The sequence below is a fragment of the Dromiciops gliroides genome, chromosome 3 (genome assembly GCF_019393635.1).
Source record: "Dromiciops gliroides isolate mDroGli1 chromosome 3, mDroGli1.pri, whole genome shotgun sequence".
In the NCBI taxonomy this organism is placed as follows: Eukaryota; Metazoa; Chordata; class Mammalia; order Microbiotheria; family Microbiotheriidae; genus Dromiciops; species Dromiciops gliroides.
Genome location: NC_057863.1, coordinates 568,335,972 through 568,408,060, shown reverse-complemented (window position 1 = coordinate 568,408,060; position 72,089 = coordinate 568,335,972). Strand labels below are relative to the sequence as shown.

The window sequence follows — 72,089 nt, the reverse complement described above, 5'->3', positions numbered from 1 at the left end:
CTTGGAAGCTTTGGATATAGAAGCCCTGATGTTGCTAGCCTCTTCTGAGGGTGCACCTTGATCTTCCTTGTCATTAAAGAAACTTTCTATTGTCTGCATCTTTCTCTGTCTGCTCATTTTGCCCACCTATTTCTTAACTTTTAATTCCTTCTTAAAGTGGGGCACTGCTTCCAGGATGCACTGTCCCAAGCTTCAGGGGGTCCAAGGTGGTATGATTTAAGGAAGGGCAGGTTCTTCACTTGCCTGGCCTGTGCTCTGGTCTGTAAATAACTCCAAACCTACTGGCTATTCAGCCAGGCAACAAAATTTGTTTGCTGTGGTTGATAGCTCTGGCAAGCCTATGCCCCTCCCATACTTGGGCCCGCCACTCAAGATTGCTTCCTGGTTCTCAGCTGAGGTCAAACAACTGAATTCTGCCTCAGCTCCAACAGAGACCCCTGTAATCTCCCCCTGGCCAACCATTTGACCCTCTCACCAGACTGTGAGCTTAGTTCCAGAAGATGCCAGTGCTGCAGCCAATTCAGAGGCTCCGGGGGTAAATGTCTCTGGCACGGCCTGCCTGAGGCTGGATCTGTGTCAATGTGACCAAGGGGTTGGGCTTCACTTCTCCCCCAGCACAGCAGCCCCCTCCTGCTGATCTTCTATGCCATCTTTGCCTGGAAAATTATCTCAGCCCAACCTTTTGTGTGTTCTGCTACTCCAGAAATTGTCCTGTGGCATTATTTGGAGTTTTTTGGAGTGATTGTATCAGGAGCTCCAAGAGGTTATGGCCTTTCTTCTGCCATCTCAGCTCCATCCTCTCAACTTCTCATTTTTCAAATGAGAGAACTAAGGCCCAGAGACTTGCTCATGATTTCATAGAGATTATCATCTCTATGCATATGACTCCCAGATCTACACATCCAACCCTGGTCTTTCTGATAAACTCAAGTCCCACCTCCTGCCTATTGGACGTTTCTAATTTGATGTGGGCATGTCAAACTCAATACATCCAAAACATAACTCATTATTTTTCTCCCTAGAACTCACCCCTCTGGATGTGAAAAAATAGATATACTAATGCACTGTGGTAGAGTTGTGAACTGGTCCAGCCATTCTGGAGAACAATTTAGAACTATGCCCAAACGGCTATAAAACTGTGCATACCCTTTGATCCAGCTATGCCTCTACTAGGTCTATATTCTAAAGAGATAAGAGAAAAAGGAAAAGGATCCATTTGTACAAAAATAGTTATAGCAGCTCTTTTTGTGGTGGCAAAGAATTAGAATTTGAGGGGATGCCCATCAATTGGATAATGGCTAAATAATTTGTGGTTTGTGATTGTGATGGAATACTCTTGAGATGTAAGAAATGACAAAGTGTATGATTTCAGAAAAACCTGGGAAGACTTAAATGAACTGATGCAGAATGAAGTGAGCAGAATCTTGAGGTTAATATATACAGTAACAGAAATGGTGTAACAATGACCAACTATGAAAGATTTAGCTGTTCTGATCAATACAATGATCCAAGACAATTCTAAAAGATTCATGATGAAAAATACTATCCACCTCCATAAAGTCTTTTCTTGCTTTTATTTATTTATTTCAACATGACTTACGTGTAAAAATATTTTGCATGATTTCACATGTATAATTGACATTTTGTTTGCTTTCTCAGTGGGTAAGGGAGGGACAAAAGGGAGGGAGAGAATTTGGAACTCAAAACTTCTTAGAAATTGAATGTTAGAAATAAATAAATAAATGCTGATTACAACTCACACCTCTTCTGAACTTCCCCTTTTGTTGTTGCTGTCATCCTTCTAGTCACTCAATTCCTGCAACTCCATTTGGATTCAATCCCTCACTATCCCTTGCTCCACACGATTAAATCAGTTGTCAGATCTTTTTTATTGTACTTCCATAATATTTCTGTCTCTTTCCTTTAGCCACCACCCTAGTGCAGGCCCTTATCACCTCTCATCAGGACTCTTGCAATAGTTACCTAAACTGGTCTCTCTGCCTCAAAGTCTTTCCCCTCTCCAGTTCATGTTCAACACAGCTGCCAAAGTAATATTCTGAAAGTAAAGGTCTAATCACGTCAATCCCTGTTCAATAAATCCCAATGGCTCCCTATTACCTTTAGGATCAAATTAAAACTTCTCTGTTTGGGATCTAAATCGCTTCATAATCTGACTCCAACCTACCTTTCCAATCTTATTATGCATTTTATATGTGTGTGTGTGCTTGTGTGTATTTGTGCCTGTGTGTACTTGCCAGCCATTAGGAGGAATATGGGAGAGTCTATTAGAATATCCCTAATTTTTTTGTTTGTTTGTTTGTTTTTTTGAAGGGCAATGAGGGTTAAGTGACTTGCCCAGGGTCACACAGCTAGTGAAGTGTCAAGTGTCTGAGGCTGGATTTGAACTCAGGTCCTCCTGAATCCAAGGCCAGTGCTTTATCCATTGCACCACCTAGCTGCCCCTGAATATCCCTAATTTTTAAAAAAGGAATATCCTTAATCAATTGTTTTCTCTCCAGTCCATTTGATGAAATTATAAAATATAAAAGAATGAAGAAGGTGTTGAGGCTTAAAGTGCAAAGAAGTTTCTAGATCAGACATTCTTAACCTTTTGTGTCCTGGACCCCTTTGGCAGTCTGATAAAGCCTATGGACCTTCTCTCAGAATCAGGTTTTAAATGTATAATATAAAATATATGTGATTATAAAGGAAAACAATTAAGCTGGACTATAGTTATATAGTTTATAGACCCAGGTTAAAAAAACCCTGGCCTATATTCTATTACCCCTTCACAGTGAGAAGAAATTCTTCAGTCTAGCTTGATGGAACTGGAGAGAAGCAAGCTATTGGTAGAAGGATTGACCACATTCTTGGTTCCCCTTTAAAAAGCAAGAGATACTATTTGAGGCAGAAGTTCTTACCCTTTTTTTGTACCATCAACACCTTTGACAGTCTGGTGAAGCTTACAGACCTTCTCTTAAGAATAATGTTTGTAGGGGCAGCTAGGTGGCACAGTGGATAGAGCACCGGCCCTGGATTCAGGAGTACCTGACTTCAAATCTGGCCTCAGACACTTAACACTTACTAGCTGTGTGACCCTGGGCAAGTCACTTAATCCCAATTGCCTCACCAAAAAAAAAAAAAAAAGAATAATGTTTGTAAAGTCATGAAATAAAATACACAGGATTACAAAAGAAACCAATTATATACATATACATATACACATGTATAAGCACATACACATACACATACACATATACATACACACATACACACATATACATAACCTTGCACTTACACCTACACATACATATACACATGCATAAGCATATACACATACACATTCATATATATTTAAACATTCACAGTCCCCAGGTTAAGAATCTGTGATCTAGGGAATAAATGGGCAAGAGCTGGCTCTGAAGAATAGAATAACCTCTTTGAAGGGGAGGAGAACCAGCCCTGGTGTCAGAGTTGAACACAGGAAGTCCAGCTGAGTGACCTGCCCAGCAGAGTGGGAGCAGCACGAGGCTATCACTAGAATGGAAAGACATTGGGAGCCTGCAGGGCCTGAGGTTTGAGTTGCCTTGGCCATATGTATTCCCTAAACAGGCCTGTCTACTCTGTTTGCACTCACTCTTCCCACAAACACTATGTGATTATAGGATGGTGTGTCTCAAAGTTATGGGAGAAATGTTTTATTATTGTTGTTCCTGTGATGCCATCTCAGTGTCACATTTGTCTTCTGGCCCTCTTTCCCAGAACTAGGCTGTCATGTATTCCCCTCACAGCTCTAGGGTTTGCAGAGAGCTTGGGATGTGACTTATCTCTATTGCTATCAGCTTGAGCTCCCACCAGCTATGTTTCCCTCCTGACTTTGTTAGGGGCCTATGGCTAATAGCCCAGTTCCATTTAACCATTTAACATAAATTAGCTTTTACAAAGGAATATCAATAGAATGGTCTCAGCAGGATGCTCTCAGAAAAACCTGGAAAGACTTACATAAACTGAAGCAAAGTAAAATGAGCAGAACCAAGGGAACACTGTACACAGCAACAGTGGTATTGCATGATGATCAACTGTGAATAACTTAGCTATTCTCAGCAATACAATGATCAAAGACAATTCTGAGTGAGTTATGATGAAAGTGCTGTCCATCTCCAGAGAAAGGACTCGTGGAGCCTGAATGCAGATCAAAGATACTTTTTCATTATTTTTCTTGGAGTTTTTTTGTCTGTGTTTTCTTTCATAACATGACTTACATGGAAATGTGTTTTGCATGACCACACATGTACAACCTATGTCAAATTGCTTGCCTTCTCAATTTGGGGGAGGGGAAAAGTGGAGGGAAGGAGAGAATTTGGAACTCAAAATTTCAAAAAAGAATGTTAAATGTCGGGGCAGCTAGATGGCGCAGTGGATAGAGCACCGGCCCTGGAGTCAGGAGTACCTGAGTTCAAATCCGGCCTCAGACACTTAACACTTACTAGCTGTGTGACCCTGGGCAAGTCACTTAACCCCAATTGCCTCACTAAAAAAAAAAAAAAAAAGAACGTTAAATGTTTTTACATGTAATTGAGAAAAATACAATTTTAAAAATTATATTAAAAAATATAGTAAGAACAAAAAGACATTTCCCACACACATCTGGTGGTGGTTGTAGGGGTGGGATGGGGGGATAGTATTCTCCTCTATATACCACCCCAGTTTCAATGGAAAGTAGAAGAGACTTAAAAACTGAGCTCAGTCCCCACATAGCATTGGTACCATCGAGTTCACTTTTAGAAGCAGCAGGACTAGTGGATGAGCATGTGTCTTGGCTACTGCTGGCCTGGGTCTCAAATGTCTGGCCAGAAGATTTCTCCTTGCTTAGTGGGGCATCAATGCTTCAATGCTGCACTGGCTACAAAACCCATGGACTCTGAGGGCTGCCATGGAATGCTTCATATCTTTTGAAACTCACAAAGTTTCAGAGGTTCTACACTCTTCATCTAAAATAGAAAATAACAAAGATTGAAGTCAAGGACCAAGGCCACTTTCATGTGGCTGGTGTGTGTGTATGTGTGGGGGGGAGAGCAGGAAGGAGAAGGGAACAAACATTTATTAAGCACCTACTATGTTCCAGGCACTGTGCTAAGTGCTTTTATAAATATTATCTTATTTATTTGATCCTCACAACAACCCTGGGAGGTAGGTGCTCTTGTGACCCCATTTTTACGAGAAGAAATTGGGGCAGACAGAGGCTAGTAAATGTCTGAGGCTCAATTTGAACTCAGGTTTTCATGACTTCAGGCCCAATGCTCTATCTATCCATCGTGTCACCTAGATCCCTCACGGAGCCATATGGCCTCAGAAGGGAGACGGCTTCATAGCATCTCTCCTTACGGCACTGTCTCTCACACCAGACACCATGTGTGAAGGAAGGAGTCCATTGGATACCTGAAGGTGATAGGTCTTTCTGAATGTCACTAAGACCAGTCAATGAAGTTCCTAACCCAAAATTAGTTGCCCTAAAATTTTGTCTAATGGCTAATTATTTTTTTTTTAAAGCACACTTATAATCATTAGATTATGGGCAACTAGGTGCTGCAGTGGATAAAGCACTGAGCTTGGAATCAGGAAGACTCATCTTCCTGAGTGCAAATCCAGCCTGAGACACTTATTAGCTGTGTGACCCTGGGTAAGTCACTTAACCCTCAGTTTCTCATTTGTAAAATGAGCTGGAGAAGGAAATGACAAATTACATTTGTATCTTTGCCAGGAAAATCCCAAATGGGGTCACAAAGAGTCAGACATGACTCAACCGACTCAACAGCAACAATCATTAGATTGTATGCTCCTTGAGAGCAAGGACTGTCTTTTGCCTCTTTTTGTATACCTAGAGCTTAACACAGTGCCTGGCACATAGTAGGTGCTTAATAAATGTTTATTGATTGATTGATAAGGTTTTGCAAGATATATATTTTAGGAGTAAAGGCCTGTAGAATGCCTTATATTCAAAGTAGTCCCATAGGGAACTCAAACTGTGAGTGTGAATTGGGGGGTAGTCAAGATGGGGTGCTACTCTATGGTTCCAGCCAAAATGACCTTCTTACTCTTCCTCAAATATTACACTCTATCTTCCATGCCTTTGTAGTGTGCTCCATGACTGGAATATACTGTCTCCTCATTGCTAACTCTTAGAATCCCTAGTTTTCTTCAAAACTCAACTCATATATCATCCAGGCAGCTAGGTGGTACTGTGGATAGAGCAATGGGTCTAGAGTCAGGAAAACCTGAGTTCAAATCCAGCCTCAGATACTTGCTAGCTTTGTGATCCTAGCAAGTCTCTTAACCTCTGTCTACCTCAATTTCCTCTTCTATAAATGGAAATACTGATAGCACCCATCACCCTCATTATGAGGATAAAATGATGTAATATTTGTAATATGCTTTGCAAACTTAAAATACTATATCAATGCTAGCTATAATAAGTATTATTATTTTCTCCTACATGTGGCATTTCCTGATCTCCCAGTTACCAGTATCCTTGCCTTGCCCCAGATTACTTTGTATTTACCTTGCATTTGTGTACATGTTATTTCTCCATAGAGAATGCAAATTTCTCAAGGGCAAAGACTGTTTCATTTTTTTAGTTTGGCTCAGCAGTGCCCAGCACAGTACTCAGCACATATTAGCCATTTAATAAATGCTTATTGATTTACTATCAGTGTTAGAGATAAGACAAGAACCCAAGTCTCCTGATTTCCAGTTTACTATTTCCCTATTATCACATCTTGCCTCTTTGCATAATGAATTCATTCCTGTCACATCCATTTTTCTATAGTCTAAGAAAATGATCAGTATCCATCCTTCTATATCCCCATCCTGTTTAAAGCTGGTCTCACCCCTAGATGAGGCAATAAGGTGTTTCTCTATTGCTCCCTTTCCCTTTCCTACCCCTCAGATTTAGCAGGTGACAATATTAGTACCTGAACTGGAATAGCTATGGACAAGGGCTGACAATGAACCTAATAAATGCCCCTGCTTCATTGCCCAATTCTCCCAGCATTACCCAAGAATGAACCTCTGACTAATGAATATGGGGAGAAAGCCAAAGACAGGGTAGTTGCTGATGCTCTGAGAGTGTTATTGCCTCCCAATGCTTGTCTGGGCTTGTCATCTTATAAAGATGATAGGCAACTAAGTAGTACAGTGGAGAGAGTGCTGGACTTAAAGTCAGGATGTTATTATTGTTGTTCCATTGTGTCTGATTCTTCATGATCCTATTCAGAGTTTTCTTGGCAAAGATACTGGAGTCATTTGCCATTTCCTTCTCCAGTTCATTTTACAGATGAGGAAACTGAGGTAAATAAGTTAAGTGACTTGCCCAGGGTCACACAGCTAGTAAGTATCTGAGGCCAAATTTGAACTTGTGTCTTCCTGACTCCAAGCCCAGTGCTCTATCTACTTCATTACCTAACTTCCCCAGAGTCAGCATTACTTGGGTTCAAATCCAGTCTCAGACACCTGCTAGCTGTATGACTCTGCACAAGTCACTTAAGCTCTATAGGGCTGTTTCCTCATCATGGGGATAATGACAGTATCTCCATCCCAGTGCTGTTGTAAGGATAAAATGAGAAAATAGTTGTCAGGTACTTTGCAAACCTTAAATCGCTCTATAAAGTCTAGCTATTGTTATTGTTATTATTTATTATTGTTATTATTATTGGTTTTATGGCAGCTAGTGGTGCAGTGTTGAAAGCTTTGGACCTAGGAAGACCTGCATTCAAATCCAGTCTCAGAAACTTATTAATTGTGAGTCCCTAGGTAAGTCACTTAACCTCTATTTGCCTCAGTTTCCTCAATTGTAAAATTGGCATCATATTAACACCTACCTTTCAGGGTTATTATAAGGATAAAATGAGATAACATTTGCAAAAATCACTTGGCACAGTGCCTAACACATAGTATAAGTATTTATATAGCACCTACTATGTAGTAGCAAATGCTTATTCCCTTCCTCCCCCCAAACTGCCAATCATCTAAGAAGATCCAAGAGCAAGCTGCTGGCCCATGGTGAAAATACTATAAAGACTTCTGGCAATGCCCTGACTCTCCCACAGAAAGGCCCACCCACGTAAAAATGTCAAGTACATAGTGTCTCTGCGCCCACGGCGCCCCCCCCTCCCCCGCCACAGCCAAGTCTCCTGTTCAGACCCCTTCTTTAGACTCCTGTCCCACTTAGACTTATCATTTAGGTCTGTCTATCCCTGAGCTCTAGATTAGAGTAAGTGTGTCAAACTCAAGTAGAAAGGAGGGCCACCAATCTGTGAATACTGACTTAGTTTTTAAAATGTCACGTTGTCTATGTTTTAGTGTGTTTTTATTTATTTTGTTAAACATTTCCCAATTACATTCTAATTCACTCAGGGGAGATGGCGCATTCAGGAGTGCTGTGGGCCTCTATGCCCCCTGCTGGCCAATCTCAGGTTTGACACCTTTTGCTAGAGCTTTCCTATCCTCTTTTCCATCAAAACTTTGCCAAACCTTTGACCCTTCTTTCAGTCCTGGTTTTTGAGATTGATTAATATAATAAATCAGTTCTATTAAGGTGGCAGTGCTTTGGCTAATGTGTTACTCTTCCCAGGTAATAATATTTGCATTAGAATAGGTGTGTCCCTGAACCTTAATGCCTTACCTCAAAGCATTTGCTCTAAATCTGGAATCTTCAGGCACCTTGACAAGGCAGTATACAGTAGAGGAGGGGGTCATGGGGGGGGAGGGGTATACCTCACATCACATGTAGGCCTGGTCCTGACTGCTAGGAACCATTAGACTCATAAATTCGTAAATGAACAGCTGGAAGAGACATCAGGCCCTATCTAATCCAACTCCTCTATTTTACGAACAAAGAAACTGAGGTCCAGAGAAATTGTGGCTTGTTCAAGGTCAAAAGAGTGAATTTGGGGCAGCTAGGTGGCGCAGTGGATAGAGCACTGGCCCTGGATTCAGGAGGACCTGAGTTCAAATCCGGCCTCAGACACTTAACACTTTCTAGCTGTGTGACTTTGGGTAAGTCACTTAACCCTAATTGCCTTACCCAAAAAAAAAAAAAAAGAGTGAATTTGAACCCTTGCCTTCTGACTCTAGTGTTCTTTCTACTGTATGAGGTTGCAAGTGCCATTTAATTCTGTCTCTATATCAAACTGACTCAAGGTTATTTTCCCTAGTTAAAGTATAAACCTGCTTCCTTTGTGACACAGAAAATCATTCTGACCTTGAAACACTGGCCTAATATAACCTTTTATTTGCATGACCCAATTAATTGATCAACAAGCATTTTTACACTCTTACTATCTTCCAGGCACCAAATGAAGACAAAAGTGAAACTAACCTGCCTTCAGGGAGATTACATTCTAATTAGGGAGCAATGAGTACAACCCTCACACACACAAGTAGATGTAACAGGGGCAGCTAGGTGGTGCAGTGGATAGAGCATTGGCCCTGGAGTCAGGAGGACCTGAATTCAAATTCAGCCTCAGACACTTAACACTTACTAGCTGTGTGACCCTGGGCAATTCACTTAACCCCACTTGCCTCACAAAAACAAAAACAAAGTATATGTAACAGATACCCTATACAAAATGAATGCAAGGTAGTTTGGGGAAGGTGAAGTAGCACCTACAGAGACCAGGAAAGGATTCATGAAGAAGGTGGTCCTTGAGTTAGGTCTTAAAGGAAAATGGGTCCAGAGGCAGAGGTGAGGAGGAAGCTCATCACCGGCAGGGGGTACAACAAAATGCAAAAGTGTGGAGATAGAAGATGGAGTGTCTTCAGTGGGTAGGAACAGTGAGTAGGCCAACATGGCAAAATCATACAGTGTGAGGAGGTGAATAAAGTGTAAGATTAGAAAGGTAGGGGCAGCTAGATGGCACAGTGGATAGAGCACTGGCCCTGGAGTCAGGAGTACCTGAGTTCAAATCCGACCTCAGACACTTAACACTTACTAGCTGTGTGACCTTGGGCAAGTCACTTAACCCCAATTGCCTCACTAAAAAAATTAAAAAATTAAATTAAAAAAAAAAAAGAAAGGTAGGGAGCAGCTAGGTGGCGAAGTAGATAAAGCACTGGTCCTGGAGTCAGCAGGACCTGAGTTCAAATCCAGATTTAGACACTTGACACTTACTAGCTGTGTGACCCTAGGCAAGTCACTTATTGCCCTGCAAAAAAAAAAAAAAAAAAGGTAGGAAGGGGCCAGTTTGTGAGAACATTTGAATGTCAGGCAAAGGAGTTTCTTTAGACTGTGCCATGATGCTTTGACTGCCTTCTCACTCCTTTCCTAGGGAGCCCCTACTCTTTTTTTTTTTTTTTAGTGAGGCAATTGGGGTTAAGTAACTTGCCCAGGGTCACACAGCTAGTAAGTGTTAAGTGTCTGAGGCCAGATTTGAACTCAGGTCCTCCTGACTCCAGGGCCAATGCTCTATCCACTGCGCCACCTAGCTGCCCCGGGAGCACCTACTCTTATTGTTGGGTTCCTTTTGGAGCTTTCTCTTTGAGAAAGGGCCCAGATCAACTCTGCTTCAGGGGTCCTGCCTGCCCTCCCTCTGCCACCTGCTTTTTAGTTCCTTTTTATGTGGTGTCTTCCCCCATTAGAAGGTAAATTCCTTGGGGCAGCTAGGTGGCATAGTGGATAGAGCACTGACCCTGGATTCAGGAGGACCTGAGTTCAAATTCGACTTCCGACACTTAACACTTACTAGCTGTGTGACCCTGGGCAAGTCACTTAACCCCAACTGCCCCTCAAAAAAAAAAAAAAAGAAGGTAAACTCCTTGAGGTCAGGCATAGTCTTTCTTACTGCTTATATTTGTATCCCTAGTGCTTGGCACAAAGTAAGCACTTAATAAATGTTTTTGACTATAGTTGATGCTTAAGGCAACAGGGAACCATTGGAGTTTGTTGAAGAGGGAGGTGACCCATCAGACCTTCTGTAAGAAGATCATGTTGGCAGCTATGTAAAGGCTTAGATTGGATTTGGGAGAGAGCTTGAGGCAGAGAGAATGATGATTTATTATTTTTTGCTAAGAGTACATAGCTGGGGGCAGCTAGGTGGCACAGTGGATAAAGCAGAGACCCTGAATTCAGGAGGACTTGAGTTCAAATCCGGCCTCAGATACTTGACACTAGCTGTGTGACTCTGGACAAGTCACTTAACCCTCATTGCCCCACCAAAAAAAAAAAAAAGAGTACATAGCTAATGATACTATGGAAAAGAATATGACTACAAATAAGGAAACTGAACAAATTTGATATTTAATTCAGTGTATTAGCCAATACCATAGAATACAAGAGAACTAAAGAAAACAAGATTTTGTGAAGATTTAGATACATTTCTATCAGAATGGCAGCTTGCTAAAGGAATCCATTCAATTTCACTAAATGGGGTTTGACTAGGTAACTACTCTGAGAAAGACACTATGATAGGTGTTGGAATGTTAGTATTCCTAAATTCTAAGATGTGGTATCTAAATTCAGCACTGAAAGTCCTGTTACTATGATGCATCCAAGAGATCTGGAGAACCACCAGTATTTTAAAAATCTAGTGATTAAAATGCAATTTGAGCTTTTACTGCTTTGTTGAGAAGCATCAAGAAAGTTCTGCCAGGCCTTCCTTAAGAAATATATTTGCTATTCTTTACACAGCACATTACCCTGGTAAGCCTATTCTGTACAAGCTGAATCCTGGAAATTGGTCTGCTTGGTAGTCTAGCAAATAAGGCATTATACATTTGTCTGGTTGAGAAGAGATAAAAGCATGAATCAGCCAGGGTTAAATGTGACCAAAGTTTGGCAAGGGATTTCCAATAAAAATAAAAGGCCTTAAATAGCTGAGCAAGCAGTTTGCAGCACTACAGGGAGACGAGTACACTTGGGGATTTGGAATGAAGAAATGTAATGATGGGTGCCAAGTTTTCAAAATGGCAGGTCATCTTACAGGAAACCTAACAGTTTAAGATAGTTAGAATCATTTTGTCCACTGGTGTTTTTCATTTGCACAAAGGGAATAACTCATGAATAGGCTTGAAGATCAGACCTGGATGAAACCCAACATGTCTGAGAATAACATGTTACCCAAGATGAGGCAAAGGCCAGACAGAGTTCTGCGTAGAATCTGCAAAGACAGAGAATCTATTGTTTTGTGTTGACAAGTGCCAAGAAACCTCTTTTAACCCCGTTGCAAATGCTCGCCCCCAAATGTTAAGCAAGGAACTTCATAAAATGATTTCACTGATGAAACCTCCAGTCCAGGGTCAGATCTAGGCAACCTGAATTGGAAAATATTTGAAAGTTTAAATGAATGGCAAAAAGGGAGAAACAAGAGGATAGAAGCTATTCTCAAGCATCTAGAGGAATTCAAAAGTGAAAAGTTGAGGCGTTGGAGATGACACCAGTGTCTCTGAGGCTTCTTTGCTAATCTCTTTGACTTCAGAGACATAATTAATCATGTGTGTGTACCTTGTTTTCATGGAATCTGTTCTGGATTTCAACCAGCATCATGAAATAGGCTGGAGCCCTGGGAGGCAGGTTTTTCTAAACTGTTCTGTGTTGTTTATCTCGATATATTTACATTTTCTTCTCAAGCAGAGGGATCCTCTCCAATCCTGGTACCAGTTGGATCCGAGGCATTACCATTGTTGATGCCTTGGACTTCTATGGTGGCCACTTGACTCTGGCTCCATGCCAGATGTTTCTTTCAGAATGGTCTAGTGGAACAGCAGCACCTGATGACCTCAGTCTCATCACCATAGCTATCATCAACAAATCAGGGTTGCATTAATCACTGAGGAGAAGCATGGCGTGTGAATAGAATGCTGCTGGGCATGGGGTCAGGAAAGCCTGGGTTGAAACCTCACCTCCTCTGCTTATGGGACCCACTGACAAGTTGCAACCTCTCTGAACTTCAGTTTCCTTCCTTGTAAAAACTGGTTTCCTGGGGGAAGCTGGGTGGCACAATGGATAAAGCACCGGCCCTGGATTCAGGAGTACCTGAGTTCAAATCTGGCCTCAGACACTTGACACTTACTAGCTATGTGACCCTGGGCAAGTCACTTAACCCTCATTGCCCTGCAAAAAAGCAAACAAACAAACAAAAAACCTGGTTTCCTTATCTGTAAAACTATAATAATACCCATAGCAGCAACCTCACAAGGTTGTTTTGAGGCACAAATAGGATATGTAATATATCTAGAAATCTGAAAATGAGATATACACACACACACACACACACACACACACACACACACACATATATATATGTATATATAAATGATACTTGTTATTAATGATTAATTTAGGTACTGGGGTAGTCAGAGGCAGCCCATACCCTAATGGAAATCACAATTTCATTCTGAATAAAATGGATAGAACAAAAAAAAATACAAGCTGGACTGTGTTAAGTGCCAATTTAAGGGACGGAGATGGTAAGTGTTACAGGAATTTAGGGGAGTAAGTGATCATTAAAGGCTGAAGCAGTGAGATAAAGCTCTGTGTGAGAGATGAGTCTTGGAGAGAGGATAGAACTTAGACTAGGAAGATGTGGGAACATATTTCTGGCAAGGGAAACTAAGAATGGATTGGGTATGTTTAAGGAACAATGAGTAGAGAAGTTTAGCTGAAGCCAAAACTTAGTACTCATTTAGGTTGGTTTGTTTTTGTTTTTGTTTTTTGGCAGGGCAATGAAGGTTAAGTGACTTGCCCTGGGTCACACAGCTAGTTAAGTGTCAAGTGTCTGAGGCCGAATTTGAACTCAGGTCCTCCTGAATCCAAGGCCAGTGTTTATCCACTGCGCCACCTAGCCGCCCCCGAAAGGTGCATTCTTAAGGTTTTTAGTGTTGTTTTTTAAAATCTAAATGAGGGGGAAGCTAGGTGGCACAGTGGATAAACACTGGCCTTGGATTCAGGAGGACCTGAGTTCAAATTCGGCCTCAGACACTTGACACTTACTAGCTGTGTGACCCTGGGCAAGTCACTTAACCCCCATTGCCCTGCAAAAAAAAAAAAAAGAATGCACCTTTCTTTAATATAAGCAATAGTAATTTAAAATCAAAATTTAACATTATTTATAATGGAAAAAACAGAAATAGAAAAGGCCAGCCTAACATATACTAGCTCAGAAGTTATGCTTCTCAGAGCTTTTATCATCTACACATAAGCAGACCCTCCTTGAGACAAGAGACTAGCATAATCTTTAGGGCCACTGCTTGGTTCCTCCTCTCTGGAAGACATGTTGATCTAGAACTATTCTTTAAGGGACTAGATACTATTCTGTATTCCAGTCTAAGTCCCCTCACACTTAGCTGAATCTTTCTTTTCAAATCTCCACTTACTATCTCCATAACCTTGGTTACTTTAATTCTCTGAGCCTCAGTTTCTGCATCTGTCAAATGGGAAGGTTGGATGAAATAATCTCTAAACTCCCTTTCAGCTTTAACATTCAATATAAGAATTTATGATCTTCTGTGTAATTCCTGTTTCTGGAACTTCCTGGTTCTTAGTTCATTAATGGAACTAATATAATGAATACTTTCAGAGGGACACCCTTAGCAAACCTCAGATTCCTTCACCATTTCCCTAAAAAATGGCTTTCTAGACTCTACAGTAAAGGGAATATGTGACCCATAAAGTAAAATATCTCAATTTCCCCTAACAAGGGGAGGGGATTAAGCACAGTGGGAGCCCTTAGCAACCAGAAAGCTGCATTAGGGACCTGAACATTGTAGGAGAGGTGAAGAGGGAGAAAGGTCATTAAGATGTAGGACAACTTTGAAAACAAACTTCTGAAGACAAACTTTGTCTACTTTACGATTTTATCTACAGTCAGATGTGTGGGTACAAACGAGAGAAGCATGATGTTCCAACATAGGAGGTAAAAATCTCACGGTACTGTGCCGTGGTCAGAATACACCCTGGAGTACTGCATTTAGTTCTGGGCCTAACATTTTAAGAAGGACATTGAAGACTTGGAAAGAAGCCAGAAGGGGCCAACAGGGATTAAAGATCATGACGTACAAGGAGTTACTGGGAGGGAACTGGAGATGTTTAGCCTGGAGAAAAGAAGTCTTAACTGGACCATGATAGTGATCTCCAACTATTATTATTAGAAGGGCAGCCACCTGGAAGCAGGACTAGACTTTTGTTTAGCCTCAGAAATTAGAATGAGAAGCAATGGACAGAAGATATAGAATTAGAAATTGTTGTTGCTGTTGTTTATTTTTGTCCTTTGATCTCAAAGAGGACCATGACATTGGGGTGACATCATGACTTGTGGTGAATTGGATTTAAGTGAGGCAGGGCCGGGCAAAGTCACCAGCCTCACTCTCTCCTCCAGAGTCATCTGAGTCCAGTGGCAAGATATAGATGAGGACAACTGGAGATGACCCTGGATGTAATTAAGGCAATTGGGATTAAGTGACTTGCCCAGTCTATCCATTTGGTCCAATTTATGACAAAAAAGGATCCTACGACAAACCACCAGCCCAGTCTATCCATTTGGTCCAATTTATGACAAAAAAGGATCCTATGACAAACCACCAATACTAAAAGAAATTGCACCATTTGTTTGCAAAAACAACTCACCAAGACAAATATTTTAAAGACTAACATGGGGCAGCTAGGTGGTGCAGTAGATAAAGCACTGGCCTTGGATTCAGGAGGACCTGAGTTCAAATCTGGCCTCAGACACTTAACACTTACTAGCTGTATGACCCTGGGCAAGTCACTTAACTCTTATTGCCCCAGGGGGAAAAAAAGACTTAGAGTTATCTGAAGATGGAATGAGCTACCTCAGAAGGTAGTGGACTCTCCAAAACCTGAAGTCTTCCAGGGAAGGCTGGATGGGCACTTGTTAGGAATATTGTAGGAGGGATTGTCTGACGGGTATGGGTGGAATTAGATGACTTCTGAGGTCCCTTCCAACTCTGAGATTAGGTGATTCATTTGAGAATGAATGCCTGGGCCCCTCATAACTTCTAGAAGTCAGAATTCTGCAATGTGGGAAAAGGCATCTGACATAGAGGCTGATATATTCTTCAGTCCCATTTGAAAGCTATAATTTGGGGGGCAGCTAGGTGGCGCAGTAGATACACACACACACACACACACACACACACACACATATATAGTAACAATTGGAATGCGCCACCTGCTGGAGACTTACTGTAGAAAAGCTCTGCCATGAGGTAAGGTCTCTGAGGGCAAGACCATGCGTCTTTTCTTTGGTGTCAGGAAGTGACGTTTGCTTGTGGGAGGAGGAAGGGGGAGCTCTAACTCGCTCTCTTTTCTGTGGACTCTGGCGGAGAGCGGAGCTAGAAATGTGCTCTCCCTTTAATAGATAGAGGAATCCAGGCCTTTCTCTTTCTCTTTACCAAATTCTTATTCTCCTTAATAAATGCTTAAAAGTCTAACTCTTGCTAAAGCTTATAATTTATTGGCAACCACTCATTAGATCTTTTAGACAGACTAGCTAGAATTTTAGCCCTTACAATGTATTTATCTTGAGATCCTTGGCCTTTTTGTTTTATATAAAGCCTTCCCTGATCCCTTTTATTGCTACTGTCCTGCCTCTCAAATTACATTGTAACTACTTTATATTTATATTTATTCTGTATATACATATATGCATGTCTGTGTAACTATCACTATATCATCTATCATCTGTCATCTGTCTATCTTCTTGTCTTTCCCATTAGATGGTAAATTCCTTGCAAGTAGGGATTGTTTCATTCTTTGGACTAGCATTCTCAAAGCCTTCTACAATGTCTGGTTCAAAGTAGGTGCTTAATAGCTGCTTTTTGAATGATTGATGGGTCACTAATCCATACTTGATTAATTCAATGGATTCAGAATTTTAGAGTTGAAAATTACTTCAAAGGCTATCTAGTTCAACCTGAATGAGACTCCTCTCGATGCTCCCCCTGACAAATGGTCATCCAGCTTTTGCTTGAAGACTTCCAGTGGGTGAATCCCCCACTACTTTCTGAGGTAGCTGATCCTAAACTGGACAACTTTTATTGTTAGGACATTTCTCCTTATGTCAAATCCAACTTTGCCTCTTCTCAACTTCCACCTATTCCTCCAATTTTGCCCTCTGTGACCAAATAGAACAAATATAATCCCTCCCATTATAGCCTTTCAACTACTTAAAGGTAGTGATCATGTCATCCTATCCTCCCCACACCCCAAATGATCTCTTCTCCAGGCAAAACACAGAGAGTACTTTCAACTGATCCTCATGGGTCATGAATTTGAGGATGCTCACTATGCTGTTTGTCCTCCTTGACACTCTCCAGCTTATTGATATCCTTCCTAAAATGTGGTACCCAGAACTAAATCCATTACTATGTATGTGGTTTGACCTTGGATGCAGTGCCTCTCTTAATGTAGACTGAGGCAGCATTAGGTTTTTTGGCTACCACAGGCCACTATTGTCTCATTGAGTTTGTACCCCAAGTTCACACATAACAATCTGATATCTCTCCTGAAGATAAGGGGATGACTTCCAGTCAAAACCAGATGCTTTATCCCTATTGGGACTCCTAATGAAACCAGATCTTCTCTCTGAGAGGTGAAATTTGATTTTCTTTTCCCTTTTCCTTATTGGGTTGAGGTTGGCCTTTGAAAATACCAAGAGCTCCACTAACCTATGAGAATTTTGTAGAATGAGGCCTATTTGTTAAATTATACAATGAATTTCTTGGTGTGTAATCTCCTGACCCATCAACTAAACTAATCATGGAGATTCGTGAAAGAATATTAATTTCCAGATTGTTTAAGAACTCACTCACGTCTGTGCCATATTTTGTTCCTAATAGGATCAACTCACTGTTTATCTAAGACTTAGCTGTCTTGTATTAAAAATGATACAAAAAAGTAAACCCGTTTTATACATACTATTTAAAAAAAAAAAAGAACTCACTCACGGACTTTGGTAAAGCAATATAGTTAGAATTTCTGGGGTGGAGCCAAGATGATGTAGGAAAGGCAGTGAGCTCTCAAACTCATGACACGATCACTCCAAAAATCATCCAAATAATGCCATAGGACAATGCCTGGAGCAGCAAAACTCACAGAAGAATGTGCTGAAATCATCTTCTAACCAAGAACAGCTTGAATGTTGGAAGGAGGGAGCCGCTGTGCTGAGACAGGAGTGGAGCCCAACCCCACAGTAACCCTGACACAGATCCAGTCCCAGGAAGGCCTCACCAGAGAAGAAGACCCCCAGAACCTCTGAATCAGCTGAAGCACCAGTGTCATCTGGAACTAAGCTCACAGTCTGGTGAGAGGGCTGAGCCCTGGGCAGGGAGGAGACTACAGGGATCTATGCTGGTGTTGAGGCAGAACTTGGGTTTTTCACCCCTGCAGGGAACCAGGAGGTAGGCTTGAGTAGCAGTGGCCCAGGTGGGGAGGGGCACATGCTCATTGGAGCTAACAACCACAACACACAAAGTTGGTTGATTAGCAAGTTTGTCTGGGGTCATCTATGGACCAGGGAACAGGCCAGGCTAGTGAAGAGCCTGATCCTCCTTAAATCATACCACCTGGAACTTCTGAAGCTTGGGATACTGCAGCCTGGAAACAGTGCCCCACTTTAAGGAGCTAAAAGTCAAGTAAAAGAAAGGCAAGATGAGCAGACAGAAAAAGATGAGGATGATAGAAAGTTTCTGAGGTGATAAGGAAGATCAAGGTGCACCCTGAGACGAAGATGTCAATGTCAGGGCCCCTATATCTAAAGTTTCCAAGAAAAATATGAATTGGTCTCAGGCCATAGAGGCGCTCAAAAAGGACTTTGAAGATAAAGTTGGAGAGGTGGAGGAAAAAATGGAAAGAGAAATGAGGGTGATGCAGAAAAGACATGAGAAAAAAAGTCAACAGCTTGAAAAGCCAAATTGGCCAAATGGAAAAGGAGTACAAATGCTCTCTGATAAAAATAAATGCCTAAGAATTAGGATCGAATAAATGGATGACTTTATGTGAAACCAAGTAACTTTATGAGAAACCAAGGCTCAATAAAGCAAATCCAAATGAATAAAAAAAATAGAGGGTGGGCAGCTAGGTGGTGCCGTGGATAGACACCGGCCCTGGAGTCAGGAGTACCTGAGTTCAAATCCGGCCTCAGACATTTGACACTTACTAGCTGTGTGACCCTTGGCAAGTCACTTAACCCCAATTGCCTCACCAAAAAAAAAAAAAAATTAGGGCAATGTGAAATATCTTCTTGGAAAAACTGCTGACCTGAAAAATAGGTCCAAGAGAGATATTATTGGTCTACCTGAAAACCATGATCAAGGAAAGAGCTTAGACATCATCTTCCAAGAAATTGTCTGGGGAAATTGCCCTGATATTCTAGAAGCAGAAGGTAAAATAGAAATTGAAAGAATCTACCCATCACCTCCAGAAAGAGATCCCAAAAGGAAAACTCCTAGGAATATTATAGCCAAATTCCAGAGCTATCAAGTCAAGGAGAAAATATTGCAAGCTGCCAAAAAGAAAGAATTTAAGTTCTATCGAGCCACAGTCCGGATAGCACAAGATCTAGCAGCTTCTACATTAAAGGATTGGAGGGCATGAAATATGATATTCCAGAGGGCAAAGGAATTGGGTTTACAACCAAAAATCACCTACCCAGCAAAACTCATTATAATCTTTCAGAGGAAAAAATGGGACTTTAATGAAAAAAGAGGACTTTCAGGTATTCGTAATGAAAAGACCTGAACTGAATGGCAAATTTGACTTTCAAATACAACACCCTAGAGAACTATAAAAAATTGGAGTTGGGGGACATACCTGGGGTCATGCAGTGGGTGACTGTCTTGTGTCTGAGGCTGGGTTTTGGCTGGGATCCCCCTGGGTCCAGGTTAGATGCTTTGTCCACTGTGTCACCTAGCTGCCTCATGATGACATCTTTAGGGTTAAATTGAGGGGTGAGGGGAATGCACTGGGGGAGGGGGAAGGGCAGAGGTAGCATGAGGTAAAATCCTACATGAAAGAAACAAGGCTTATGGAGTGGGGGAAGGGATAGGGAAGGAGCTGGGCAGTAAATGAATTTTACACTCATCAGAAAAGGCTCAAAGACCTTAAACTCATTAGAGTTGCCTCAAGGAGGGATTAATACACACACCCAATTGGGTGGAGTAATCTATTTAATCTGGGCAGTAAATGAGCCTAACACTCATCAGAACTGGCTCAAAGAACTCAATCTCATCAGAATTGGCTCAAGGAGGGAATAATATACACACTCAATTGGGTGGAGTAATCTCTCTAACCCTACAGGAAAATAGGAGGGGAAGGGGATAAAGAGAGAGGGGCAAAAGAAGGAAGGGCAGAGTGGGGGAAGGGACAGACAGAAGCAAATCCCTTTTGAAGAGTGATAGGATGAAAGAAGATGGATAATAGAATAAATATCATGGGGATGGGAATAGGATGGAAGGGAAACAGTTAACAATAGTAATCATGAAAAAGAGGAAAGGGGGAAAATTGTACAAAAAATATTTAAAGCAACTCTTTGTGGTGGCTAAGAATTGAGAATCAAAGGAATGTTCATCAATTGAGGAATAACTAAAGAAGCTGTGGTATATGATTGTAGTGGAATGGTCTTGTGCTATAGGAAATGACAAACAGGATCATCCCGGAAAATCCTGGAAAGACTCATGAACTGATGTATAGTGAAGTAGCAGAACTGGGAGGACATTGTGCATAGTGACAACAGTATTGTTGGATGAACAGTTGTGAATGACTTAACTACTCTCAGCAATACAATGATCCAAGACAATCCTGAAGGACTAACGATGAAGCTTACTATCCACCCCCATAGAAAGAACTGATAAAAAGAGCACCTGTGGATTGTACATATATAACCTGATTGCTGTCTTGTGGAGGGGGGATGAAAGGGAGGGAGGGAGAAAAATTTGGAACCCTAAATCTTATGAAAATGAATGTTGAAAACTACCCTTACATGTAACTGGAAAAAATAAAATAAATGTTTGTTGCAAAAAAAATAAAATAAAATAAATAAGTAAAGCAATAAAGTTACAGGGCATTGGAGAAGAAACTTAAGGAGACAATGCTTGAGCCTCATCAAGTCACTAGAAAACTATGTAGAATTGGAGCTATGGATAAATATTTCACACAATACTCTGACTAACATTTATATAGCACTTACTATATGCCATGAACTGTGCTAAGTGCTTTAAAACTCATCTCATTTGATCCTTACAACAACCCTAAGCAATAGGTGCTATTATTATTCCCATTTTGCAGATAAGGAAACTGAGGCAAGCAGAGGTTAGGTGACTTGCCCAGAATCACACAACTAGTCAGTGTCTGAAATGACTTTGAATTCAGATTTTCCTGACTTCAGCCATGGCACTCTGTGCACTATGGTGCCACCTAGTTGCCTTTGAGAGTAAGTCTGAATTAGTGAGGTTTTATAGTAGTTCTTTCTAGCATTCATCATCAGTCTCAATTTTGCTTCCTGACGAATAGGGCTAATGCTGTCAACCATCTTTGTTATGGAGTTTTGAGGGTTCATGAGTTTTTACTAGTGCCTAGAGAATTTCAGGTACAAAATGAGCCTTTTATTTTAGATGGAACATTTAGAGAAGTAGCTCTTTTCCACATTACAGAAATTTGAAGAATATCAGTTCAATCTAAACTGATTTGTGAATAAACCACTTATTAAAGATTGAGAGTGTGGGGAGTCCAGGTCAAGTGCTTCACTTATACAATGGAGCTAATGACTTTAATCAACATTAAGGGATCCTGTATGGTGTTTTTTGCACACAGGGAGATAGGACTCTGGTGGAGGGTCTCACAATCTAATTAGGACAGATGGATGAGTGAGATGAGAAAACTCATTAGTCTGTGAAACTTCCACTATAAAACAGCCCCAATTGGATTTAAATGAGATAATTGGATTTGAAAAATTAAAAGCTGCCAAAATTAACTTGTTCTGGGGCTTTGTAATCAATTTGCAAGTTGGGTCTTGTTCCCTAAGGATCTATAAGCAATTTGCCAGAGACCAAGCAGTTAGTTGAAAGTATAGGGGACCAGTCCCTGGTTTGGGGCTTAATGCTATATGGTCACTGAATCCAGTATTAGCTTTCCTTGGATTTTGTGGGGTTTTATGAGGGATGTACATTGGAAGGTCTAAGGCCTGCAATTCCTAAAGAAGAAAGGAAATGAATAAAAATTTCCCTTTGGACACTTTGGGAGGGGGGACAAGAGAGAAGAGGGAGGAGTGAAAGCCAGTGTCTTCCTAGGTTCCAAAGCACCAAATCAACTATTGATTTAGAAGAGGCTAATCTGTTTCCTTTTCTATCACCTGCCATTGGAAAACTAATATGATGCCTCCATTCCTGGCTTAGATTTATCTTTAAAATATGGCAGAAAACACCAAAAACTTAAGAGGCAGAAAGGTGTTTGTGTGGACTAGTGCTTTATTTTATTTTTTAATTCATGATAAATGCTTAAGAGCTCTGGTGGGAAAGAGGCAGCTGTGGGGTAGGAGAAAGCATCTTTCTCCTAACCTGCTAACCTGCTCTATCACTTGCCAGGTGGGACAAGTCATTTCATCTCTAGGGGCCTCAGTTTTCTCATCTTTAATAATTAAATGCCCACCTCACAGGGTTGTTGGGGATCAAATGAGATCATGTGAATAAAGCATCATGTAAATATAAGCTATTTTTTCCCTTTTAATTTTTGTTCATTCTGAACTCAACAAATACAAAATGAATTGAGCATTTCCCTGTACCATGTGGAATAAAGACGACTACACACAAATCACCATTACGTATAGCTTGCTTTTCTTTTTACGTGTATAAATAATTCAACATGAAACTTTCAAAGTTGTCCTGCTTGCCTGTGATTCCTTATGGCATTCCCTCTGTTCTCTTCTCATTTGGTGAGGCGGGAATTGGCATCCTATGCCTAGACTTTCTCCCTCTGGCTTCTCTCCCCACACCCCTGAAGAAGGAAAAGCAAACCCTTGTACCAGTCAAAAAAACAGTCAAGTCAAAAGCAAAACACCTATAATGGCTATATCTAAAAATGCATGTCTCATTCTGCATCTTAAATCTGGAATTCACTTATCAGGAAGTGGGTAGAATGGTCCTGCAATGGTCCTCTGGAATTTTTGTTGACCATTGCCATGCTCAAGTTCTTTAAGTCTTTCAAAGTTCGTTTGCCTTTGCAGTGTTTTTGTTGTATCAGTTGTTCTGCTTCTGCTCACTACACCCTATTTCAGTTCAAAGAAGTCATTCTGATTTTCTCCAAGACTGTCCTATTCATTCTTTGTCATGGCACAATGATAGTCTATTACATTCATACAACAGAATTAGTGCTGTTATTATTGTTAGGGAATTGCTGAGTTCAGAGTTCCAAAAGCACTGTTAGTGAAACAGAAGGATGGCTGACCCTAGGAAACATTGTGCAGGTGGTCATTCTTGAAGTTCTTTTATCCCCTTTTAGTGCAAGCCTGACTTGGTTTGCTTTTTTTTTTTTTTTAAGTGAGGCAATTGGGGTTAAGTGACTTGCCCAGGGTCACACAGCTAGTAATTGTTAAGTGTCTGAGGCCGGATTTGAACTCAGGTACTCCTGACTCCAGGGCCGGTGCTCTATCCACTGTGCCACCTAGCCGCCCCTTGGTTTGCTTTTGGGGAGGGGTGTTGGAAGCGGCATCTATTCTCTTCAGTTATTCTTTAGCCTTTCACAGTTTGCTCATGAAATTTAGTATATTGAAAACAATTCTCAATCTGGATTCAGAGGACTTGGATTCAAATCCCCTTCTTCAACACTTACTACCCATATGGCTTTGGGCAGGTCACTTAAATCTCTCTGATCTTCAGTTTTCTCAACTGTATAATGAAGGGTTGAACTAGATGATCCCTAAGGTTCTTTCTAGCTCTCAGCCTATGGGACTCTCCTCTCCTGAGGGCCCTGTTAGAATGAGACTAGCTTATCTGATAAAATGGTGTGCTAAGATGTTAAAAAGTAAGGAGGGCAGGGGCAGCTAGATGGCACAGTGGATAGAGCACCAGCCCTGGAGTAAGGAGGACCTGAGTTCAAATCCAGCCTCAGATACTTGACACTTACTAGCTGTGTGACCCTGGGCAAGTCACTTAACCCCCATTGCCCTGAAAAGAAAAAAAAGAAAAAGAAAAAGTAAGGGGGGGGGCAGGTAGGTGGTGCAGTAGATAGAGTACTGGCCTTGGAATCAGGAGGACCTGGATTCAAATCTGGCCTGAGACACTTGACACTTACTAGCTGTGTGACCCTGGGCAAGTCACTTAACCCCAATTGCCTCACACACACACACATACACACACAAAAAAAGTAATGAGGGCTAAAAGTTAACCCTCCTCTGTGCTATAGTCTCTCCATCCTGGACACCTCTGGAAGCCAATCTTATCAGGGTTTGTTTATTTTCATGTTTCATTAAAAGCACAACAGTGGTTTAAAGACAGGTGTTTGTGAGCAGGTCTGTAAAGAATTACATCTAAGGACAGATCAGAACTTTGTTCATCTACTGCAATACAAACCCTTTATGGACAAATGCCTGTGTTATGAAATCTGAGCAAGGACATACAACTGGATTTCATTCCTTTTACTCTATAAATTTTTGTATGTAAATATGATACATTATTACTGCTACTAAATTTATTCAGCCTTAATACAAGCCCCACCCTTTACCCCAAGCTTCCTGCCCCTTTAAATATGAAGTGGAAATGAAGTAGGATGGAATTTGGGGTCAAATTGATTGTGAGTCATCCCAAAAGAATTACAAAACTCAGTGACTCAGTTTCCCAAGTTTTATTGCAATACTGTGAGTGACCACAGGGAGAGAACCAGAATAGTGGAAAGATATCACTCCAATAGTGAAAGAAAAGACAGTTTTATTTATAGTATAGATAAATTGATTATCAGTCTCATTATAATATTCTCCACCTTGGGGAGGTACAGGGGAGGGTTTATCCTAATTTGGAGTTCCTGGGGTCCTAAGCCAACCTCCAAGGTGGGTACCTTTTTCAGTGGAGGTGTGTTTTGGGGGTTTACATGTCATAAGGTGAATCTGGGGACAAATTTGGCCTTTTCTGTGCATGTCTCTTTCTGGTTCCCATGACTAGTTTCAAGCCATCTTCATTTTTCATTTATTTCTAGTCTAAGTTTCTAAGCCTGTCAATTTATTTAAGGTCATCATGGCCTCTCTCCCTCTGTTCCCATTATGTGTACTGATTTATGTGGGTAAGAGAACTTAGCATCCTGACTTGTGAGTTATCCATTAACTGGGATCTAACTCCCTTTTGGAGCTAATATCTGAATTAAAGCTTGGGTCTTAGGTTTTTCTGTTAATCTTTTTTTGCCTCTTGCATTAGAAACATTTCCTTGAAATCTGATGTCTGTCAGTGTAATCTGCTTTAATTGACTTAAGACATTTGGGACAGTCATTTTTGAACCTGAGCCTTTTGGAACTTAAGGAACAATTTAGTCTTTTGGTGGTGGTGGTGGGGGGCAATGAGAGTTAAGTGACTTGCCCAGGGTCACACAGCTAGTAAGTGTCAAGTGTTTGAGGCCAGATTTGAACTGAGGTCCTCCTGAATCCAAGGCCAGTGGTTTATCCATTGTGCCACCTAGCTGCCCCAGCAACAATTTATTCCTTTTTTTTTTTTTTAGTGAGGCAATTGGGGTTAAGTGACTTGCCCAGGGTCACACAGCTAGTAAGTGTTAAGTGTCTGAGGTCAGATTTGAACTCAGGTACTCCTGAATCCAGGGCCGGTGCTCTATCCACTGCACCACCTAGCTGCCCCAGCAACAATTTATTCTTAAATTCACTTTTGCAAAAATGCCCTAAAATATCAAACTCCTCCTTTCCTTCTGAGTACTTTAAGAATCAGCAATTTCCAGATTATTAATGTCCAAGGAGATCAAGCCCTTTAAATCCATCTTCAAGTATACATACTTGAATAACATCCCTTGCTTCTTGATATGCTTAAAGACCCTTAGTGACTCATGATTGCCTCCTGGCTAAATTCAAGACTCAGCACTCTCTGATCACAACCTAACTTTCTTTCTTTCTTTCTTTCTTTCTTTCTTTCTTTCTTTCTTTCTTCCTTTCTTTCTTTCTTTCTTTCTTTCTTTCTTTCTTTCTTTCTTTCTTTCTTTCTTTCTTTCTTTCTTTCTTTCTTTCTTTCTTTCTTTCTTTCTTTCTTTCTTTCTTTCTTTCTTTCTTTCTTTCTTTCTTTCTTTCTTTTTTGCTGTGACCCTTGCCCAGGGTCACACAGCTAGTGAATGTCAAGTGTCTGAGGCCGGATTTGAACTCAGGTCCTCCTGAATCCAGGGCCGGTGCTTTATCCACTGCACCACCTAGCTGCCCCCACAACCTAACTTTCTAACCTCGTTTCCTACTACTCCCCAACACAAATCTTCTGCTTCCTTGAGCCTTGTCTATTCAATGAGCTCACTTCTGCCATGTTCTTGCACCTTCTTGTTCCCTCCCTCCTCTCTGCTTATAGCAAGACTTAGGGAAGGAAGTATCTTTGTCTTTAAGTATTTGAAACATTTATAGGATCATAGCCCTGGAGTCAGAAAGGATCTTAGAGGTCATCTAGTTTAACCCACTCATTTTGCAGATGAGGAAGATGAAGCCCAAATATGTTAAGCGATTTACCTGAAGTCACCCAGGGAATAGGTGGCAGAGTTGGGGTTTTAATCTAGTTCTTCTGACTTGAAGTCTAATGATTCCTCCTCCTCCCTCACTTCCTCTGTACTCTGCTGGTCATCGTAGGCAAGATAGTTTGGATTTATTCTGCCCGACTTTAAATACCAGAAGCGGAAGCAAGAGGTGGAAAAGAGATAGATTTTGGCTGAGAACATCCCACTCTTCCAGTGGCATATAAGCCTTGAGATGTCTCCATGACGCATCTTTAGTTTATAAGAAAAAGCCATCCTTTTTATTAATTATTCACCAGCCATAGTTAATGTATTGATTAATTACCCAGAAATTATGTCTCTCCAACTTTCCATACATCACATTATAGATGTGAGAAATGAGGCCTTTATCAAAGAAATTTGCTACAACCCTTCCCCCCCCCCAAGTTTTCTGCCTTCCTTCTAATCTTGGCTGTATTGATATTGTTTGTATAAAACCTTTTTAACTGAATATAGTCAAGGGGCAGCTAGGTGGCGCAGTGGATAGAGCACCGGCCCTGGAGTCAGGAGTACCTGAGTTCAAATCCGGCCTCAGACACTTAACACTTACTAGCTGTGTGACCCTGGGCAAGTCACTTAACCCCAATTGCCTCACTAAAAACTAAAAAAAAAAAAAATTTAATATAGTCAAAATTATCCATTTTACATCCCATAATGTTTTCTATCTCTTATTTGATCATAAATTCTTCCCTTATCCATAGGGTCTGACAGGTAAACTATTTCATGTTCCCTTAATTTGCTTATGGTATCACCCTTTATGTCTAAATCATATACCCATTTTGACCTCATTTTGGTATATGGTGTGAGATGTTGGTCTATACCTAGTTTCTGCCCAACTGCTTGCCAGTTTTCCCAGCAGTTTTTGTCATATTGTGATTACTTCAAAGCTAGGGTCTTTGAGTTTATCTAAATTACTATGGTCATTACGATGATTACTGCTTTGTAATACAGTTTGAGATGTATCTGGTACAAGTAGGCCATCTTCTTCACATTTCCTTAATTTCCTTGTGTGAGAAAATAATGGGTTTTGGAACACCCAAAGGCCCCAGATTGATTGGATTGACTGACTTTGCTGATTAACTAACTAAAAGTTAATTCAATTAAAACCATACCTGCCTGGCCCTCAAGAGGGTATGTTCTCAGAGGCTGTGGACTCTGACCTCAACACAGGACCACCCTCAAGTGCAGTGAACCAATGGATTTGGGTGATGCTAGCCAATTAGCTTGAAGCAGTGTGTAAGCATGGCCAGCCTCTCCTCAGGTTCATGGTGGAGGACTTGAGGAAGAAGCAGACCAGGCTGGAGCCCTAGGCTAGATAGGCCTTTTCTTAACTTTCTGACCCAGGTGTTCTCTTTTTACTAATACTTGGTATGCTTTAATAAATGCTTAATACCCCCAAACTGGTGCTAAAGCTTCTAATTTATAAGTAACAAATATATTAGACATTTTTTTTTTTGGTGAGGCAATTGGGGTTAAGTGACTTTCCCAGGGTCACACAGCTAGTAAGTGTCAAATGTCTGAGGCCGGATTTGAACTCAGGTACTCCTGACTCCAGGGCCGGTGCTCTACCCACTGCACCATCTAGCTGCCCCAACAAATATATTAGAAACCTCAGCTAATTCTTCTTAAACTTGGGACACAAATAAGGTGACCACACATTTAATTTTACTTATCACACTTGATATTCTTGACATTTTGTTCATTTTTTTTAGCTCTATAAAATAATTTTTAGGTAGTTTGATATGGCACTAAAGAAATAAACTAATTTAGATAGAATTTTCATTTATATTATATTGACTCATCAAAGAACAAAAAAACCCCAAGTATATTATATTGGCTCAGCCTACCCATAAGGAATTAATATTTCTCCAATTATTTAAATCTAACTGTGAAAAATATTTTGTAATTATGTTCATATAGTTCCTGGGTTTTGCTTGGCAGATAGATACCAAGGTATTTTATATTGTCTACAGTTATTTTAAATGGAATTTCTCTTTCTATAACTTGCTGCTGGACTTTGTTGGTAATATATATAAATACTGATGGTTTGTGTGTGTTTATTTTATATCTTGCAACTTTGCTAAAATTATTATTTCAACTAGGTTTTTTTAGTGATTCTCTAGGTTTCTCCAACTCTACCATCATATCATATGCAAAAAGCTATAGTTTTATTTCCTTATTGCCTATTCTAATTCCTTCAGTTTCTTTTTTTCTCTTATATGAAATGCTATAGCTATCATTTCTAGTACAATATTGTATAATACAATATTTCTAGCATAATACTAAATAATGGTGCTATTGGGCAACTTTGCTTTACACCAATCTTATTGTGAAGGCTTTTAGCTTATTATTACAGTTAATGCTTGCTGATGGTTTTAGATAAATATTGCTTATCACTTTAAGGAAAGTTCCATTTATTCCTATGCTTTGTAGTGTTTTTAATAGTAATGAGTGTTGCAATTTTTCAAAAGCTTTTTCTGCATCTATTGATATAATCATATGATTTTTGTTGGTTTTGTTATTGATATGGTCAATTAGCTTATAGTTTTTCTAATATCAAACCATCCCTGCATTCCTGTTATAAATTCCACCTATTCATAGTATATGACCTTTGTGATATATTACTCTAACCTCCTTGCTAGTTATTATATTTAAATTTTTATAAGCATTCAGTAGGGAAATTTTTTTATAATTTTCTTTCTTTGTTTTCACTGTTCCTGGTTTAGGTATCAACACCTTATTTGTGTTATTAAAGGAATTTTATAGGACTCCTTTTTTGCCCATTTTTTCCAAATAGTTTATATAGTATTACAAATTAATTGTTCTTTAAATGTTTGGTAGAATTAACTTATGAATCCATCTGGTCTTAGGAATTTTTTCTTAGAAAGCTCATTAATGGCTTGTTCAATTTCTTTTTCTGAGATAGGGTTATTTAAATATTTTAATTCCTCTTCTGTTAATCTGAGCAATTAAATTTTTTGTAAATCTTCATCCATTTCATGTAGATTGTCAGATTTATTGGCATGTAATTGAGTAAAATAGCTCCCAATAGTTGCTTTAATTTCCTTTTCATTGGTGGTGAATTCACCCTTTTCATTTTTGATACTAATAATTTGGTTTTTTCCTTCTTTTTTATTTTAATATTTTTTTATAATTTTTTTTTTTGCAGGGCAATGGGGGTTAAGTGACTTGCCCAGGGTCACACAGCTAGTAAGTGTCAAGTGTCTCAGGCCAGATTTGAACTCAGGTACTCCTGAATCCAGGGCCAGCACTTTAACCACTGTGCCATCTAGATGCCCCCTTTTCCTTCTTTTTTAAACTCAAATTATCCAATGGTTTATACATTTTATTGTGATTTTTTTTTCATAAAACCAGCTCAATGGTGTTCTTACTTTCAATTTTATTTATCTCTCCTTTGTATTTCAGGATTTCTATTTTGGTGTTTAGTTTAGAATTTGTTCTTTTTCTAATGTAATTTTTTTTAACTGTATGCCCAGATTAACAGAAAATAAATTAGAATAAGTGTTTAGAGGTATAAATTTTCCCCTAATACTGCTTTGGCTGCATTCTACAAATTTTGGTATGCTGTTTTATTATTGTCATTATCTTTAATGAAATTATTGTTTTTTCTTTGACTCACTCATTCTTTAGGATCAAATTGTTTGATTTTCTTTTTCTTTCTTTCTTTTTTTTTTTGGTGAGGCAATTGGGGCTAAGTGACTTGCCCAAGGTCACACAGCTAGTAAGTGTCAAGTGTCTGAGGCTGGATTTGTCTTCCTGACTCCAGGGCTGGTGCTTTATCTACTGTGCCACCTAGCTGCCCCCGCCACCTAGCTGCCCCAAATTATTTGATTTTCAATTAATTTTTAATCTATCATCCTGTGGCTCTCTATCAAGGATAATTTTTATTGTATTATGATCTGAAAAGGATGTATAACATTTCTACCTTTCTGCATTTGTTTGTGAGGGTTTTATGCCCTAATAGTTGTTTTTTGAGTGTGTAGGTGCCATGTACTGCTGAGAAAAAGCTATATTCTTTTCTATTCTCATTCAATTTTCTCCAGAGATCTATCACATCTAACTTTTCTAAAATTCTATTCATCTCCTTGCCTCTTGTTTATTTTAAATGGAATGTCTCTTTCTATCTCTTGTTTGTTGTTAATATATAAAAATGCTGATGATTAATGTGGATTTATTTTCTATCCTGCAACTTTGCTAAAGTTGTTAATTATTTCAGCCTATTCATATTCACTGTTATAATTACTGCATATTTCCCTCTCTCCTATTTCCTCCCTGTTTATCCTTCTTTATCTCTCCTTTCACTCTGTCCATCTTCAAAAGTGTTTTACTGGGGCAGCTAGGTGGCGCAGTGGATAGAGCACCAGCCCTGGATTCAGAAGGACCTGAGTTCAAATCCAGCCTCAGACACTTGACACTTACTGGCTGTGTGACCCTGGGCAAGTCACTTAACCCTTATTGCCCCACAAAAAAACAAAAAAAAAGTGTTTTGCTTCTGGATGCCCCTCCCCCAATCTATCCTCTTTTCTATCACTGAATATCCATTTCTCCCCTGAAGGGATTTTACCCATGTTTGCTGGGCAGGTGATTCTTGGCCACACCCTGGTAAAATGCTTTGGTAGACAGGCTAAACCATGTTGAGGGTAACCAAAGATCCTCAAACCTATTGGTGAGTAGGGGACAGAGAAAGGGTTCTCTACTCCAAGCATGTGAAGACTTCCCTCCAGGGAATAAGCAAATGTGAATAATTTGTTCTAATGGGTCATGAAGGCAGTAGTAGCAGTCATTGTGGAGTGTTTAGAGCTTGGGTAGACATCAGAGAGGCCAAGATCATGTGATGCATCCGAAGCCATCACTAGTTGTCTTGACTTTTGTCTTGCTACTGGCCTTTGATGACTCTGGAACAAGGAGTGAAGCTGATGACTTGACACAACTCTGCCTTACTTAACTTCAATTTGTGCCTGAGTCTAAAGACATCACCCATACCATGTTACCATTTTTACCTCCCTCAAAGTCCTGTGGTGCCATGCAAGTGAGGAAGCAGCAGGTGTAGATACAATGGGAGCAGTCATCACAACCCTGTACATAGGTGGCCCAGACCATAGGGTTGTCATCTTGCCAGACTAAAGCAGCAGTGGGATTTGTCAGCTCCCTGGGTGTCTGAGGAGCTTTTTTAAAAGGACTTCAATGCTCACCTCCTGGAGTGAAGAAAGGGCTAGATAAGGTGCCCTAGGGGGCGAAGCCAAGATGGCGGAGGAAAGACATTAAACCCACAGGGCTCCTGATACAATCACCCCAAAAATAGCAATAAAAGAACCCTTGCGGCAGAAAAACACACAAAAATATGGGCTGAGAGCTTTCCCCAGCTATAGACAGATTTCAGGGGGCCGTGCTGGTCCACGAATAAAGCCTAACCCCACAATCGGCCAACACACCAGACACCCACCGGAGGAATTTGCCCCAGTGCCTCTGAATCAGCTGTAGCACTGGCGTCTTCTGGAACCAAGGGCACGGTTGGGCTGAATGGCTGGCCCGGAGTGGGGTACGTGCAGGGGTACCAGTGGACTGGGGGGAAGGATTCGACAGTCCCACCCCAGTGAGGAACCAGGAAGAAATCCTGAGTGGCGGGAGACCCAGGTGAGGGGAGGGAGCAGGGGAGCAGTCTCATCTGAAGCTGAGAACCACACCACAGAAAGCTTTGCTGGTTGGTTCCTTAGTAAGTAGGCCTGAGGTTATCTCCAGACCTGAGAACAGGCCAGGTGAGATTAAAACCTGCCCCCCCCCAACCCAAAACACCTGGGACCCTCTGAAGCTGAGAACAGGAGTGGAGCCGAGAAGCATTAGCACCCCCCCCCCCCAGTGGAGTTTAAAATCAAATGAAAGCAAGGCCAGGCAGGCTGAGAAGAAGCCCAACCATCCCCCGGGCCATGCTGTAGCTTGAACAGTGTGTCCTGGAAGCAGAGCCACACTTTAAGAAGGAGTTGAAAGCCAAGAAATAGTAAGACAGGATGAGTAGGCAGAGAAAGCAGAAGACCACTGAAAACTTCTTTGGGGGTAAGGTAGACCACAATACAACCTCAGAAGAAGAAGATAATAACAGGGTCAAAGCTCCAACATCCAAAGCTTCCAAGAAAAATATGAACTGGTCTCAGGCCATGGAAGCTCTCAAAAGGGACTTTGAAGAGAAAGTAGGAGAAATAGAAAGAAGACACAGAGAAAAGGAAGAAAGGATGGAAAGGGAAATGAGAGTGATGCAGGAGAATCATGAGAAAAAAGTCAACAGTTTGAAAAGCCAAATGGAAAAGGAGATTAAAAAACTATCTGATGAAAATAACTGCCTAAGAATTAGGATTGAACAAATGGAAGCTAGTGACCTTATGAGAAACCAAGACACAGTAAAGCAAATCCAATTGAATGAAAAAATAGAGGGCAATGTGCAATATAAACAGCTGACCTAGAAAATAAATCTAGGAGAGATAATTTGAAAATCATTGGACTACCTGAAAACCATGACCAAAACAAAAGCTTAGACACCATCCTCCAAGAGATTGTGAGGGAAAATTGCCCTGATATTCTAGAAGCAGAAGCTAAAATAGAAATTGAAAGGATCCACCAATCACCTCCTGAAAGAGATCCTAAAAGGAGAACCTCCAAGAATATTATAGCCAAATTCCAGAACTCCCAGGTGAAGGAGAAAATACTGCAAGCAGCTAGAAAAAAGGAATTCAAATACTGTGGAGCTCCAATAAGAATAAAGCAAGATCTGGCAGCTTCTACATTAAAGGACTGAAGGGCATGGTATATGATATTTCAGAGGGCAAAGGAACTGGGACTAGAGCCAAAAATCATGTACCCAGAAAAACTGAGTATAATTTTTCAGAGGCAAAAATGGGATTTCAATGAGAAAGAGATCTTTCAAGCATTCGTGATGAAAAGACCTGAACTGAATAGAAAATTTGACTTTGAAATACAAGACCCTGGAGAAGCATAAAAAGGTAAACAGGAAAAAGACTTCATGAGGGATATTAAAAAATCAAACCGTTTACATTCCTACATGGGAAGATAATACTTTGAAATCATAAGAACTATCTCAGTAAGAAATTCACAGAAGACAGGGCTGAAAAAAATGCTCTAAATCACTATTGATTAGAGGGATGCAAATCAAAACAACTCTGAGGTACCACCTGACACCTATCAGATTGGCTAATATGACAAAAAAGGAAAATAATAAATGTTGGAGAAGCTGTGGAAAAATTGGAACATTAATGCATTGTTGGTCGAGCTGTGAGCTGATCCAACCGTTCTGGAAAGCAATTTGGAATTATGCCCAAAAGGCTATAAAGTTGTGTATGCCCTTTGACCCATCAATACCACTATTGAGTCTTTTTCCCAAAGAGATCATAAAAAAGGGAAAAGGACCCACATGTACAAAAATATTTATAGCTGCTCTTTTTGTGGTGGCAAGGAATTGGAAATTGAGGGGATGCCCATCAATTGAGGAATGACTGAACAAGTTGTGGTATATGAATGTAATGGAATTCCATTGTGCTGTAAGAAATGATGAGCAGGTGAATTTCAGAAAAACCTGGAAGGATTTGCATGAACTGATGGTAAGTCAGATGAGCAGAACCAGAACAACATTGTACAGAGTATCATCAACATTATGTGTTGATCAACTGTGATAGACTTGATTCTTCTCAGCAATACAATGGTACAAGATAGTTCCAAAGGACTCATGATGGGAAAGGCTCTCCAAATCCAGAAAAAAAAAGAACTGTGGAATATGGATGCAGATTGAACTGTACTATTTCTTTGGTTTTTGGTGCTGTTGTTTTTCCTTCTTGAGGTTTTTCTCTTTTGCTCTGATTCTTCTCTTATAACATGACTAATGCAGAAATATGTTTAATGCTATTGTACATATATAACCTATATCAGATTACTTGCTGTCTTGGGGAGGGAGGGAGGGAGGGAGGGAAGGGCAGAAGAAAAATTTGAAACTAGAAATTTTATAAAAACAAATGTTGCAAACTATCTCTACATGTAACTGGAAAATAATAAAGTACTTTTATAATTATTTTTTAATAGTGAGGCAATTGGGGTTAAGTGACTTGCCCAGGGTCACACAGCTAGTAAGTGTTAAGTGTCTGAGGCTGGATTTGAACTCAGGTACTCCTGACTCCAGGGCCAGTGCTCTATCCACTGTGCCACCTAGCTACCCCCTTTTATAATTTAAAAAATATAAAGTACTATATAAATGTTGTTTACTATTTTTAAAAAAAGATGAGCAGGATGCTATCAGAAAAACCTGGAAAGACTTACATGAGCTCATGCAAAGTAAAATGTACGGTATGCAAAATAACAGCAATGTTGTAAGATGATCAATTGGCTGTGAATGCCTTAGTTGTTTTCAGCAATGCAATGACCCAAGACAACTCTGAAAAGCCTATGAAAAATGCAACACATCTACAGAGAAAGAACTGATGGTACCTGAATACAGATGGAAGTATACTTTGTTGTTGTTAGTTCCTTTTTCTAAAATTTTTTTGTCTGCTATGTTTTGCACAACTGCACACATATAACTTATATTGAATTGCTGGAGTTCTTAAGGGGGGATAGGAAAGAAGAATGAGAATTTTGGAACACAGTTTCAAAAATCAATGTTACAATTTGTTATTACATATAAAATGGGAAAAACTAGATAGATAAATAGATAAATGAATAATAAATAAATAGGTAAATAAATAAATGAATGAATGAATGAAGGCATGCTTCAATCTGCATTTAGATTCACATACCATGATTTGTTCAGCCATTCCCCAATTGATGGACATCCCCTCAATTTCTAATTCTTTGCCACCACAGAAAGAGCTGTTATAAATATAAATATTTTTGTACATATAGGTCCTTTTCCTTTCCCCTTGATCTTTTTGGGTTGTAGATCTAGTAGTACTATTGCTGGGTCAAAGGGTAGGCCTTTAGGCATAGTACCAAATTGCTTTCCAGAATGTCACTTTCCTTTTCTGTAATATTAGCCAATCTGGTAGGTGTGATACCTTAGAGTTGTTTTAATTTGCATTTTCTCATTAATAGTGATTGAGAGGGGCAGCTAGGTGGAGCAATGGATAAAGCACCAGCCCTGGATTCAGGAGTACCTGAGTTCAAATCCGGCCTCAAACACTTGACACTTACTAGCTGTGTGACCCTGGGCAAGTCACTTAACCCTCATTGCCCCACAAAAAAATTAAATAAATAAATAAATTTAATATAGTCAAAATTATCCATTTTATATCCCATAATGCTCTCTATCTCTTGTTTGGTCATAAATTCTTCCCTTATTCATGGAATCTAACAGGTAAACTATTCCATGCTCTCTTAATTTGTTTATGATATCACCCTTTATGTCTAAATCATGGACCCATTTTGACCTTCTCTTGGTATATGGTGTGAGATATTGGTCTATACTTAGTTTCTGCCAAATTGCTTGCCAGTTTTCCCAGCAGTTTTTGTCAAATAGTGTTTTCTTGTCCCCAAAGCTGGGATTTTTAAATTTGTCAAACATTAAATTACTATAGTCATTATCTACTGTGTATTATGTGCCTAATCTATTCTAGTGATCTTCTACTCTACTTCTTAGCCAGTGCCAGATTATTACTTTTTTGTAATACAGTTTGAGATCTGGGCTGAGCCAACTTCACATTTTTTTCATAGGTTCCCTTCATAATTTTTACCATTTATTCTTCCAGATGAATTTTGTTATGTTTTTTTCTAGTTCTATAAAATAATTTTATTGGTATGGTACTTAATAACTAAACTAATTTAGGTAGAATTGTCATTTTATTATATTGACTTGGCTTATCCATGAGCAAATCACATTTCTTTATTTGTTTAGTTCTGACTTTATTTGTATGAAAAGTGTTTTATAATTATGTTCATATAGTTTCTGCATTCGTCTTGCTTTCCTTTGTTTCAAGGGCAATTTTAGAGTCGGACTCAGATTCTTTCCCTTTCTAGCCAAAACTGTGACGAGTAAAATTATAGGCATGGTTTTGAGTGAAGTAACTTCCTGACTGTGGGCTGACCTTAAGAAAGGTCAGGCCCAGCTCTATTATTAATAATTTTCTCATACTCCTTTTCCTTCAACCTTCTCTCCCACATGCCTAAAGTAAGAGCTAGACCTCAAAATTTTTCCCCTTCACATTTTTCTCAATTTCCCCCAATTTTTCCTCCCACAATTCACAAGCACAAACTCCTCCAAATCACCAATACCAATTCCTTCTTATTCAACTCATTAAGCCACTGAGGTCAGAATGAAAAATGGTTTATACTTAAGATCATAAAACCATAGACTTAGAGGTAGAAAGGACCTTAGAAGTCATTTAATCCAACCCCTCATTTTACATATAAGGAAACCTGAGATATAGAGAGATTTATTAACTTGCCAAAGGTCATGCTGCTAATAAATAACATAGTAGGGATTCTAATGCATATCTCTGACTACAAATTTATCATCCTTTCCATTGAACCATGAAAATGCTTGGCTATACCAGTGACAATGTTTACTTTTTATGACCACCACGATTTATAAAGTATGATTAATAATAATTTTTGGCAAATAATTTAAAATAGTCTGTTACACAAACAGTCCTAGAGAAGGACTGAGAAAATGCACTTTCCTCCTTTCTTGCAGAAGAGGGAGAACTATGGATATGAAATATTCCAGTTGATGTGTTGGTTGGTTTTGCTGAACTTTTCCCCCCTTCTCTTAAAAAATGTCCCTTAATTATTACAATAGCTTCCATATTGGCTTTTCTCCCTTAATTATTTCCCCTCTCCAATCTATATGACTACAGATGCCAATCTTCCTAACCTTCCTAAAGTAGGTCTAAACATGTAATTCTGCTACTCAATAAACTTCAGGAACTCTCTAGGAATCTCTAGGATTAAAAACAACAACAACAACTCCTTGTTTGGCTTTTGTAGTTGTTGAATTATTTCAGTTGTGTCTGACTTTCTTTTACCCCATTTTGGGGTTTCTTGGCAAAGGTGCTGCCATTTCCTTCTCCCACTCATTTTACAGATGATGAACAGAGACGAACAGGGTTATGTGACTTGCCCAGGGTCATACAGCTAGTATGTGTCTGAGGCTGGATTTGAACCTAGAAGATGAGTCTTCCTGATTCCAAGCCCAGTGCTCTATCCATTTAGCCAGTGGTTTGGCTTTTAAAGACATTCATAATCTGGTCTCCAAATACTTTTCCAACCTTACTATATATTATTCCCCTTGCACTCTGATTCCATCAAACTGGAGTTCTTAATGCTCTTCATACACAATACCCCATCCCTTGTCTTTGTGCTTTTGTCCTGGCAGTCCTTCTTCCTGCCTTGAATATACTCCCTTTTCCTCTCTGCCTCTTAGACCATGGTGACTCCTTCCCTTCAGTGCCCCCAATAAACTTCATTGGTTGCCTTTCAATTCCAGGATCAAATACAGAATCTTCTGTCATTCAAAGTCCTTTATACCTAGCCCCTTCCTATTCTTCCAGTTTTCATACAGCTTACTCCCTGACAGGTTCTTTTCAATCCAGTGACATCAGTCTCCTGGTGGTTCTGAAACAAGACACTTCATGTCTGGGCTCTGGGTATTTTCTCTGGCTGTCCTCCATGCCTGGAATGCTCGTCTTCTTCAACTCCACCTACTGACTTCCCTGGCTTCCTTTAAGTATCAACTATTTCCCATCTTTTTTTTTTTAATTCTATTTTAAAAATTCATTTAAAATTTCAATACAAAATGAGAAAAAAAACCATTTCCATTCACAGAGCAGAGCATAGAGAATTCAGTATAAAACAATACATTTATATTTCAAACTGTTCACATTTTTTTGAAAACCTATCTACTAAATACTACACATTGTTTTCAAAGCAACTCAGCTTTTTTGTGCTTCCTTCTAAGTTTTCTTTTGTTTTCTGCTGTGCACTTTTTTTCCCCCAGGGCAATGAAGGTTAAGTGACTTGCCCAGGGTCACACAGCTAGTAAGTGTCAAGTGTTTGAGCCCGGATTTTAACTCAGGTCCTCCTGAATCCAGGGCTGGTGCTTTATCCACTGCACCACCTAGCTGCCCCCCTTGCTGTGCACTTTTAATTTTTTTCTCCCAAGCCAGAGAAGGTTATAATTAAACACAAATATATGTATATACTATACATACATATATAACCTATATATATATACATACATATATGCATACACACATATACATATATGTAAGACCATACTATACCTATTTGTCAGTTCTTTCTCCGGAGGTGGATAGCATCTTCTTTCATATGTCAAAGTCTTTCCATGTTTTTCTAAAATCAACCAGCTCATCATTTCTTATATCACAGTAGTATTCCATCACAATCATATACCTCAACTTGTTTAGCCATGTATCCATTCTGACTTTATCTTAATACGTGGTTTAACATATTGGTGGATGCTCAATTTCTGTAAGACTGCTTTCCAGCTTTCCCAATACTTATTTATAAATTCATTGTCTTTCCAGTAGAATGGGAGCTCCTTGAGAACAAAGACTGGTTTCACTTTTATCTCTGTTTCTCTTTTTACATTGAGACTTAAAATCTCTGTGCTTTATGCCAAGTTTCTGTATTGAGAGGCACTATGACATAGTGAATAGAAAGCTGACTAAGATAGCCAAGAAATTTTTGGTTCATTGTCCTACCTCTGACATATACTGGATGGGTGAACCTGGGCAAGTCACTTTATCTCGAAGTGCTCTAGGTAATTAAAATTCTAAATTCCAAATTAGTGTAGATTAGGGAAACCCAATTTAAAATGTTCCCAATCTGCCACCCAAATACAGTATTTATTAGGCAAAGGTGGGCGACGTTATCTTATTATGCATTACAAATTCAAAATTAGCACTACTTACTAACCAAGACTAGGAAGTTACCAATGATTATTCTGTTTTAGTCAAATATTAAAAATGATTTGAAAAAAAAAGTGATTTGAGAGGCAGGGTGAGATCATGAGTGCAAATTCTAATTCTGTCATACAGTAGATGTGTGAACTTGGATAGAACATTTCCTCTCACCTTCCTCATCTGTAAAATGAGAGGAGTGGATTGTAGGTTCTCTGAGGTCCCTTTCAACACTAGACTTATGATAGTATGCTTTGCAAAAGTGGAGGGAGTTTCCACATTGGGAATGATTTCCACACCAATGAAATCATAGGCCCAGATTAAAAAAACGAGTTGGTTAGTAGAAACCTGGTGATGAGCCAGGAAAACACAGTATTCGCTCTCTTTTTCCATCCCTGTTTTCCCCAAATGTCTTTCCCTTTTTGGATTTGAGATAAGGCTCGGGCAAGAGAAAATGCAATTCACCACTTCCCCAGGAGGTGGTATTGGCATAGGCGCCAGTGCCTGCAGTTGCTCCTCCGGACCGCTAGCGGCCGCGGTCTGAGCAGCGTAAGCTCCCACCTCTCTGCTCCCACCTATCTGCGCACTAGATCTTGTCGCACTGCTGCAGTTGCCGCATTCGTCTTTCTGCGGGCACTGCGGAGGCTGTTGCTTGCCTGCTCTCTCTGTCTTGATGATGGCTGCATCCTCGGCTGCCGAGAAGGAGAAGGAGCGACCTGGATCGGTCAGCATCGCCAGCATTCCCGGCAACACCACGCGGGAGAAGCTGCTGTCTGTGCTGGAGGACCTGGAGGTGCTGTCGAGGTAGGGGCTGCTGCGGGGCCTGGTCGCTACGGGGCCGGGCCGGGCCGGGAGGTGGGAACCGTCGCGGAGATCGCCCGCCGGCTTTCTTTCCTGCCGAGGCTCGGATTCCACCTGTGGGCAGGCGGGCTCCTGACACCCGCCGTGGTCCGGGGCCCCTCCACAGCTGCGGCTGTGGCTTCCTCCCTCCGGGACGGTTAGCGGTGCGTGGGGTGGGGATCAGCCAGTCCACCTTCTCCGAGGGTCGGCTGGGGAAGGAATCTTGCGCCACTGTTCGTGTCAAGCCGGAGATAGACTGGCGGGGGAGGGGGAGGTAGCCTCAGTTTCCTTATCTGTAAAATGAGGGCATTGGACTAGATGACGTCTGATGTTTTGTCTCGGCGCTTGTTATTTCCAGGCAGACCCATGGTAGTGGATGTATTTTTGGTAATTGAATAAGGATGACCTCCTTTGTCGATTTATTTAAGTAAAAACTTGTTCTGGGGGCGGGGTGGTGTTTGAAGGCAGAATGGATGGAGCTCTGGACCTGGAGTCCAGTAGAATTGTTCGAATCCAGCCTCACATTTATAAGCTGCGTCATTGAAACAAGTCACTAAAACGGTTTGTTTCTTCAGCTGTAAAATGGGGTATAATAATAATACACCTGTTACCCAGGTATTATTATTAACCAAATGGTTAATGGTTAATAACTACCAAATGAAGACCAAATGTGATAACAGCCCAGACTACTGATGATGAAGGCCTGAACCTAGGGTGCTGGTTACATGAATAGAAGGGGAACAATATGAAAGATTTCAGTGAAGGTGAAATTAACGAGAATTAGTATCTGATTGGGTGGTTGGGGGCAAGGGGGGGGGGGGTAGCGGTTCAGGGAGAGTAAAGAGTTAAACATCTCTCCTAGACTGAACTTAAATGACTGGAAGGATGACGGAATTCTTGACGGAAATAAAAAAAATGTAAGAGGGCTGGTGGGTTTAAGGGAGAACGTAATGAGTTCTTTTTTGGATTTATCAGGTTTAAGGTGCCTGTATGTCATGCAGGTGGAGCAGTCTAGCAGACAGTTGGTGAAATTGTATTAGAGCTCAGGAGGGAAATGAGAGCTAGATATGTAGATTTAGGAGTAATCTGCCCAGAGATGATAGTTGAATTCTTGGGAATTGATGAGAAACAAGAGTTAAAAAATGCAAGATTGTAAATGGATGATGGGCTTACAGTGGAAACTGAGGAGCGATCAGATAGGAGATCCATGTCTAAAAAACACAGGAGGGGAGAATCTCCAGGGAAAACGGGGTGGTGATCAGTGTTCAAAGCAGCAGAGAATTCAAGGAGGATGTCTGAGCAAAGGCCTTTGGATTTAGGAATTGAGATCATTGATGAACTTGGAGAAGGCAGTTTTCAGTGAAGTTAAAGGAATTGGAAATCAGATTGCAAGGTATTAAGACAATGGAATATTAACCAAACAATGCATAGAAATCATAAAATATAAAATAAAACATTTCTGGTTATATAAAATTTAAAATCTTTTGCATGAAAAAAACTGTTTACACTCTTCTGGGAGGCTTTTCTGTCTGAGCATATTTTTTTTTCTATCTCTAGAAAAATAGCAGCCAGCAGTAGGTATAAAAAGTGAATACTTGGCCATTTGGGAAGGGGTTTCCCATGGCATCTGCATGGTCCTTTTAGTGTTTTCTCAAGGTTAATTACTAGTAACAGAAGGAGAAAAGATAGACAATTTAAAATGCTTCTGCTTTATTTTTCATGCTTTCCTTATAGTTGCTGACAAAATTGCAGGTAAAAGAATTATAATGGCACTGGAGTTTGGAGTAGATATTCTTGAATGAAAAAGATAATGAAATATTTAGGAGTAGGAACTACAGAGACTGGAGATAATTGCTAACTGGACCAGTACTGGGATTAACTTGGAGAAAAAAAAGTTATTTTTTTGAGGTGGTAAAGAAGAGGATTTATTCTCTTTCTTTTCCCTTGCTACTTGCTCCTCACCACAGATCCCATCCTGAACTATTCCTGTGTGTGGATAAAAAAAAGAGGTCTTCAGGGACAGCTAGGTGGCGCACTGGATAAAACACAAGCCCTGGATTCAGGAGGACCAGAGTTCAAATCTGGCCTCCGACACTTGGCATGTACTAGCTGTGTGACCCTGGGCAAGTCACTTAACCCCAGCTGCCTCACCAAAACAAACAAACAAACAAACAAAAAACAAAAAAAGAGGTCTTTTCAAGCATTAGCAAAGTGAATTAGAAACAAGGATAATAGTCTTTTTTTTTTTTTTGCAGTGCCATGGGGGTTAAGTGACTTGCCCAGGGTCACACAGCTAGTAAGTGTCAAGTGTCTGAGGCCAGATTTGAACCCAGGTACTCCTGAATCCAGGGCCGGTGCTTTATCCACTGTGCCACCTAGCTGCCCCCAATAATAGTCATTTTTGTAGGAGACATTCTGATGGCCGCTAGGTGGTACAGAATGAATAGAGGGCTAGGTCTAGAGTCAGGAAGAACTGACTACAACTACAGCCTCAGTTTACCAGTTGTGTGACTCTGGACAAGGCACTTAGCCTTGCTTTGCCATAGTTTCCTCAAATGTAAAATTATAATAATAATAATAATAATAGCACCTATTTCCCAGAGTTGTTGTGAGGATCAAATGAGATAACATTTGTAAAGCACTTACTTGTTGCTCTCTTGCCTGGCACATAGTAGAAGTTATAGAAATGCTTATTTATTTCCCTTTCCTCTTCCCTTGTGGCCCACAAATTGAGAACTATCTACATAAATAAAAAGCTTTTTTTTTAAAAAGAGAGAGACGCAGAAATTAAATAATTTGCATATGTTTAATCCACTGGTTAAACTGTGTTTAAGTCTAATACAGCTTGGCGGCAAATGGGGCAGGTATTATTTTCAGCCAGCCAGCGGTCAATACAATGAACATGAAACTCATGTGTGCAAGGCAGCTGTCTTAGTTTGTTTCCATGTGTGTAGGTGTTTACACAGATACTGCAGGCTTTATTTATCTCTCCATGTATGCTGCTCTCGTAGCTTTTGGTAGAAAATTTATCAATTTCTTCATTAGTTAATCCTCCAGAGCAATACCAGCTATCATCACTTAGTAAAAAAGTACGAGCAAGACGGAGAGTTGGTATTATGATATTTTCAATCAAATTACTCACATCATTGTTCTGCCTGGCATGACTTTCACCATTGTAGCCAATTAGAGTTTCATTTAGTTCTCTTTGAGCTCTTACTCTGTTTAAGTTATTCAGCTCAGAATTGATGTCCCATAAGTGCTGATTGTCTCTCTGTGTTTCTAAATAGGCCCGAGTTTCATTTGAAAAATTTAGAGTGCTCAACCCAGCTAGGACCTTCTGGAGAAGTACCTGTAGAACCCTTGGTTGACGAAACTCGGGCTCTGAAATGCCATGAAGGGGTAGCCATGTTGTTCTGAAACAGATTTGTGACCCAGTATTTTCAGAACGGGAAATGACTAATTGAAATATACCTCTGTTACTCCTATTTGCTCCTCTGGGTCTTTGAAACCTAGATCGAGTTCTGCTTGAAATATTTCCTTGTGCTATTTCTTCTTCAGGGAGAACTTTTACCCTAAGATTTAGCCTTAGGGTTGGATGACTTGTTGCATTTGTGGAAAGAATTCCTGAAAGTGTTGATAAATGTGAAAATTGTGGAGTGCCCTCTATTTCTTGTTCATTTTGAACTATATGATGCTGATGAGACCTCTTAAGCTTTTTGTTGATTTGTTTTCTTCTTGAAATGATGTCAATTGGTCTTTGCAACCTTAAATGACTACTGCTATTCTGAGTAGGTCTTAATCTTAGAGTTTCAATTTTTTCTCTTAGATTACTCAGTGGACTGTTGTTTCTTACTCTGTGCCTCTGTAACCTTGTAGATTCATTTCTTTCATAGGCTTCTCTTAGGATAACACCATTGACGTGTCTAGTGAATTGAATAGGACTGGCACTAGAGTGACAATCTGTGTCTCTTTCTCTGAACTCCTGGGCTCCGTTTCTGAACCTGCCCATCATCCAGGAAGAAGGCCCTTCTGTTGTGTGCTGCCTTCTAGAATCTCTCATGACTCCCAACATTGCAGTGTTCACATTTGAGGTCTTGCTTCTATTTTGTCTAGCTACTGGGCTGTTGGATGGCTGAGATCTATTTATATGCTGGTGTTGGTAGCTGTTGGTATTCAAATTTGGCATATTTATGTATCCTTCCCTTGGGATACCAAAATTTTGGAATTCATCATATGGGTTGATTTTAAGTCTAAATTGGAATTCTCCTGTATCTGAATTTCTCTGACTTAAAGCTCTCCAAATTTGGTTTCTATTTTGCCCACTGAGTATGGCGATTCCTGTGCGACAAAATGTATTTATCCATTGAAGTATTGATTCTTCACTTAAATTTTCCCCAGGAACTTCGGTGCAACTGCTTTCTTCTTCAGCTCCTAAATTACATACATTTAATTGGGCTGCTAAATTTTCCTTTGCTTGTTCTAAGAGAAGCTGTAGTTCCTCCATTGTCTTTTCTCCAGGAGTGCCAAGAAGATTTTTGTTTCTTATTAATCTGTAGTCATCTTCACTGAGCCCACTAACAAACTGGTGATATGCCTCTTCCTTCTTGAGACGTTCTGCTGCTTGTACCATAATCCATTGTCTTGTGAGATTTTTTTTCTTTTTCTTTGTTTTCATGATTTATATATCATTTCATATGTTCAGCATCTTCAGAAATCTCACATCTGATAGGTCTATCAAAACTCTGAATCATATGTTTTGCTAGTAGACCAAGTGAAAAACAGATTTTAAAATTGTTGCTCATGTAAAGTCTTGGTGGTGATGATTCTGGTGATAAAACTTTATGGCTTCACATGCAAGCTTCACTGGATCTTATGCCCTTTACCAGTATTACATTGCTGCAGTATGATTGGCTTTTTTAAAAAAACCTATTGTTTGCTCATCCAGTAAGGCCAGTTACCCAGCCATGATCTGTAAACTATCATTTTTCATGGAAATTTGTATACAGTCACCATTTTCTCCCAGAAAAATGACCAACAAAAACTAAAAACAAGCATGACTATACTGTGGTTAGCAGTTCATTTCTCACAACTGCACATCTGGGAAGTTGGGGTAGTAATTAAACTAAGCAGTAATAGAGTCTGGTTATGTATATGTTATTATTAAATCCCTGGTGCTACATACATTCATAGATATGTTGCAGATGACCTTTAGTAAGATCAGAATCAGGGAGTAGGGAGGAATCTGAATGCTATATTTAGCACTCCTATTGGAGTACACAGTTCTAGGAAACTGAAGAAAAGAGGGTTTGGGGAAAAATTATACAAGTTTTCAAATGAGAAAAGAACAATTGTAAGCCTGAGCAAGACAGAGAGACAAAGTTGTTCTTGTCTGGGAGATAGGGTCACATTTCTTTTTTTGTTTGTTTTTGTTTTTGTTTTTTTGCAGGGCAATTGGGGTTAAGTGACTTGCCCAGGGTCACACAGCTAGTAAGTCTCAAGTGTCTGAGGCCGGATTTGAACTCATGTCTTCCTGAATCCAGGGCTGGTGCTCTATCCTAGCTGCCCCCACATTTCTTAAAAGGCAACATCTTTGGAAACCCACAGATCTTATTTAGGTATCTTGGTCAGTAACTTTGGGTGTCAGAGAAAACCATAGCTTCCTTCAGCATAAAACAGTTCAAACAGACCTTTTAAAATTTCTGATACAGGAAATATCTTAATGCGTTTTTAGATTATAATCAGCATACAGAACATTAAAATAAAATAAATGAGAAAATGGGTAAGGTAGATTTTAGGTATATGTAAAAAATTCTTTTCCCATTATGACTTATTGTGCCACACTTTTAAACGTTAGTAAGCAGTAGATTGTTTTACTTAAGATTTTATTTTGACCGACATATCTATGTGTGTCTGTCTGTCTGGTCTTTTCCCCCCCAATCCACAAGTGTTTCTTTCATGTAGGATTTCACCTCTGCCCTTCCCCCTCCCCTAGTGCATTCCCTTCACCCCTCAATTTAACCCTAAAGATGTCATCATCTAGCTAAGTGACACAGTGGACAAAGCATCACCCCTAGACCCAAGGGATCCCAGCCAAAACCCGGCCTTAGACACAAGGCAGTCGCCTTCTGTATGACCCCAGGTATGTCTCCCAGCTCCAATTTTTTATGGTTCTCTAGGGTCTTGTATTTGAAAGTCAAATTTGCCATTCAATTCAGGTCTTTTCATCACAAATATCTGAAAGTCTTCTTTTTCATTAAAGTCCCATTTTTTCCGATAAAAGATTATGCTGAGTTTTGCTGGGTAGGTGATTCTTGGTTGTAATCCCAATTCCTTTGCCCTCTGGAATATCATATTCCATGCCCTCCAATCCTTTAATGTAGAAGCTACTAGATCTTGTGCTATCCTGACTGGGGCTCCATAGTACTTGAATTCTTTTTGGCAGCTTGCAATATTTTCTCCTTGACCTGAGAGCTCTGGAATTTGGCTATAATATTCCTAGGAGTTTTCCTTTTGGGTCGTCCTCTTTCCTGGAGGTAATCGGTGGATTTTTTCAATTTCTATTTTAGCTTCTTCTTCTAGAATTTCAGGGCAATTTTCTCTGAGAATATCTTGGAAGATGGTGTCTAAGTTCTTTCCTTGATCATGGTTTTCAGGTAGACAAATAATTTTCAGATTATCTCTCCTGGACCTATTTTCCAGGTCAGCAGTTTTCCCCAGAAGGTATTTCACATTGCCCTCTATATTTTTATTCATTTGGATTTGCTTTATTGTGTCTTGGTTTCTCATAAAGTCACTGGCTTCCATTTGTTCAATCCTAATTCTTAGGCAATTATTTTCATCAGAGAGCTTTTGTACCTCCTTTTCCATTTGGCCATTTTGATTTTTCAAGCTGTTGACTTTTTTTCTCATGTCTTTCCTGCATCACACTCATTTCTCTTTCCACTTTTTCCTCTACCTCTCTAACTTTATCTTCAAAGTCCTATTGGGCTTAGAGTCCAAAGAACTTAACACTATGGTTTAGGGGCATAATTCAACACAAAACTTAGGTTTTAAAGGCAAAGAATGAAAATAGGCAGTGAATGAATGGGGAGCTCTTTACAATGATATGGTGAACAAGACCAGTAAAGCACCAAGTAGGATACCTGCTTCTCCACAAACTTGAATACATCATGCCTGTCACTTTTTTTTTTGTTTCCTGTGTAAACTTTGTGATAAAATAATGGGATTTAGCAGATACTCAAAGACCCACTTGGAAATTAATCTAAACTGATTATATCAGAAGGTTTTGTTCTCAGAAGCTAGAATTTGAACTTAAACTCAACTCAAGACCACCTTCAAGTCCAGTGAACCAATGAATTTGGATGACGCTGACCAATCAGCTTGAAGCAGAGTGTAAGCACCACCTCTGCCCTGGACCTATAAAAAGCTTCCACAATCAGTTTGCTAGTGGGTTCGTGATTCAAGCAGGCTCCTGGCGGAAGACTTGAGGAAGAGCCTGACCAGGCTGGAACTCTAGGCTAGATAGACCTTTTCTTAATTTTCTGAACTCCACGGGAATACCTGTATGCTTTAATAAATGTTTAATGCCCAAAGACTGGTGCTGAAGCTTTCTAATTTAAGGTGACCACAATTTAGATTTTAAACATCACAGTTTGGCAACCATGAAGGGATGTCTTCTGGGTGTAGTCATGGAATGGAAGTCTTTTTAGGTGTTTCAATTCTGTAGGTGCTGTTAATCAGCCAGGAAAAGTTTCCTACAAAATTGAGCTTAACACAACTTTAAATAGCTTTGCCAGTAATCAAATCAAACAAAAAGAGTTCTTAAAAACATGAATTGAGAAGACAAGAATTATTTAGGTACTTATGGGTAGAAGAAACCCAATTGAAAATTTAAAGCGACAGGCACATAAAATCAATGAAAACAGGAGAAACAAACATAAAATTTCTTGCCCAATGTGAAGATCAGGTCGAGGGGTTCAGCAGTCCCTTCATGGCGAAAATGAGCTTATCTAATATAATTAAATATAAGTGAAAATGAGGTTATTTAACAAAATCACAGTAATGATTGAAGTCGCAAAAGTTAAATGCATGAATGGTAAATACTTTTTACCAATTTTTTAACCTTTTTTAACCAATTCCAATGAGAGCAAGGTTCAAGTATTCTGTTACCAACCCCATTTTTCACTACATTATAAAAGCTCTTCCTTGTGCACCCTTTTATATGAGGAAAATCTTTACACTCCATTTCTCCCCTTTTTTCCCAGTGCATCCTTCTTTCTCACCCCTTTTTTGGTGGTCATTCCAACATAATTGACACACAGCTATGCACTCTGTGTAAACTCCTTCTAACTATCCTAATAATGATAAAGTTTGTAGGAGTTTTATCTTCCCATATAGGAATATAAACAGTTTAACTTTATTGAGTCCCTTATGATTACTTTCCTGTTTATCTTTTTATGCTTCTTTTGAGTCTTATGTTTGAATGTCAGACTTTCTATTTGACTCTGATCTTTTCATTAGGAATTACTGGAAGTCTTCTTTTTGATGAAATGTCCATTTTCCCCCCAGAAGGAATATACTCGGTTTTGCTGGGCAGGTTATTTTTATTTTTAATACTAGCTCCTTTACCTTTCAAAATATCATATTCTGAGTCTTCTGCTCTTTTAACATGGAAGCTGCTAAATGTTGTATGATCCTGACTATGGCTCCACGATATTTGAATTGTTTCTTTCTGGCTGTTTGCAATATTTTCTCCTTGACCTGCAAACTCTGGAATTTGGCTATAATATTCCTGGTAGTTTTCATTTTGGAATTTGTTTCAGGAGGTAATCAGTAGTGAAGTCTTTCAATTTCTGTTTTACCCTTGGGTTCTATGATTTGAGGGCAGTTTTTCTTGATAATTTCTTCAAATATGATGTCTAGACTCTTTCTCCTTGATCTATATTCCAGATCAGTTGTTTTTCCAATGAAGTGTCTCACATTTTCTTCTATTTTTTCATTCTTTTAACTTTTGCTTTATCGTTTCTTGATATCATGTGGTGTTATTAACTTCCACTTGTCCAATTCTTATTTTTAAGTAATTATTTTCTTCAGTGAGCTTTTGTACTTCTTTTTCTGTTTGATTTATCTTGCTTTTTCAAAAGTTCTTTTCTTCAGTGAATTTTTGTGCCTCTTTTTACCATCGTTAATTTTCTTGCATCACTTTTATTTCTTTTCCCAATTTTTCCTCTACCACTCATCTCTTTCTTTAACTCTTATTGGCCTTGGGTCCAAGTTGCATTTTTCTTTGAGACTCTGCTTATAGCTATTTTCCCAGATATTTTCTTCTTCTGAGTTTATGTTCTGTCACCGTACTAGCTTTTTATGGTCAAGTTCTCTTTTGTTTGCTCATTTTACTTGTTTACTTGACTGTTTGACTTGACTCATTCTCTTTATTTTGTCTAGTCTTTTCCCATCTTATTTACCTATTGTTGCCCAGAAATGGTTTTCCCTTCTATTTATTAATATCTACCATTCCTCAAGATCCAGTACAGATTAGTCAGCAAACATTTATTAGGCACCTACTGTGTACCAAGCACTGTGATAAGCACTGGAGATACAAAGAAACATAAAACATAATCTCCGCTCTCTCAGGTACCACTTGTTCCATGATACTTTCCTTCTGATGTCCCTCCCATTTTTAGGAAGATCACAATGTCAAAACAGTTGCAGAAATGAAGCAGTATGTTTTCCTGTTGCCCCACTTCAAGGTGGCAAGACCATACATCTCAGCTGAATAATGAAAACAGGATCGTCTTTTGCCCTAAACAGGAATCAGTTATCTTAAATTTATTCTTCTTATAAAATAAATATACCACATATATATGAAGTAGAGTTACTACAATATAGTAAAATTTGTTGGGTGTGGATTTTTTGCTGTCTTGTACAGAACAGGTCAGTGAATAGTTTATTCCTATGAAATGAAATGAAAATGAAAATGATCATATCAGAAAGAAACTGAGTTCTATAGAAAAGGGCTGGGACCATAGGGGGAAAAAAAACAGGACAGATTAGGCATTAGGGCTGACAGAGTAGCACAGTGTGGGGCACACAGTGAAAGGCTGGGAGGTTGTGAATATATTAACCTCCAATAAAGTGACTTTACTGTCTGAATTTGGGGCAGTTTTGAAACTACTGGCAATACATGGACTAGATTTTTAAAAAAAATAAACATTTTAATTTAAGTTTTGAGTTCCAAATTCTCTCCTTCCTTCCCTCCCTCCCTCCCCTCCCCCTTCCCTGAGGCAGTATGCAATCAGGTATAGGTTATACTTGTGCAATATTGTAAAACATTACCATATTAGTCATTTTGCATAAGAAAATTTGAATAAAAGAAAAAATGAAAGAAAGTGGAAAACAGCATGCTTTAGTCTGTTTCATCAGTATCAGTTCTTTCTTTGGAGGTGGTTAGTATGCTTCATCATTAGTTCTTTGAGTTGTCTTGCATCATTGTATTGCTGAGAATAGCTAAGTCATTCATGGTTCTTCATCAAACAATATTGCTGTCACTGTGCACAGTGTTCTTCTGGTTCTATTCACTTCACTATATTTCAGTTCATATGTCTTTCCAGGCTTTCTGAACTCATCCTGCTTGTCATATTCCATCATAATCATGTACCACAGCTTATTTAGCCATTCCCCAGTTGATGGGCATTCCTTTGATTTCCAATACTTAGCCACCACAAAAAGAGCTGCCATAAATATTTGTGCAAATAAGTTTCTTTTCTCTTTCTTGAGATGTCTTTAGGATATAAACCTAGCAGTGGTATTGCTGGATCAAAGGGTATGCGCAGTTTGGTAAACCTTTGGGCATAGTTCATGGACTAGATTTAATTGTTCTTCATAGTTTCATTTAGGGAAAATGTAATCTCTCCATTGTCCCTCCTAGAAAGAGGTTTTACTTTGTTAAGAAATGAGTTTGTTATTAAAGAGGTGCTACATAGCAGTTTTGATATTTCAGTTTTGAATGTAGTTCTGGCTTCCAAACATATACATTAATGTCATAATTATTTTTGTATTTAGGGAACTTATAGAGAATCTGGCAATTTCAAGAAGCCAAAAGTTGCTACAGCCTGGAGAAGAAAACCAGGTAAGTGATTTTGATTTGAATTTTTTTTTTTTTAAATGAAAATAATTCCTCTAGTCTCCCATTTTATTGTGTGTGTATGCATCATGACGTAGCTGTGGTCTGCTCAGTGTAGCATCTCTTTCAACTGATACAGATCACAATTTGCCTATAACTTAGATAATTTTGGTATTTATAGTTACACAGATATAGATACACATATATATATGTAGGTACACATGTGGGAATATGTTTTATTACAGACTCAGGATTGAAAAAGATATCCACACACATAGAATAAGCACACACTTAGTGAGATAACATCATATATTGGAAAGAATAAGTAGACTTCAGACCAAGGGTCAGATTCTTTCACAGTCCCTTTTATTAGCCATTTTACCTCTCTGAGCCTTAGTTTACTCATCTCTAAAGTGGAGATAATATTTTTTTTACTACCCACCTCAGAGGTGGTTGTGAGAAACGTACTTTGTAAACCTTAAAGTGCTATTTAAATATGTAACCATTTTTAAAGTGTCTGCTTTATGGTAGTGTTTAAAAGCATTTTAGCAAGTTCCTCAGGAATTTTGCCCGTCTTTGCTCCAGTTGTATTCTGAATGCCATTTCCAGGCCTAGCTCTAGATTCATTTTGACTACAGCCCCCTCCTGTTGCAAGTGGTAGTGTATAATTTTAAAACTAAAGAGAGAGAAAATAGGCATTTTGAGAAAATACCAGGTGATAGAGATTATAGTAGTTAATAAATTCACTGCTTTTGTTTCCCTCCCTCCACCTTTTTTCCACTTTCTTCCATAATTCATTTAAGGAACAGAAGGGCTATAAGGTTTGACTAGAAAAGAGAATTGGGGAACCTTTTTTCCACCCCCCTTAAGGGTTATTTATCCAGAGGGGAAAAGTAGCTAAGAACTGCATATCAATTTTAACAATTAACTTTATGTAATTAATTTTGAGAAAGAAATAGAAAATATTTAACTTGTTTTTAAAATTAAAAACAGGGAATATGAAACTCTAACTGTCAATTTAACAAACAGTAAGCATCTACTGAGAAGGGATTGTGACATAATGAATGGCCTCAAAGTCAAGGAGACGTGGGTACAAGTCCTGCCTCTGACACATAGAGGCTATTTCCTCACAGTGCTGTAGGCAACTCTATATGTCATCTAGAAGTTGTAGACCAGGTGCTGACCTACATTACTATGACTTTCCTCACAAGGGAATTCCTTGTACTAAAGATATCATAGATTCTACACTTGCTATCTAAGTACTTTCTTGTCAGAATCTTGTGTTACGGGAGATGTGGACAAGATAATCCCTTCTTTCATAGAGCATATAGTCTAGTAGGATAGTTAAATATAAAAATAACTACAATGCCAGAAAATACGGATGAGATGCAAAGTTCTATGTTAGAGGAAAAGCCACTTTGATTTCCTTAAGGAGTATTAAGGAAGGCATCCTGAAGGAACAGATATTTGAGTTTGTCTTTAAATGATGGATAGAAATTCAGTGGGCTACTAGGTGGCACAGTGGATAAAATGCCAGGTCTGGAGTGAGGAAGACTCATCTTCTTGAATTCAAATCTGGCCTCAGACACTGACTAGCTGGGTGATCCTGGGCAAGTCATTTAACTCTGCCTGAGTTTCCTCATCTGTAAAATGAGCTGGAGAAGGAATTGTCAAACCACTCTAGTATCTCTGCCAAGAAAACTCCAAGTGGGGTCACAAGGAGTTGGACATGACTGAAACGACCAAACAACAACAGAAATTCAACAGGTAAAGGTGGGGGAAATACATTTCCTTATGTACTGCTAAAATTGTGTGTTTGGCAGTGATATAGGCTGTGACATCTTGAAAGAGGGAATGCTGTGTGACCCTGGGCAAGTCACTTAACCCCAGTTGCCCTTTTCTTTTCAAAAGTTAACTCGAGGGGCAGCTAGGTGGTGCAGTGGATAGAGCACCGGCCCTGGATTCAGGAGGACCTGAGTTCAAATCTGGCCTCAGACACTGTGTGACCAACCCTGGGCAAGTCACTTAACCTCATTTGCCTCACCAAAAGAAAAAAAAAGTTAACTCGAGGCTAGAGTTAATCTTATGATTATGAAGTAAAAATTAAGTTAAAAAAATGAGGTGGAGGGAGGAAAAAGTGCACAGCAGAGAACAAGAGAAAACCTACAGGAGAGCAAAGAAAAGCTGGGTAGCTTTGAAAACAGTTTATGGTATTTATAATATAGGTTTTCTTGAATTGGACATTTGTTAATATTGAATTCTCTCACATTTTGCTGTGTACATGGAAATGTTCTTTTTCTTTTTTTGTTTTGTGTTTAAAATGAATAAAAGTTTTACCAAAAAAAAACCCACCCCACAAACCCAACAAAAAACAAACAACGGGTAGAGCAGGGAGAGGAGAGCCTATTGTTTGTTTCTTGCTAGCTCACCTTTTTTTCCCTATTCTCATTGAGATGAGAATACTCATTAGAGAGTATTGAAACTTTTATTTATCTAAACTGTTGCATTTGCTATACTTTATGGCAAGTGTGACCAGATCTAGAAAGCTTGCCATAGGTGGGATGAAATTAAACTGAGGGTGTGGGATTCTCCATCCTTGCTATAGACTCTATTTAAAGTATTATCAATATTATAGGAAGATTTTTGAAGAATTTTCACAACAATAATAACTTCAACTTATGTGATATTTTTTCCCCTCTGATGGTAAAGCATTTTAAGGTACGTATGATTCTTATTTTCTCTCATGACCTTAAAAAAATCTCAGTAGGTAGCAGAACTGGAAAGCCATGTTTCTTGATTTCTGGCTAGTGATATAACTAGAACTGGACATAAATTATAATAGAATTTTTACATTAAAATGTTAAATTTGGGGGCAGCTAGATGGCACAGTGGATAGAGCACTGGCTCTGGAGTCAGGAGTACCTGAGTTCAAATCCAGCCTCAGACACTTAACACTTACTAGCTGTGTGACCCTAGGCAAGTCATTTAACCCCAATTGCCTCACTTTAAAAAAAAAAAAAGTTAAATTTTTATTCAAAAAATTATTTTAAACAAATCCCCTAAAACCATATAATGGTAGTATCATTTTAAGATATGCTCAAACTAAACTGTATCAACATAGGAAGAAAAATTTCTCCCAAACTTCTCAAACATCAATTTTTTTCATCATGGAACTATAACTTCTAGTTATATCATTTTTGAGAACATATATTCATGTAACATTTTAAGAATACTAAAATACAGAGACTTTTGATTTTGTCAATTTGTCCTCCCTCCAATAATCTAGATTACAACCCCTTCTTAGTTTTTCAGAGTTTCTGTGGCCAAAAGAATTCATTACCCTGTGACCAGCTATGAGTAAATAGAGGACCAGGCCTAGAGTCAGGAAGGCCTTAGTTCATATGCAGCCTCAGACACTTGCCAGTTCTGTGATTCTAGGCAAGTTTCTCACCTTGGCTGAACACAAACCATAAGTGATCTTAAGTCTTCGGGAGTGTTAGGGAGTTCCTCAGGAACTTTATAGATGAGTGAAATGAAGACAAATGCCTTGTCCATGGAGCCCCAGTTCTGATTCCAAGCCCAGTATGCCATCTTCTAGGTCACACTGCCCTTTATTTACACACACATTTTATGTAATTGTTTAAAAACTACAGAAGATTGCGTGTGCGCGTATGTGCGTGTGCACACACACACCCATATCCTTAAAGCCAGAAAGACCTTAGATATCATCTGATTTAACTCCCTTATTTTCTTTTTTGGTTATTTTCTTTCTTACTATGAATTTACTTATCAACAAATATAAACATTTCAATATACCTAGAAGATGAAAAAGAGGATTGTTTAAACCACTTTATACCACAAATGAGGAAACTTAAGGTGCAGAAAGTTGCCCATGTTGCATAATAAGTTAAACTTAGTTCTAATGCCAGTATTAGAGTTATCCAGTGTGCTTTACTGAACCATAAACCTAATTTAGTCTGTCTTAATTTTCTTTAGAAGTGTAACAAAGGGCAGCTAGGTGGCGCAGTGGATAAAGCACTGGCCCTGGATTCAGGAGTACCGGAGTTCAAATCCAGCCTCAGACACTTGACACTTACTAGCTGTGTGACCCTGGGCAAGTCACTTAACCCCAATTGCCCCGAAAAAAGAAGAAGAAGTGTAACAAATCCAGTAAAATTGGCTTTATAAAAGTTATGGAAAAGACATGAAGCAATAAGTACAATCCAGTTGAAATAGAAACTGAATAGCTAGCAAGGTGGATAGAGTGCTGGGCCTGGAATCAAGAAGTCTTGAGTTCAAATCCAGCCTCAGATGCTTACTAACTGTGACCTTGGGCAAATATCTCTTAACCTATTTACCTCAGTTAACTATAAAACAAGAATAATAAGTAATAGCATAGGGGCAGCTAGGTGGCACAGTGGATAAAGCACTGGCCCTGGATTCAGGAGTACCTGAGTTCAAATCCAGCCTCAGACACTTGACACTTACTATCTGTGTGACTCTGGGCAAGTCACTTAACCCTCATTGTCCAGCAAAAAAAAAAAAAAAGTAATAGCCTACACCTCTGTGTTGTTGTGAGGATCAAATGAGAAAATATTTGTAAACATTTAGAACAATACCTGGCACATAGTAGGCACTATATAAATATTTCACTTTGTCAGTAGTGACTTAAAATTATGCTTTTAATAACTGGGGCCCAGTGAATTGGAATGATGCATTTTGAAATGACATTTTGGAGTATCTCTAGGCTTGGCAGGAATCAGTTTATCATTGTATGGTAAAAAAATTGTTTTGAACCCCAAGTTGCTCTGGAAAATGAGAAAAGTAAAGAAAAAAATAGAGACCACAGTAGTCCATATTTAACCAGTGGTTCCCACCGCACTCACCCACCTCTAATTTTAATTTGCATAAAACTTAAGTACAACGTATAATCATGTTCTTAGCACCAGAGGTAAAAACTGTGGTTTAGATGAGGCCTTTAGAACTACAAAGAAATTCAATACATATTTTTATCATTCATTTTTAAATTTTGAATTCCATATTCTCTCCCTCCCCTTCATCCAGTGAGAAGGTAAGCAATATGACCCTTGTTATATATGTGAAGTCATGCAAAACATATTTCCATATCATCCATGTTTCTCCCCCCCTTTTCCCCCTAAAAAGGCAAGAAAAATAAAGAAAATGTAAATAAATGCTTCAGTCTGTACTTAGAGTTCATCATGTCTCTTTGTAGGTGGACAGCATTTTTCATCATTAATTCTTTGGAATTGTTGCTGATCATTATATTGGTTAGAGTAGCTAAATCTTTCCTAGTTGATCATCATTACAATATTGCTGTTATTGTATACAGTGTTCTCCCAGTTCTGCTTAGTTCACTTTGTATCAGTTTACATGTCTTCCCAGGTTTTCCTGAAATCATCTTGTCATTTCTTATAACATAATAGTATTCCATCACAATCATATACCACAACTTGTTCAGCCATTCCCCAATTAATGGGCATCCTTTTGATTTTCAGTTCTTTGTCACTACAAAAAGTTCTGCTATAAATATTTTTGTATATATGGATCCTTTTCCTTTTTCTTTAATCTCTTTGAGATTTCAGCTATACTTTTATAGCTTTTCTAAGAGTCACCCATTCTTTTCAACAAGTGGCTGTGACTATCTTGTGAACTATTAATTTTGAGAGAGATCTAGAGATGGGCAGGTGACTTAGTTTGAGAAAAAAATCTATTATTTAGCAGTTAATACAATAACTGTATTTATAAAAACTTTTATTAACAATGTAACCTGTAAATAATAACAAATGTTTCAAACACAAACTTCAAAAGCAGAATTCAGATTTTTTTTTCTGGAAGGAAGCTGTCCCAGAACACATCTATTCATTGGATTTTAACTGTAGTTAAAAGACATTATCTCATGAATCTCTTGCCTCTGGTTTTAAAAATGCTGCCTTTCAAAAGTAATAAAGAATAACATCATGAAATGACTAAAGAAGAGTATTCAGGATTATAATGAATAAAACTTTTTTTTAATTTAAAGAGCTTCACACACATATACATATATGTTCATCATATTATTATCTTTCAGGATATACCAGTTTAGTTTTTCTTACATAGAGATTTCATTTTAGAGTCATATGGTGTAGCCTATTATCTGTACCAATATTATATCTTATCTTTAGTATCTACCTTTATTCAATGCTTGTAGAAATGAGACATATTATAATTTCAAGAGATACAAAATAATATTGTAAGAATACTTACAATATGGCAAAACCAGTAACACATTAAGATATTTGTTTGGGATATGGCTTCTTGACAATATGATACTTGATTAAACCAAATATTTTCTGACAGATTATAGAATTGTTAATTCATAGAGATGGGGAGTTTCAAGAACTAATGAAATTGGCACTTGAACAAGGAAAAGTCCATCATGAAATGCAACTACTAGAAAAAGAAGTAGAGAAGAGAGATAGTGACATTCAACAATTACAGAAACAGCTGAAGGAAGCAGAGCAGATATTGGTAAGTGCTAGATGAAGAATCTTCATAATAGAATGTAAAGTTGTATAACTCATGAAAGTTTGCCCAACAATTAATGAATAGCCTGAAATAATCAGTTTCTTAAATCTAGAAATAGACTTTCTCTCTTAGATGAGAGAAAAGACTAGACTGTACTAGAGATAAAACAAAACAGAGAGAATTCTAAATAGGGAAAATTCCTAAAATAAACTTACTTCCTCCAATAATATCCCAAAGGTCAGACTTCCAGGTTCTGTAGTCCTGGGGAACACAGCCATGAACTCTCTGAGAAAAGCCTCTAACTAGCAGAAGTAGCTGTCATTAATTCCATTCATTAAATCCGATTTGCTTTATGCTCCTTAAAAAAATAGATGGTTTCTTAGTCCTCATTAGCTTGGAAGTACTAAAGTAGAAGGAATTTGACATATGTCTGCTATTAAACAGCTGAAATTATCGACTAGTTATAGACAGTAGCCATTAAAGGTTGAAAAAAGGGGCAGCTAGGTGGCCCAGTGGATAAGTACCAGCCCTAGATTCAGGAGGACCTGAGTTCAAATCTGGCCTCAGATACTTGATGTGTACTTAGCTGTGTGACCCTGGGCAAGTCACTTAACCCCCATTGCCCTGCAAAAAAAAAGGTTGAAAAAAGCAAAACTAAAAAGATACAAATTTTAAAAGCATAATAATATCCTGGGGTTATGTAATGTTGAATTAAACATACCTCAGTAATATCTGATTATATTATTAAATGACACCACAATACAGTTATTAATGTTCATAATCATTCTGATTCATCAAGAAAAGGTTACATTTATTTAACATACTCAAAGAAGGCAAAGAAATATATAGTATATTTTAGAAATGTCTATTAAAAAGTGGTTAAAATTTTAATTGACACTTAAATTGGCTTAATTTATAAGGAAAATCCCTTTAACATATAATGCTTCATTCCTTCATGATATAAAATAAATGAGGTACTAGATTACAGGTACAAGGTCCATCTCATCCAGTATAGAAGATGTGTCTGCCTTAGGTTATTTTCTCTAGTCTCAATCTCTTTAGCTACTGTAACCTACCTTTGGGGCAAAAAGACTTGAAGAAGAGGACTCCCAGGTTCCCCTTTCCTCTTCTTTTGGAGAGCTGGAAAAGCAGGAAGAAGGGATTGGTGAGTAGAACATGAAATTGGGCAGCACACAGAGATAAACCATGACAGGTAATCCAAAGAGCTGAACTAATCTTGCCTTGTGACAAAAGCAAGAGCCTCCATGCCAGAGACCCAGAATTCTAGGCTGGTGAGAACTGGCCCAAGGGACAGATCAGAATCTCCTGCTTTCTTTACTAGAGCTATGGGCAAGCTTGCCAACTTTGTTACACAAGATCTCGTTTGCCTACTGAAAAAATCCTCTTGGCCTATGGAAATGCTCAGCTCTGTGTGTATTATTTAAGTCTGCTAGAAAACAAATAAGGAAGGGAGCACTTTTTATTCTAGACAGAGCAAAGGTTTAATCAGTGGGAGATAATCTGAAGGCTTGAGCTGTTAGGGCAATACTGTGATTTATTTCTAGGAACATCTGAATTCTGATTATACATGGCAGTCTTGTACAGTTTAATAGAGCCCTAAAGGTTTCAGCACCCAAATCAGCCCCATTTCTCTAAACCTTTTCTGTTTCTAGAATAAGGAACAGCCTCATCTTATCTTCTATTTCTATGTATATATAAGCCTTAAGTACACTACTTAGCATTTTTTTCAGGCCAAGGGGTTTTATTTTAGGTAAATGAGATCTGAAAGCAACAGATAAGTAATGAATAAGCTTGCACACCTGGCTAACCTAAAGGGAGAAAGAAAGCTTTGCTGGAGGAAGTACAAGAGAGTCCCTGATCTGTTCTTTGAGCCTTCAAGCTTTAACTTCAGTCTCTTCTTCCTGCTTTCATGGTAGCCCCTGCTTTAAGTCTCTTTGGCCCGAATCCCAGCTCCACTACTTTTTGTTGCTACCCTTGGGTCCAGGCTAAAGTAGTTTCTCTTAGCTTTCTTAACCCTTGAAAAAATAAGATCCTTCTTGGTTGGCACAGCTTCTAATTTTAAAGCAAAACTTACCTCCAAGTGATGTCTTGATGCCTTGCACTCTTTCTTTCTCCCTGAACTCAACAATCAGAAATCATCCTGAACTGAAATGTGTCTATTATCTTATCTTCCTAAATTTTCATCCTCTGCATCTGTGTCAGCTGACTTAATCCTAGATTCTTTTCTGCCCTCTCTGACTCATTTTTTTCCTCATTGAAATTTCAGTCTTCTGACTTCATCCCTTTCCCACTATTTACATCAACTCCATAATTTCTTTTACTTGTTAAGTTTTCTGAATATCTAATGCGGACCCATCACAATAACATAGAGAAGTTCCATTAACATAAGATATATGTATAAAGTCAAAAGTGTTTTTTATGATCAACATTTAAAATCTAAAGGCAGAATCCAGAAATACCATAGTAATTTCTTTAGCTTTATATATCTAGTATAGCTAGGAAAAATGTTTTTCTCTTATGGACTAAATAATTGTCATTTAAAAGCATATATTTGGAAGACATACTGGTTTAGAAATATATCTTACACATGAAAAAAACCCCTTGCTTTGACCTGGTTGTTTGTTAAATTTCTTGAACTCTAATGAAAAGGACTCGTTTTTTTTGCATGTAGGTTGTCAATATATTATCCATTTGTTTGAACCTTTTGCATGCCATATAATGTGTCAGTGTTCTTGAATTTCAGAGTGAGTCCCTTTTGCTCAGACAGTAGTTATTTATAGGAAGAGTTATAATCTAGAAATTGAATCCTTAAACTAAAAAAATGATTATTTTTCATAATGGATGTACAAATAGGACACTGATTCTTGAAATTTTTTGTTTGTTTTTTTGCAGGTTGGTTCTATGATATTTAGTTTGCTAACTGGTATTTTATAGAAAGTTATGGATATTTCTAAATGTTCCATATTTATCTGATGGGATTAAAACTAATTAATAGATTTTTTTTATTGAGCCAAGAAATAAAACCTTTCTTTTTTTATTTAAATTAGGCAACAGCTGTTTATCAAGCAAAAGAAAAACTCAAATCCATAGATAAAGCAAGAAAAGGTTTGTACAATGAGAAAAGTGTCCTAGCTATGTATGTATTTTTATATGTACTTGTCTCCTTCATTAGAATGTAAGATCATCACGAGTAGGGATTGTTTCAGTCTTTGTACCGGTAACCCTAGAACCCAGGACTGTATCTGGCACGCGGTAAGTGCTTATTAGATACTTGTTGGTCGATTGACAAGGAAATAATAGGATAATGGTTGTAGTTGGATATTGTTAGGATGTGCTGTAGATTCTGAGAATGCTTTTCTGGGTTTATAAAATATTACCATGTTAATATTGAAGAATTTGCAAATCCTTTATTGACTGGATTTCCTTTCAGTTAACACTTTGATCTCTCTACAATATGGACTCCAGCTTATTTTACTTTCAGCTTAATATAGTCTGTTGAGTGTTTTTATATTTGGTTGGTCCTACAATAGGCCCGGTGAAAAACAGCTCTGTAGCTTAAGACATTTTTTCAGTATCTCTACAAGATTACAGTTTACTTAGTGATCCACTCAAGAAGCAGTTAAATGGTAGTACAAGATAGTATGTGACTAAATGCAAAAATGAATGGTAAAAATGACAAGTAAACTATAAATCGAGAGAGGGGAAGCCCTGAAGGCTTCAAGGAAAAGAATGACTGTTTGGACTAGACCTTGAATAAACAGCAAGAGGAAGGAAGGGGGAGGGTTTTCCAGACAGAAGAATATTATGAGTAAAAGCATATAGGCCCAAATGAGTGCAACTTCTTTATGGAACTGTGACTGATAATTTAGAATTGGCCTTAGGTCTATGTACCTCTTTATTTGGTTGTATCTCTATCTACTTCTTCTAATGCTTCTAATGCAAGTATCAATATCAGCTATATGTAAGGCCCTGCATTAGACCTTGGGAATACAAGCAAAACTGTGCCTGACCCTCAAGAAACTCATTGTGCTAACATCCTATGTTGTATTTTGTTGGGTAGTTGTAAAAACACTTGCTCATTTTCAGTCAAGTTAATACAAACCACATGCAGATGTTGGAAATATTAAAGTATGAAGAAAATCAAGCATCTTGGATTACCTTGCTTTTGATAAACTCAGGTGATAAAATTGACCATGTCCTCCTTATATGTGATTAGGTTAAAATGTTTTCTCTTTCAGGTGCCATCTCGTCTGAAGAAATAATTAAGTATGCACATAGGATCAGTGCAAGCAATGCAGTGTGTGCCCCATTAACGTGGGTCCCAGGTAAAAAGAAAATAATTTTATACCAGATATTCTCGTATTGGACAGCTTTCATAAGACTTACATAAAAAATAGGAAAGTAGATTAAAAAGCTCACTTATCCTAAGAAATAATTTTTTCAACAACAGTTTCTCATTTTAAGTGACTTAAATGAAAATTACATGGAAGGTATGGTTTGCAAATTCATTTGGCCATTATAGGATGCTGGTTTTCACTGTAGTAAAAACTAGTTATCAGGAGACCTTTCTAGAATTCACACTCCTAGAATCACTTCAGAACTGGAAGTAGTAGGAAAACCACCCCTTTTGGTAGCAAAAAGAGCTTCCTTATAGCATCCACCAAGGAACCCAGTGCAGAAAAATGCCATCTAAGAGAGAAGCAGACATATAGCAGTGGAGCTCAAGACTGAGCAACAAACATGAGAATCATCCATTGACACCAGCCTAAAGCTAAGGGAATATTGATCATAATCAGCCAGGGATAGCTATTCATTCATTGTTCCTGGATGAGGAAGCAGGGTTAGGATCTTATATTTCTTTTTTCTTTTCTTTTCTTTCTCTTTTTTTTTGCAGGGCAATGAGGGTTAAGTGACTTGCCCAGGGTCACACAGCTAGTGTCAAGTGTCTAAGGCCAGATTTGAACTCAGGTACTCCTGAATCCATGGCCAGTGCTCTATCCACTGTGCCACCTAGCTGCCCCAGGGTCTTATATTTCTAAAAATTATTTTCCTAGCTACAAATGTCACCTCATTAATTCAACCAGTGAGTCTGAGTGATTTGAATATGAAATGATATAAAGGAGATTTTATGAGAAAATTGATCTATCATATAAACACTAAATAAAATTTTAGATCGGGGGCAGCTAGGTCTAGGCACAGTAGATAGAGCACTGGCCCTGAATTCAGGAGGGCCTGAGTTCAAATCCAGCCTCAGACACTTGATACTTACTAGCTGTGTGACCCTGGGCAAGTCACTTAACCCTCATTGCCCTACCAAAAAAAAAAAATTAGATCACACAATATTAAAACTGCCTTTTTTGTTTTTTTTTTTAAACTGATACATGTTCTCCAATGATGTTTAAAATTCTTTTGTGGGGTGGGTGGAGAGTAGTGTTTTTTAATCTTGTTTAAAGTTGTATGTTAAAGAGGGTTTGCTAAAATTTGACCTGGTGTCATGGATACAGAAGTATCATCACCTATGAAGTAATTCTGGGATTTGGAACAAATTTCGTTATTTCTTGCCTCCTCAAATATAGCTGTAATGCAGAGGAGAGAAATAGAAGACTGGGTACACACTAGCAAGAACATGCTTGTGATCCACTAGGTTCGCAATGCAGCAATCATCAGTAATATGCTTAGTGGGTTTTGTCAGTCATAGAATAATAGCAGTAGTTTAATGGGATGATGGTTTTCTGCAGGTCAAGAAAACATTTTGATAGAAGATTGCCTTAGACTTTGATTCACTAAATCAATTTTTTTAGAAAAGTGTCTATGTTATTATGTTGCTAAAGAGATCATATAGCTACATATATTTCGCTCTGTCTTGAGGAAAAGGAGGAAAGTTATCAAAAAACAAGTTTCAGGGCCACTGCTGGGGTTAGTATCTATTTGGCCCTATGTATCTTTTCTTTGTCTTCATCTTTAGCACTTGACTATAACTGGTATTAGGATAGCTATATGATGGCTTTAAGATTAGGATGGGATTAAGATCTTAGACTTGGAGGAGTTATGGGGAAATAGGACATTATCAGAAATATTGAAAAGAAATCCAGCAATTTGAAATAACATTCATTCCTGATGAATCTAGGTAGTTTAGATCTGTTGCTCTTTGTAATCTGTCTTTTAATAAGCACAGAGTAGGGGCAGCTGGGTGGCGCAGTGGATAGAGCACCAGCCCTGGAATCAGGAGGACCTGAGTTCAAATCCGGCCTCAAACACTTAACACTTACTAGCTGTGTGACCTTGGGCAAGTCACTTAACCCCAATTGCCTCACTAAAAAAACCAAAAACAAAAAAAATAAGCACAGAGTACTTGTCTTCAATGACCCGAGACTGCCAAAACTCAATTTTCTCTGCTTGATGGAATGCAAACTGTGGAGAGTAAATATTTCTGTAGGAAAAAAAGTATTTTCAGAAAATGATGGAGTATTGACTAGGTATTTTTTGCTTTCAAAATATGTATAAGCAAAAAAAAAAAAACGTATAAGTGTAGGGTAAATTTTTTCCTAGAATGAAAAAACCCTTTGAATCCTTGGGGCTTGGGGAATGGGACGCTCATACTTGGGGAAAACAGGGAAGACTGGTAAGGGGAAAGCTCATTATCTTTACTGTTAGCCTCCTTGTTTCTCAGTAGTAACATGGGAACAATTTTTAGCCTTAGGTTTTTTAGCCATGTCTTAGGGTTTATCTGTATGCCTGGGGGGCAGCTAGGTGGTGCAGTGGATAAAGCATTGGCCCTGGATTCAGGAGGATCTGAGTTCAAATCCTGCCTCAAACACTTGACAATTACTAGCTGTGTGACTCTGGCCGAGTCACTTAACCCTAATTGCCCTGCCAAAAAAAAATAATTATTGTTCATTTGTATTCCTGGGAAATTTTAAGCAAGTAACTGGAAATAGATTTTTAAATCAATTTTGGTTACATAAACCAAACTCTAACATAAAAATTAAGCTTCAAGTTCCACATCCTGAGTCTTTTCAAAGTGGTTTTAACTGGCTTTTCCCCACCATTTGTTTAATTTGTGGGCCTACACATATATTCATGTTCATTCAGGATGTCATATTTTGGAAGCATTCTCTATTTTAAAATGCCTTTTCTGGGGTTATTTGAATGATTTAGAATTGGTGAAAGACACTGCTAAAAAGAAGGCTAGAGTTTGAATATGATTCTTTGTGAGCATATTGCCATTATTCCTGACTGGGGAGGGCATCGATTAAGAGCACAATCATTGCTGATTTTTTGGGACTAGATTAAAAAGATAATAAGGACATGTTCATAATGGCAGTATCCTTTGAAAAGCAAGAGTAAGGAAGGCACAGCTCTAGAAGGAGAATTTAAATGGCAATTTCAGAATTTCTGTGTTCTGTTTCTTAAGGTACTATATCATAATATGAGATACTGAAGGAGATCATATTGTTTTCCATCCTCTTACAAAGCCACAAGTTTTAAAATTATTTCCCTCCATTGTTTATAAATTCTCTTTAGAGTTTCTCCTAAAATAATGCTTTTTTTGTTTTAGGGTCTTGTTTTGTTTTGCTATCTAGGGATGAGCATACTACTACATGCCAGACTTCTTTAAAGAAAAACTAGAAATAAGTAGGAAACATGAGAATGACTTTTTAGAATTAAGTATCTTAAGATATTGATCTTTGTATGTCATTGAACAGATGAATTTCATATCACAGAATTCAAACTTAGCATGAGTGCTTTTCTAAGGAAAACGAGGTATATGGTATTTATTTTTTAATATTATTAAGATAAAAATTTATCGTTCTTTTTTTTTAAGGGGATCCACGGAGACCATACCCAACTGATTTAGAGATGAGAAGTGGATTGTTGGGACAGATGAATAATCCATCCACTAATGGTGTGAATGGCCATTTACCAGGGGATGCACTTGCAGCAGGCAGGTTGCCAGGTAATATTCATTGTTGACTTTTTTTTTTTTAAATGTGTTGTTCTTTTTTTTTTTTTGGTGGGGCAATGGAGGGTTAAGTGACTTGCCCAGGGTCACACAGCTAGTACGTGTCAAGGGTCTGAGACTGGATTTGAACTCAAGTACTACTGAATCCAGGGCCAGCACTTTATCCACTGCGCCACCTAGCTGCACCCGTTGACTTTTTTTTAACTGGTCAGTTTCCTCAAAGCGAAAATGATGGCATTTGTAAAGAGCAGGGATGAAAGTACACTAGTGTGGTAGCAGTGTCAAAGGAGAGAAGGGTATATTGGAGAGATTGTGCAAAGGTGAAATCTGCAGGCCTTGGCAACAGCTTGAATATGATGGGTGAGAGAAAGTGAAGACTTCCAAATAACTCCTTGATTGTGGCCCTGAGAGACTAGGAAGATGGTGCTGCCCTCCATAGTAATTGGAAAAGTAGAAAGGTGGGAAGATTAGGGAGAAAGATAACAAGTTCCATTTTGGATATAGTTTGCTTAAGATTTCTTCTGGGGGCAGCTAGGTGGCACAGTAGATAGAGCACCGGCCCTGGAGTCAGGAGGACCTGAGTTCAAATATGGCCTCAGACACTTATTACTTACTAGCTGTGTGACCCTGGGCAAGTCACTTAACCCCAATTGCCTCACTTAAAAAAAAAAAAAAGATTTCTTCTGGACATCTTGATAGTATTTGACAGTTAATGGCTCACCTTAGACTTGACTTTTCCAGGCTAAACAATATCAATTTGTTAAGATATTTCTTTACTTTTCTTTTTTTTTTTTTTGGTGAAGCAATTGGGGTTAAGTGACTTGCCCAGGGTCACACAGCTAGTAAGTGTTAAGTGTCTGAGGCCAGATTTGAACTCAGGTCCTCCTGAATCCAGGGCCAGTGTTTTATCACTATGCCACCTAGCTGTCCCTTTAAGATATTTCTTATACAATGTAAAGAATTGTGATTTGAGTTTTGTGTGACCCCATTTTTGGCTAAAATTAGAAGTCCTGGGCTCGCCCTGGCCGACCTCAGGCGCCGCCCCCTCTGTTGCAGCACAGTGATCCATCCACCAACTGTGGCCGTCGCTATGGCACTGCAGCTCACATCATCACCATGCGCCCTACATGGGCCTGGCAAAATTACCATAACTAGAAGCCTGGTGAGGGTAGTCAGGTGACCTTCAGCATGGGGAAGCTGGGAATCACAGGTAGCTACAGAACTGCCAGCTTCCCAGCGTGCCCCAAGGGGGTGGTGCTGGGGCTGGGGCGTGCACTGGGACTTCTAATTTTAGCCAAAGATGGGGTCATAGAAACCTCAAATCACAATTAATTATTTACATTAACATGTAAACTAATGCTGAAGGTATCATCAGATATTTTATAACATGAAGATATAATGTTATCAGTGGCATTTCTTGATTTACCCAGCTGGTATCAAAAAAGGGAATTAAAGCTTACTGACTTCTCCAAGTTCTTCAGCAACTTTGGTTGTACTTCATGTGGCCTGAAGACTTGACTCTCATTAAGAGCAGCTGCTAATAAACAAACTATTCCTCTTACTATTTAGGGTTGAATTAGTTACCCTTTTATTTTGTTTGGCTTTTCTTTCCAACTTAAAAGACTCATTTTCCTTGTTGGAGAATAGCAGAGTACATACCCTTTCTCTGTCACATACAATGAAAAAATCTGTCTTTAGTGATTTGGGTTTGGTTTTGGTCTGGGGGGGGCGGGGCATTTCTTAGTTCTTTCTGGGCTTTAGTCCTCCTAACACCATTGTTATACATGTCTCTCTCTAATAACCTTGGTTATTTTCAAACCATCTTTGATATACACACTTCCTGTTTTTAATTTGAGCTTAGAGAGCTACATTTGGTTTTTTGACATCTCTTCCTGTTGTGCCTGATTAAGGTAACAAATGTAATAATAGATTCATTTTTAAACTCCCCCATTCTTTCTAAGTCAGATTTGCTTGTAGATTATCTAACCACAGGAATATGCCTCTTTTTCTTCTGCATCTTTAAATCTTCTTTCTTCATGTTTTTGTATATGCCCTTTTCTTGCTATTATTGCCAACTCCAGAGTGATTTGATCACTTTCTTCCAAGGTCCAATGCTATCTCCATGTTGCCACCTGATTCTTTCTGGTTGATCAGAGAAGTATTTCCAGAAAAGCAGCTCCCCTCATTGCCTCCTCTACTTTCTAAATAATTACAGTGATGTGCCTTATTTTTTAAGACTTTATCATATTGGAGACACATGATCTATATCTAAATATCTGGAAGTTATTTTAAAATTCTTTATGTTAGCTGAATGTCAAGTATTTTATTTTCATAAAAATGCAGTTTTATGACATGAATTCTTTCATCTGGCACTCTTTGAACAGCATTTTATGTTGTTCAGTCATTTCAGTCATGGCTGAATCTTCATGACCCCATTTGGAGTTTTCTTGGCAAAGATACTGGACTGGTTTGCTATTTCCTTCTCCAGCTCATTTTACAGATGAACTGAGGCAAACAGAGTTAAGTGACTTGTCTAGAGTTATACAGCTAGTGTCTGAGACCAGATTTGAACTCAGAAAGATGTCATTTTTCCTGACTCCATGCCCAGCACTCTTATCCACTGTGCCACCTAGCTGTTGGAAAACATACTTCCACCTGATAAAATAGAACTGTTATCACATAGATGTTAGATTTTTTTGGTCAGGTTTTTCAGTTTGTTTGGATTTTTTTTTTTAGTTACAAATAGTTTTTCCCTGTTAAATAGAAGATAGACAAATTGGATTAAAATGATCTATTTTTCCCCCAGATGTTCTTGCTCCACAATACCCCTGGCAGTCAAGTGACATGTCAGTTAACATGTTGCCTCCAAATCACAGCAATGACTTCATGTTGGAGCCACCTGGACACAATAAGGAAAATGAAGATGATGTTGAAGTTATGTCAACAGACTCCTCAAGTAGCAGCAGTGACTCTGATTAAGAGCCATGCCAGAGAAAAATGTACTACATCTGATCACAGAAATACTGAAACAAGCATGCAGAACCAAAAACTTGTAACAGTTGTCTATTGTGTAAATGTTCAGCCTGTTCAGTACCTCCGTGGACTTTGTTTTCATAATCAAAATCATGATCTAACCTCACCAGAACAAAGTTTAATAAATTATTACAGTGGTTGGTGTGACTTTTATTATTGAAGTAAATTTTTCAGTTTTGTGGAGAATATGCCTTAGGAGCTGTCTTTTCCAGACCTGTTCCAGTTATATTGGACTAATGTAACTGGATAGGAGGCTGTAGAAAAATGAATGACACTTAGGTGTCTTGCTAACAGCTCTACTATCCTATAGATGTGTGAATGTATCACGTTTTAAAGATATAACCAAACATCTCATTTGAAAGCAAAGTTTACTTATTATCTTTTGCTTGAAAATTGTATTTAATTACTGTCTCAAAGGTTCAGTAATGAAGTGTTTCATGTGTAATAACCGTAAATGTTTTTGTAAATAAACATCATTGTACGTTATAAACAGTGATTTCAATGAAAGATGAGGAATTATTTCTGGTGGAAAATATCTTATTCTGAATATTGATCATAGTTTTGTAACAAGAAGGGAATATTGGCACATTCTGGGCATGGACAGGTTAGGAAGGGGAATAAATAGCTTGTTGCAGAAGTATAGAAACAGGAGATCAAATGTAGGTGTAATATCTCCTAGGGCCCTGATCCATGCAAGTGAGGCTAGTTTTTCCTTAAAAGGTATTGAAACCCTACTTGAGACTTCAAGGCATAGACAAGACACTTGGTGGCCAAGGAACAAAAGTCAGCATGCCAGGGGTCAGGAGCTTCTTCCTCAGGTTTTTGACTTGTAGAGCACCATGACTGACAGAACAGGGAAGTTGCACTCAACTGAATAAATGCTGTATCCATGCTGAATATTCTCTCCATGCTATGGCTAACTAAACTTCCTTTGGTTAATTGTTATATGGTCTAGAACATCTCATTTTGTTCCAGTCCCAAACCTGAACCTCCAGATTAGCCAGTCAGACATGCCCTACGGTATGAGGAAAATTAATATTATGCTGTATTCTTTAATGACCAATATTACTCTGTGATCCATCTTTTTCCTAATTTTGTCATGCCCCACTTCTGAAAGGAGGCAGTGATTGAGTAATGGGATCACTCCCAGCCTCCAACGCATTGGCTAGTTAACCAGCTTGGACTGGGCCCCTCCCTAGTGGGGACCATCTCTTCAGTTTGCCCCAAGACATAGAACCACTTTGAGTTAGGCCCTCTCTAAGGGACAAGTCTCCTGTCCTTGCTTTCTAATCAAAGTTAGGGGTGGCTTGGTCTACATGGGGGAGACCAAACTAGGGAACAAACCTCATTGAGATGCTTTTTGCTTTCCTGGCCAAGATTTCTGTAAGCAACTGGGTCTCATAAAGTAATTAGCATTCCTTGTCTGGGAGGGGCTTTTAATGAGCCACATCAGAGGCCACCCCATTTTCTCTTGCTGCAGACTAATCCTATCACATAAGGATTAGTCCTGCCCCACAAGGATGAATAGGGAGGAGCTGAAAACACTAGGCCCACTTCCTCATTAAAACATCTGCCAATCAATTGGGATAGCCTTGCATTTGGCAGGGGAGGTCCCGATGATGTACTGTCAGGCCTATCAGAAGGAAGACACCGGGTTTAAAAGGCCCTGCTGGCCTTTACTCTGGATTTTTGACAAAAATGAAAGCAGGCCATGGACCCCTTTACCAGGTTGCATGCCCCTATTAATAAATGAGATCTTGCATGGATAGTTGACTCAGTTTACCTTTTTGTTAAATTTCACTTGAGACAGACTGTTGCCATAGTCATTAGGATTGGATAGGATGAGCTTGTGGCAGAATTGTGATTCCCCAGGTGGCTTCCATGATTCTGGCAGTGCTGCATACTGTGAGGCATCCCTAATTGACCCATGACTGTTAAGGAGCAATTTGTGGATATTCAGCAACTAGACAGATGTGAATGTGCCCAGCATTTGTGAATGTGCCCAGCACCAATGAATGCTGTCAACTTATTTGTATAATTTTCAGTTTTTGTACTTGAGTAGTGTGATCTGCTAGCCCACTGTCTTATGGGCTAGGAGTTGGGTTTATTTACTTCTCTGACATGAATTTTGGGACTGCCAAAAATACGAAATGATCTACTTGTGATTTTTTTTCATATGGCGCTTGTGGGGGGGTTGGGGGTGACCATTGAGAATTGTGCCACATGGACTGTGTTGGAACTCTTTGATGTAAGACTCTAGGAGAGGCACTTCAGTGTAGAAGAAAAACTCATTACTTGTTTGGCACAAATCAGTCAAAAATATTAATTAAATTAAGTCCAAGCATCTTTTCTTGTGTTGATTTATTTGCGTCAAACTCTTGTCGTTTCCTTCTCCGGCTCATTTTATAGATGAGGATCTGGGGCAAACAGTTAAGTGACTTGCCTAGGGTCACAGAGCTAGTAAGTGTCTGAGGCCAGATTTGAACTCAGGAAGATGAATCTTCCTTACATCAGGGTTGGCACTCTATCCATTGTACCACCTAGCTGCCCAATTCCAAGCATCTCTGCTTAGAAATACAAAGGGCAGCATTTCCTCTGCTAGTTGTAAATCTTTTTGACCCAAACCATATTCTGTTTACAATATTTACAGGGTTCAAGAGACATAAAATTCCAAAGGGAGATAAAACTTGGGTACATAGTTTGCATTAGAATTTTTAATAATTTCATGGGATCTTTGGTTTTAGAGCTAGAAGTAAATTCCCAGAGGGAATCTAGGCCAAACCCCTCATTTTAGAGTTAAGGAAATAGGCATGAGATTTACTTAAGGATATGGGTAGTAAGCATCAGAAATGGGATTTGAATATAGGTCCTCTAAATAGAAGAATTATAATTTAGGCACAGCCTGGAGGATCA

The 72,089-nt window shown here is 38.9% G+C and overlaps 1 protein-coding gene across 4 annotated transcripts; it reads left to right on the top strand.

Moving 5' to 3' along the window:
* Positions 1-40,236: 40,236 nt before the first annotated feature.
* On the top strand, positions 40,237-71,522 carry MED4 (mediator complex subunit 4). 4 transcript variants are annotated; one of them, XM_043991625.1, is made up of 8 exons: positions 40,237-40,476; positions 51,574-51,640; positions 54,344-54,352; positions 57,992-58,162; positions 61,228-61,285; positions 62,419-62,505; positions 66,006-66,137; positions 68,950-71,522. In XM_043991625.1, the coding sequence occupies exons 1-8, from the start codon at positions 40,346-40,348 to the stop codon at positions 69,120-69,122; spliced, it is 828 nt and encodes a 275-aa protein (XP_043847560.1). In that variant the 5' UTR covers positions 40,237-40,345; the 3' UTR covers positions 69,123-71,522. The 4 variants fall into 4 exon arrangements, with proteins under 4 accessions (XP_043847560.1, XP_043847561.1, XP_043847562.1 ...); XM_043991626.1 differs by lacking the exon at positions 54,344-54,352; XM_043991627.1 differs by lacking the exon at positions 57,992-58,162 and having other exon boundaries at positions 40,240-40,476.
* The last annotated feature ends 567 nt before the right edge of the window (positions 71,523-72,089 follow it).

Excerpts from the sequence above, each read along its gene's own strand:
- MED4 (XM_043991625.1), top strand. The coding sequence starts at position 40,346 with ATGATGGCTGCATCCTCGGCTGCCGAGAAGGAGAAGGAGCGACCTGGA. Across the intron at positions 40,477-51,573 it reads GACCTGGAGGTGCTGTCGAG|GGAACTTATAGAGAATCTGG; the intron begins GTAGGGGCTGCT and ends TTTTGTATTTAG. Across the intron at positions 66,138-68,949 it reads TGCAGCAGGCAGGTTGCCAG|ATGTTCTTGCTCCACAATAC; the intron begins GTAATATTCATT and ends TTTTTCCCCCAG.